At 42.2% G+C, this 72,089-nt stretch overlaps 1 protein-coding gene across 3 annotated transcripts; it reads right to left on the bottom strand.

Annotated features, from left to right (window-relative positions):
* Nucleotides 1–38,966: 38,966 nt before the first annotated feature.
* LOC123361505 (protein EURL) lies at nt 38,967–62,710 on the bottom strand. Of its 3 annotated transcripts, none has more exons than XM_045001456.1 (5): nt 62,657–62,710; nt 61,874–62,004; nt 46,941–47,474; nt 39,699–39,761; nt 38,967–39,161 (listed from the first exon to the last, which is right to left on the bottom strand). In XM_045001456.1, exons 2-5 carry the CDS (start codon nt 61,995–61,997, stop codon nt 39,001–39,003), a joined length of 882 nt encoding a protein of 293 aa, XP_044857391.1. In that variant the 5' UTR covers nt 61,998–62,004; nt 62,657–62,710; the 3' UTR covers nt 38,967–39,000. The 3 variants fall into 3 exon arrangements, with proteins under 3 accessions (XP_044857391.1, XP_044857392.1, XP_044857390.1); XM_045001457.1 differs by lacking the exon at nt 62,657–62,710 and adding an exon at nt 62,359–62,378; XM_045001455.1 differs by lacking the exon at nt 62,657–62,710 and adding an exon at nt 62,425–62,499 and having other exon boundaries at nt 38,968–39,161.
* Between the last annotated feature and the right edge of the window lie 9,379 nt (nt 62,711–72,089).

Genomic DNA, 72,089 nt, shown 5'->3' with positions numbered 1-72,089 from the left:
AATAATTGTTTTAGAATCCCTTTTGCAAAGTCTCTGTGTTATGTGCTTTAATGATCACGTGTCCCTGGAGAAGTAAACTGTAAAACAGTGCCAACAAGGGTTGAAGTTCTGAGAAAGCGTATACTTTAAGCAACTGGGTGTCCTGGGGGCCTTGGTCAGCCGCACTATGAGGTCCCATCTCTGTGACAAGGTATGAGACAGAGAGTCTGTGCCCATGTAGTGTGCCAGAGAGGCCAAAGAAAGAGACAATGCTGCAGCCTACCAATACAAAGAAGAGCTTAGGAGCAGGCGGGTCCAGTGTGGTGGGATCCAAAGCCAGTAGCTTGGTGAGTGTCCAGCAAGGGGATCTCAACCAGGGCCGTGACAAGCAGTTAGTGCAATAATTTCCCTGGGAAGTTCTGGAAGACTTCTTGTACTTTAGTCTCCTCACCTCCCAGCATACTGCAGCCAAGCACACTCTTATCACTATAACATTTATCTACACCTATTAATACATGAAGGCTTTAAAGAGCTGTTTCCACTGTCTTGTCTCCTTATCTCCTGGGTATCCAAGCCATTCCAGGGGGCTGGAAGAAGGTTTTGTGTTACTCCTTTAATGAAATTCAGTCCACCTTCTACTGGTTTGGTTCTGGTTTCTATTTATATCTACTGATCACCTTCCCATCTCCTGCCCTGCACTGGTCTTTCCATCCCTTGCATTGTAGAATAACTTCTGTTGGCCCTCTGATGTTATATTATCATGGCTCTGCACAGCTGAATTGGGGTTGCTTGCTCCAAAAATTTTTTTGTCTACCTACAAAGTCTCTAGTGTTGGCCCTCACATAGGTCCCAAACCTGCAAACGTGTGTCTAGCTTTATGCATGTGAGTAGCCCATTGAACTCAGTGACACTCCTCTTCTGCATAAATTCAAGTGTAAGTGTAAGTGTTCACATGATCAGGGCCATAGTTTCAATGAGAGCCTTTTCTGAAGAAACACTGTTGGAATGGGCTGTTTGCTAACAGGCGAAGAGCTCCCCGTTACTGTCTCCAGTAAGACAGGAGCTGCAACTTTTACTTAGGGACCTAAGGAAGGGAATAAGAACAACTGAATTTGGTATTTTAAAACCGTTAACAGATGTCCAATACCTATACAAAAAGGTGAAATGCTTTTAATTAGCACTGTGCTCTAAAGGGACTTTTTCAGAAGGAGATATTATATGATGTTGTGCAGTGATCTTGTTAGCAAAAGGTTTCAGAGACGTTTGTTCAAAGAAGTTACATGAGTCCAGAATTCTCTTCCTCCAATAACCGGGCATGCTGGGAAAGGATTTTGTAAGATTAGTGAATATTGTGTGACCACTCAGTTGGATGTGATCAGTAAAGCTATGTGTATCTCTATCAAATCTTAGTACTTTGATTTTTAAAGAGCTCCTCCTGATAACCAGGGGGCGCTGTTCAAATTGTGACAATTCACATGTTGTTTTGACATTTAATCAAGAGATTTAATTTTATTCATTGCCTCAGAAGTTTGACATGGACATTTTATAAGTCTAAAGAACTAAATGAAATGCAGAATCAGATCCGTTACTTTTTTAAAAAACCATATCAAATCCCCCAATCTCATTTCCATCTCCACAGGGCTGAGCTGCACATCAGTTACACACATTTTTTTAACATTTTAAAGATGAAAGTATTTTTACAAGGTGTATTTTGGTTGAAATCCCAAACCTGCTGAAATCAATGGGAGTTTTGCCATTGACTTAAATAGGGTCAATATCACCTGCTATTTTTAAAGCATTCTGCTCCCTACTGAGGGAAGTGGGACACTGTACAAAATAATAAAAACAATATAACTCACAGTAAACATTTTAATAAAATCAATCCTCTTAAGTTCACATAAATTAGTAAAAAGTGGGGGGGATATAGAGAAGAAATGACTATTGGGTCAACAATTATCAGGCTATAAAATCTTTGTAAGAGAGAGAGGCAGAGGTTTTGAGCACTGGCCTGCTAAATCCAAGGTTGTGAGTTCAGTCCTTGAGGGGGGCCACTTAGGGATTTGGGGCAAAAATCTGTCTGGGGATTTGTCCTGCTTTGAGCAGGGGGTTGGACTAGATGACCCCATGAGGTCCCTTCCAACCCTGATATTCTATGATTCTAGAGTATTTAGGTTTCAATCCTGCAAAGACGTATGCACTTGTGTCATGGGTCTACCCTCACTTGAAACTGGGGGGTTTCAAGGTGAGAACCCGCATGCCACCATGTCAAAGGTCTCACCCCCACTTGGAACTGTTGGGCTCCAATGTGGGGACCTGACTTGGTTTCCCTCTAAACTAAAATCCTAGTTTAGATCTAGTAAGCTGCCACCATGTCCTGGGATCTCACCCCCACTTTGAGCTTGTGGGTTCAAACATGGGGACCCGCATGTATTCTGCCACCACCCTAACCCTTAGGGTGGGGTTCCTTCTCGCTGCCACCACTCAATTAGGAAATGTGAATTGAGACACAGTCCTTCCCCAAAATCCTAGGGGATTCCAAGAGCCCCAAATCCATGGAGTTCTTACACCCAGGAGAAACAAACCATTCCCCCTGCTTCCTCCCCCCTCCCTTTTCCTAGGAGAGATACTGGGATCCAACTACAGAGGGATACCTCCCCCTCCCCTTTCCCTGAGAATCCACCCAAGGAAAGACCAACAAGTCCTTAATAGAAAAGAATTTATTAAGAGAACAAAAAGAAAATACAGAATCTCTATGAGCCCAAGCTGGACACTCATAGGGTATAACCTTATCAATCTCTGGAGAGAATCCCCTCTCCCCCTTTTCTCAGTAAAAGCAATATCAGCAAACAGGAATAAAGCATTTCCTTTAGCAAACACCCAATTGCAAATATAGAAATCAAATCATAAGACTAATTCGCCTTTCTAATTAATACTCACTATTAATTAGTAGAAACTACTCCAGGAGAACTTGGAGACATGACTGTCCTCTGTTAGATCCAAAAACAGTTCTCACTCAGACAAAGGCTTCCCTCCACAGAGATTTGAAAAAATCTTATTTCTGATTGGTCCTCTGGTCAGGTGGTCACCAGGTACTACATGTTAACCCTTTACAGGTAAAACAGACTTTAACTCTTAACTATCTGTTTATGACAACTTGTCTGACTATGCTCCAGGAATGGTCTTACTGGCTTCAAAGGGAATTGTCCCAATGCATAAAGTTAAGCCCATGTGTAATTCTTTGCAGATTTGGTGCCTTTGTGCCTGCTTCCACTCCTATTAAAGTTATAGGATATTTGTCCAGTGATTCAGTGGGACATGATTGGGATTTGTAGGTTTTTCTTGAATTAAATTTTCTCAGTGTAGGACTCATCATAGCAAAGACGCCATCATCTGCCAGCCTAAGGTTCTGGTCCTGCCCATCTCTTCTGCACGGAGCATGATTTGACCTCACTCTGGGACTCAGTGTGCAGTTAATGGTGGCTTGCTGTGTAGATCAGGTGGAGGATCAGGGCCAAGGATACTGTGGAGGAATCCCTAAGTAGCCTGTCATGGTGCCTGAGGGTGTGGCTACACTTAGTCAGAAGTGTGACTGCAGCATACCCAAGCTAGCTTTGATCTATTAGCTCGAATAACAATAGCAATGAAACTGGCTGAAGCATGGGCTAGTTGCTCCAGTAGGTACCCAGAGTCTTGCTGCAGCTTCACTGCTATTATTATGGAGCTAGCTAGATGAAAGCTAGTTCGGGTATGTCTATATACAGAGGGACCTAGACAAATTAGAGGATTGGGCCAAAAGAAATATGATGAGGTTCAACAAGGACAAGTGCAGAGTCCTTCACTTAGGACGGAAGAATCCCATGCACTGTTACAGACTAGGGACCGAATGGCTGGGTAGCAGTTCTGCAGAAAAGGACCTAGGGGTTACGGTGGACGAAAAGCTGAATATGAGTCAACAGTGTGCCCTTGTTGCCAAGAAGGCTAATGGCATTTTGGGTTGTATAAGTAGGGGCATTTCCAGCAGATCGAGGGATGTGATCATTCCCCTCTACTCAGCACTGGTGAGGCCTCATTTGGAGTACTGTGTCCAATTTTGGGCCCCACACTACAAGAAGGATGTGGATAAATTGGAGAGAGTCCAGCGGAGGGCAACAAAAATGATTAGGGGGCTGGAGCACATGACTTATGAGGAGAGGCTGAGGGAACTGGGATTGTTTAGTCTGCAGAAGAGAAGAATGAGGGGGGATTTGATAGCTGCTTTCAACTACCTGAAAGGGGGTTCCAAAGAGGATGGATCTAGACTGTTCTCAGTGGTAGAAGATGACAGAACAAGGAGTAATGGTCTCAAGTTGCAGAGGGGGAGGTTTAGGTTGGATATTAGGAAAAACTTTTTCACTAGTAGGGTGGTGAAGCACTGGAATGGGTTACCTAGGGAGGTGGTGGAATCTCCTTCCTTAGAGGTTTTTAAGGTCAGGCTTGACAAAGCCCTGGCTGGGATGATTTAGTTGGGTTTGGTCCTGCTTTGAGCAGGGGGTTGGACTAGATGACCTCCTGAGGTCCCTTCCAACCCTGAGATTCTACGATTCTATGATATATGCTGCAGTCACACCTCTGACTGCTGTGTAGCAGTATCATGAGTGCAGATATCAGGAGGAGGCACAAGAACTTGAAAATGTTTTCGAATATCCATCTGTTTCCCCCAACTTCCTTAGGGCTTTGATCATGGAAAAAAAACGGGGTGGATAGATCCCCATTGACTGCAGTGAGGCTCCATGTGGGACCTGCCTTTGCAGTTCTCTTTTCAGGAACAGGGCCTGAATTATTAATAGTTACAAAATGTGCATGAATGAAATAAAAATGATTCATTAAAAAGGAAAGCAAGGGAGCGCTGCAGAATTAATTTGAAACTGGATCTCTAGCAGCCCCTGAAAAGCAAAAAGTGAAATCAGAGCCTTTCAATACACAGGGGCAGAAGTGCCAGTTTAATGTGATTCAAAGAAGCCAAACTGCATTGGCAGCAGGAATTTAAATCGCCTGACTTTTAATATAAATATCTGAGATTTTGATGTGTGCTTCGCACAGGTGGTCTGCACTGCTCCATGTGACAGCTGTTAAGTAGAGAAATCGAACATGTTAAGAACATTGTCAATTGGTCTGGATTGGTTGCTTATATCTTATAATGCCGTATTTCTCAAACTGGGGTCGCCGCTTGTGAAGGGAAAGCACCTGGCAGGCCGGGCCAGTTTGTTTACCTGCCCCGTCTGCAGGTCCAGCTGATCGCGGCTCCCAGTGTCCGCGGTTCGCTGCTCCAGGCCAATGGGAGCTACTGGAAGTAGCATGGGCCGAGGGACTTACTGGCTGCTGCTTCCAGCAGCCCTCATTGGCCTTCAGCGGCGATCCGTGGCCAGTGGGAGCCGCGATCAACCGGACCTGCGGACAGGGCAGGTAAACGAACCAGTCAGGCCCGCCAGGGGCTTTCCCTACTCAAGCAGCAGCCTCAGTTTGAGAAACACTGTTACAGTGCCAATGTGCTAATGTTCAGTAACCTGACAGAATGGTGCAAAGCCTCAGTTACTTAGCACCGAAGACATAAAGTGCTTACAGGACATAGTGTATGCACAGTCTACATTATAATTCACTCTACAGGCACTCAAAGTATTCTGCATGTGTTAAAATAATTTCAGTGCTAAATGCCGAAAGCATTTCTAGGCAAAGGAAGGGAATGGAATAGTTCTGCTTCCTGCAGCAACGTGATATTCTCCTGTCACCACTTTTGAGATTGCTGCTTGCCAACGTTATTTCCCCTTGTCCCTGTTTCAACTGTTTGCCAACCATAAAGGCACTTGATCTCCATGCAGAAATATCACCATATCCTCACTGTTCCCTTCGCATCCTTCTAACGCTCTCCTCTCTGTGCTGCCTTCTGTGCAGCCCTCAACATTTGGAATCCGCTCCCTAATATTTAAAATACAACTTTCCAAAAGCCATATTAATGTGCCTCTTAAGGGTAACAAAGCAGTAGTAAATCTGATAAAACCTCAAACCAAAATCATGAAACTAGCAATTCACTCCCCCAACACTTGGTTAACAAAGAGTTAAGGTTGTCTGGCAGTGCCTTTTATCCTTCCATAATGGCAAATCCTTCTGTGTAAGCCTCTGAAAACCAGAAAATGGTGAGTTAAGGTATGCCCCACCCTCTCCCCACAACTTTCCTCAATGTGGTACTCTGTTCCCCTCTGGTGATGGCTTGGCCACATATGAAGGTTATGACTTGCTACAGCCTCGGCTAACAGATGTGGAGCTTTCTGCTCAGGTAGTAGAGGCTTGGGCTTTCAGATCCACACTTTGGTTCCCAATGCTGATGACCCACCCAGGGGCACGGTGTTACAAGTAGTGGATACACTGGACCACCTAATTGCTTGACGACTTCTTGTGTCTCAAGTTGCTCTCTGCAGGTGGACTCCTGTGCCTATATGTAGCTCCATTGACTTACATGGGACTGACTCCATGGTGGTCCGGGCATCTGCTTTTTCTAAAGTACTTGCAGGACCAGGGCCTTCCAATGTAAACTTTCTGGTGCAAGGACCTTTTCTTTTTTAACAAAACACTTGTGTGGAAGATCTGCTATTGTTAAGTAACGGTGTGGCAGGTGGCTGGAAATTTCAAATGGATGCCCTTCACCTAGTTGCAGGGCTCAGTGACTGCTGAGCAAAATGGAGAGCTTCAGACTAGTTCTGCATTGGTATAGGGATGCAATGGTAAAATAAAACAACATATTTGCTGAACACAATCTCTCCTTGCATTTGTGTGAAGAGCAATGCAACAAATAGCATGCAATTGGCACAATATAAAGCAGTAAATGATAATTATTCACTCTTGCATTTCAGAACTCTTAGCATGTGGAAAAAGAGAGACTCCTCAATTATTGCAGAAAGGATTTTATCACCAGTTTGGGGGAACTATTCATTCACTAGGCCCAGATCCTGAAAGGTATTTGGGCATCTGGGAGTTGGGCACCCAAATACTTTTGAGACTTTGAGTCATAGGCACTTCTGAAAATTATATCTGATATTTATTTACATGTTTGAAGCAGTTATTTTTATATTGTTTCTATGTCACAAAGTGAAGGCCATGCCAAATAATAAGAATGACGTCTTGTTTCAGTTCACTCAAGCTTCTATTTTTTTCCTTTAATTCGTTTATTTATTCAGTCTTGCAAACAGTACCAGCATATACTACTTTATATTGGTCAGTATAGAGTTTCACTTCATTACTGTGATGAACTCTGTTAGACTGGGATCGTTAGTTGTAAGTTGTACGTAATTTGTTTTAGTAAAAGATGCGACGATGCATGCACCAGTTTCGTATTTCATCTTATGAGACAATAAATGTTCACTTAATCAAATCGCTATTAAAACCAACCATTTACCAATAAACCAAAAGATACACAGACTTCATGAAGCCTAGGCTAAACAATGATGCCAAAGGAGGTAGTGGAAGGGTAACCAACCTGTCCAAATAAAGCTGTGACACAGAATTGGGCTACGTCTGTGTCAAATTCCAGATTTCCACACCCCACAAGTACACTTGGAAATGTAGGCACAGTAATACAATATTTTGCAACAAGATTGTGCAGATTGACAATGGTTGCTCATCTTCTGTGTGTTCCAGATGTATTTGTTTGGCATTGCTCTTTCATGCAGAAGAGGGTCATTTATGAATGAGTTAGGCTTTTCCCTGTGTGAGATGATTCATGTACAGAAAATGTGCATTTTCAGGAAGGTTTACATTTTAAAGAATAAATCACTGAAGAAAGGCCTGCAGTAAAAAGGCTATAATGCACAGAAATCTGAAGCACCAGATAAATGTGATTAATTAAAGCCAGTTAAGATAGGGCCCACTCACTGGGTTGAATACTGCAGCAATTGTGATGGATCATCTGATCATTTGTGTTAAAATTACTCCTCCTAATATCCTTAAGTATAAAAATAAAACTCTTATAAAGGCATATAGCATACAGAACATATTAAAATGCAGACACATTTTATATTTGGTTTCTTTATGTATAATATTCAAATATCTACTCCCTGAAGCATTGTACAATGTAAAAGCCTGTAATGATTGTATATTAGTAGTGACAGATTGGAGAGTCATGGCTATATTGGTGTCAAACCATTGCGTCTTAAACTGGAAGTATCTAATGGAATGTCTAATGCTTAACAAAATTGAAGTCTTTTCCCATTTTGATTATTAATATTTTTCCAAGGATGCTGATGTAACTTGATAATTAGTACAAATTCAGTCAAACAATGGCATTTGCAACTGTTGTATCTTATTTGGGTCCAGTGAAGATTTATAATATGGAACAAGATTTGCATTTGTGTACATGTGATTTTTCTATTGCATCTATTTACTGTGAAGGGAAGAGAGGAAATCATGATAAATATGGTTTAAAATATTTCTCTTTTATGAATCAGAAGTAATATATTCCATATTTTAACAAACTCTTCTAGAGTATGAGACACTCAGAACAGAACTTCTCACAAAGTACTTGGGACTAATCTGAAAGATTATTCAATTGGTTGAGCATCACTGTTTTTGCAAACAGGATGCCCTGTATGTAAATAGTAAATGGAAATGTTCAGCGAATTTAGCTCCATCATATAGGTTTAATTTTTTCTCAATACTACTTATCAGCATAAATATATTCATAGGAATCTTTATTCTATGGAAACAGTCATTCCTCTGGGATTTCAGCTTTCACCTACATTGTTTGCAAGCTACACATTTGCAGTGTTCTAGTGCATGAGCCCCTAAAAATAAAATTTACAAGGAATGCCTGTAAGCAAGTAAAAAACTGGGGACTAGGCAGCTCAGAGGATTTGTAATTTACCAGTCTTTAGTCCATCAATTGTCAGTTTGAATTCAGCCCAAATTAATGATGACCATACGTTATTACTGACAAACAGCTGCTTTGGGGCTTATGTGAAACGAGTTGAGCGTTCTCGTTTCATTTCCTAGTGACCGAGTGTCTTCATCACAAGGATACCACAGTCTCCTAGCACAGCAGATCTTTCAATTTTGTCCTCACTTTGTAATTATATCTCAGTGAGAGTCCCAAGCATGCAGAGTGCTGCAGAGTGGGAGGCTGTACAACTTTTGGTCATGGAATATCAAGAGTCAGGGACTGATGGAAGGGGGGCGGGGGAAGGCTGCTAGAGCAGGTCCTTTTATATGCTGGATAGACCTATGTGCTTGCTGGGATTTTCATAGCTCTTCAAGTTGTGGAGATGTGGTAGTGGAATGCCTTACATTCTTGTGTAATTAATCTAGCCAAAACAAAAGCTCTAATTTCAGGAGCAAGAGACAGATCCAGCTGAAGAGTGGAACAGGAATGTGGTGTTCAATAAGCATGTAGTTGGGACACCCGCCTATCTCAAAGGATGCCGACCAAGGAATGTGGCTATGCTCTTGAATAGCTTCACTTTTGAAATGTTGTTGTTTCTGTGAAATGAGTCATATGGCTAACGATTCAGGACTTGTGCAGGGATTACCTGATGTTTGCCTGATTAGGAGTGCTCCTTAGCCAATTACATGATGGAATACTACTACTACTAGGAACAGCCAGAAGCCAGTCAAAAAGGAGAATTGGCTGATGCCAATTTGTTGTTTTCCTCATTTATTTCCTCGCTATCATAATAAGTATTTGAAACAGAAACCCTTCTTAAAGTAGGACAAATACTACTGCAATAGGAAATCTCATTTAGAATCACAGTTAATTTGTTTTTAATGTCTGCACAGATACAGGTCTTAAGCAAACATAGATTCTGAATCAAAGGGAGCAAAGACATGCTGCTGAACTCAACGGAGTATTGATTTTGTGGAGGGTCTCATTTGATCAAGTAGAACTGAACAGCAAAGCAATCCAAATCCAAAGGATTCATCTGCTCAGGCATCATCAGGATGTAGTTGAGAATGAAAATTGTTGCTTCATTATGAATGTGGTGAGTGATGAATGCTGGCCCTCTATGGGATCAATGTTTTTTCTGATTCTGAAGCTGTCTCGGGAGCGCTATGAAAAACATCCACTTCTGCAGACTGGGAAATCCATCACGCTCCAGGAGGGTCTCTAGGAGGCTGTTTATGAAAGTCAGAGATTTATAGATGGGGGGGGGGGGGGAGAAAATGTTAATGGACTTCTTAAAAATGCCTATTATTGTTATTTATTATGGCATCACCTAGGCATCCCAGTCATGGATCATCTACCCGCTGTTCTACCCGCTGTGCAAAAGTGCTGTACACCCACCTACGCACCCATACATATTTACCTATCCATGACTTAAAGCTTCCTCTGAAACCTGAAAATATTTCTCCTCTCACCAGTCTCGTCTTCAATTTGTAATTATGACTCATATCATTTCTTTAAGTGTAAGTGGTATTGTCTTGGTTCTTTTCTATCTTCACTTATATGAAGCCAAATCATGCCATAAAGTTTGCCTATTTAATTATTTTTCAATTTAAAAAGTATCTGTTGATTTTAAAACCAAATATACATAGACATTTACACAGGGTTGCCAGATCTCGCAATTGTATCATGAGTCTTGCCATATTTGATTGTTTTTCTTAAGGCCCCAGGTGCTGGAATTGAGTGTGTGAAAAAAGGCAACTTTCATTTATTAAAAACAAACAAACAAAAAGTCAACTTTAGCCTTCATGTGGTAAGGCAAAGAAAAAGAATTCCAAAAGTATTATTTTTTAACACAAACCTCATGATTTTTAAGGCAATCTCATGATTTTTGGGGGCCTGACTCATGATTTTTTAGTACTTGAAGTTTGCAATACTGTTTACGTATATGTGTTATATGAGGAGAGGAAGTATTGTCTAGTCCATTGCAGGGAAATAGGAGCCAGGAATCCTGAGTTCTGTTCCTGGATCCACTACTGACTGACTCACCACATAATCTTGCTCTAGTCACTGAGATTGGACTGAAGTCAATGGGCTGTGAGTCAGGGCGTTAGCTGTGCAAAGCAAACATAACTCCATGTTAAACTTCCTTTTTTTTGGGTTCTCTCTGTTTTGGAAGATTAGGAAGAGACTCTCAATCTCAAGGAGAGAAGATGAGTTATTCCTATCTCTTTTTGATGATGGGCACCGAGTAAAAAGTTAGTGGAATAGAACCATATAATTTTCCTCTTTGAGTACCCAGTCCAGCTAAGCACTTAAACCCGTGATTAACCTTAACATTTACTAATTAACATTGCAATTACCATTATTTATATTGTGGTAGTGCCTCTAGAGCACCAGCTGAGACCTGGGTCCTCTTGTGCTACATTCTGTACTTACAGAATAAGAAAAAGTCCCTGCTCTATAGAATTTATTGTCTAAATAGACAAGACAGACAAATGGTCAGAGAAAGGGCACACCTACTATTATCCCCATTTTATGGATGGGGAACGGAGGTACAGACAGATGAAGTGATTTGCCCAAGGTTGCACAGAAGAGACTGTGGCGGAGCCAGGAGCTGAACCCAGATTGCCCAAATCTCAGTCCAGTGCACAAGGGCATCCTTCCTTCCTGATGTGGTATGCACTGTATACAGACAAAGAAGAGAAAAGGTATACTAATAGATGGAGGCATCAGTTGCACCAATTAACTGAATTATTTAACTGAGTTGGGAGAGGAAGGAAATTGAAGCCCCGGGAAGCGGAGGGTAGGATTATGGAACTGTAGCAACATTTTCAACCTATGAACTTTTCTTTCATACATTGGGTGCATGACTGCCAGAACTCTGCACTGAGAGGTGTTCATAAAATTCTTTGGTTTAGTTCCATGGGGAGAGTCTATAAAAACGGTGTGAATCTCTCTTTGTTTGATTTAATCTGGGTTGTTGGAAAAACAGTTGTATCCATTCATTTCTGGAGATAAAAGTGTATAGAGTGGAAAATAATGTACTGTGCCACTTGAAAACAATACACAGCAGCAGATATTTCCAGTGCAGATCAGATGGTGAATTTCTGATCTGAAATTTGGATTAGAAGCAGATACTTTATATAATATAGCAGACAGCTCGAACTGAAGCTAATTCGCTATTTGAATATTTGTATTTAGAATCTTGTGTTCCTTCAAGAATCGCCACTTGATGGTTACTTCACACACTAATTGAGATTAATTTGGACAGTATTTGTGGCTAGGCAACAGATTGTATGTTTTATAACTAAGCAACTGAAAATCAATAGCTAGCTTTTCAGAGGAGTTAGGATTTGAAGTGGGAAGTAGTCCAATTTGTGGTTTGGATTTATGGTAGTTTTGTATGCTTTTAAACACTTCTGCGATTTGGAAGTTACTGCATTGAATGTCCATTGCAGTTTACATTGTCTTGTATCAGATGGTGTAAAGAAAATCAGAGTTACTAATATGTCTCTGGCCATTGTACAGTTACATTGACGCTCTCACTGTGAGTTATCTATGTTTTACCTGTATTGGAAGAGGAATTTTGTTACCGTAATACTGGCAGTGCAGATTGCTAAATAAATCTGTTTCTACTTGGAAAGCATATAGTTAGTGTGGCTGGGGTTTAGAAACACTATATATCCATATACGAATGGTATATTAGTTTTACCTAACACATTTTAGAACATGCCTAGGGCCCTACCAAATTCACGGTCCATTTTGATCAATTTCACAGCCAGAGAGTTTTTAAATTGGTCAGTTTCACATTTTCAGATGTTTACACCTGAAATTTCAGTGTTGTATGTGGGGTCCCAAACCAAAAGATACCTAGAGGTGAGTCTGATTCCTCGGAGCAGCTGTGCAGGGGAAGGATCAGTCCTTCCCTCTCTAGCCTGGCCAGAACTTGCAGCTAGGAGCCCCTGGCTGGGGCGCTCAGATCTCACAGGGAAGGGCTTATTTCACGGTCCATGATATGTTTTTCATTGCCGTGAAATTGATAGGGCCCTAATTATACTTATTGCTGTGGCACTAGCGGTCATTATGCTACATTTAAAAACAAGTATCAATTAGGGCTAGTCCTGTCTCATGAATAGCTCAATAGGCACTGTGACCCTCCGAGCCATAATTCCTTTCCTACTTCCTCCTTGTTCCCTGGCGGTAGTCATCTACTGCTAGCCTGAACCAGCATGAAACTACTCCTCCACCGCATGCTGGCTCAGATACATTGAATAGTGGAGATGAAGCCAAAACTCCATACATTCTCCGCCTCTTTAGGGGGTGTGCAGATGAGTATTAGTGCCACTTAGTGCTAAGCACCCAGAGCTAAGGTCCAGGTGGCTTGTGTAACAAGGAATTAAAGATCCCACTTTCACACTCTATTTTCAAAGTGTGGTGATTTGTGGTCATTGTCGGTATAGGAATCAATTAAAGCTTTGGGGTGGAAGGAAGGCAGGCTTCAGTGGGAGTCTTAAATTTTTCAGCCAGTGGGTTGGGAGCTGAATTTGGGCAGGAATGATGAAACTTGGAGACAGACAAGAATTAAACCCCTGGAACCAAACAGCCTTAAATGTAGTGACGTCCAGATCTGAACTTTACTGCTGGCCTCCCTCTAGAATAGGCTGATTCAAAATGTTGGGTACAGACATCCCCACATTGTGGACAAGCTTGAATGCAGATAAAAACTTTGGGCCCAGACCTGTTCCCTTTAAAATCAATGATACTTGCCATTGAGTGCAACTGGAACAAGAATGAACTTGTTTGAAGCTTAGTCCCAAGTTCAGTTAAAATGCAGTTGATTGTAGATGAAAATAATTAGCCTTTGATTCAGTCATACAAAAATTCTATGTCCCACCCCAGTCTCTCTTTCTGAATCCCCAGCTAGGACCTATTATTTGGGCTCTGCAGGAGGTTAATATTATAGAAGAGGAAGAAAAGTACATAGTCAAGTTTAAGGCTATTATTGAAATAGGGGGGAGGGATAGCTCAGTGGTTTGAGCATTGGCCTGCTAAACCCAGGGTTGTGAGTTCAATCCTTGAGGAGGCCACTTAGGGATCTGGGGCAAAAATTGGTCCTGCTAGTGAAAGCAGGGGGCTGGACTCAATGACCTTTCAAGGTCTCTTCCAGTTCTAGGAGATGGGTATATCTCCAATTATTACCTTTTACCTTAAATAGGCAAAAAAAAATGTTTCTGCGTGTGTGCTGTCCTAGGTCAGACACCCTTTTCAGCAATGAATACAGTAATATGAAAAGTGACAGGGAGACTTAGACCTCCAAATTGCTTAGATGGAATGAGGTCAAGTTTGGCAAAATGCATTAAAATCAGCTGGAGAGGTCATTTAAAAATTAATTGATTATAACGTGCCACATGGTAGGTATTACATCACTCCTTTTTTGCAACCTTTACCAGTGTCCTAACAATAATTTGTATCTCTGATGCAATGACAGCTGTTGAGATGTGTTTTCACTGCAGATAATATAAATATATATTTTCACTCTCTGTATATAATCTAATCACTGTGTGCAGGGCCGGCTCCAGACCCCAGCGCGGCAAGCACGCGCATGGGGCGGCCCTTTCCCGGGGGGGCGGCAGGCTGGGCCGGCAGACCTGCCGCAGTCATGCCTGCGGGAGGTCCACCGGAGCCCCGGGACGACCGGACCTGCCGCAGGCATGACTGCGGAGGGGGCGCTCGTCCCGCGGCTCCAGTGGACCTCCCGCAGGCATGCCTGCGGCAGCTCAAGCGGAGCCGCCGGACCTGCGAACCGACCGCAGCTGCGGGAGGTCCAGCCGAGCCGCGCAACCAGCGGACCCTCTGCAGTCATGCCCGCGGGAGGTCCGCTGCTCCCGTGGCTCCGGAGCGCCTCCCGCGCATGACTTCTTGGGGCAGCCAAAAAGGTAGAGCCGCCCCTGACTGTGTGTTCTTGATGTCTGCCAATTTGCTTCTGTGGGATGGGTAGGGGGGAATCAGTAATATTTTTGTCAGGAATGTAAAACAAAACATAACATGAACACCAGACTTTGTATCTTTTGAACACAGAAGGAGCTGTGTACAAAAGACACAGACAGAAAATGTGTTGGCAGGTCCTGATAAAAGGACTATGGGACCTCAAGGCCACAGATATTTAGGGAGCCCTGAAGTCCCGGGACACTGCTACTACATATTAAAGGTGAATTTCAGAGCTAGAATAAAAACTGAGTTATTCACAGATTTGGTTTCCAAATGAGCCAGCCAGCCATGTTCTCTGTGTGCACGACAGGTGGCCAGATATAAATAATCACACTTGAACTTTCATAAAACAAATGTTCTTTTCTTGAAATCCCCTAGCACTTCATGGTTTGCTAAAGACATCCTAAAACTGGTATGTGCAAGTGTGTGTTTATATTATTTATTACAGGCTATCTACAATGAATAGCTTTCCTTATGAAGTCTTTTGGGCTCCAGTCCAAGGTGTTTAGGTCCAGGCCCAGGCCCAGGAAAGCACCTAAGCACATATTTAGCTGATGCATATGAGCAGTTCTATTGACGTTACGTGCTTAAAGGTAAGCATGTGATTTGCTAGATCAGGCCTTGATGCACTATATAGACAAGTAAATGTAAAATCTGCATGCAGCAGTACACAACCAGAATGATGGGAGAGAGATTCTATTTTCTGTGATAACCTATTTGAGGATTTGGTGAATCCCTGAAATGGAGTCAGTGTGTACAGAATTCCAGCCTCTCTGAGGCTCTTTGGAATGAGGTGTATCCTGACATGTCAAAATGTACAATAGGATCATTTAAATTAACAAATGATTCTGCTCACCACTGCACTCCTTTACATCATGGTTCACTACAGCTAAAAGACAGGAGGGTAAAATGAAAACTGGCCAACAGTACACCTAATAGGGAGATGGTCACAGTATACATAGCATGTCTCCTTATAGGGGTCAGATGTAATTGTATAGTAGCCAACAAAAATGCGTTTACATACACGTGAGGGGACAGTATTGACATTCCATGGCTTGGGTTGTGGCTTAGGGAAAAGGGGCTGATCCACAAAGGGACTTAGGCCGAGTGTTGCAATGCCTAACGACAACGTTTAGGCACCGTGCTGCTTAGTGGAATTCACAGCCATGAGCTAAGTGCCTAGGCTCCCTATACAATATATGGGGAAAGATAGGTGCCTAAGAAAAGGATCACAGAAGCCTGCATGCTGAGCAGGGAGCTGCCTAAGCTAGCCAACAGGAAATGCTTAGGAAAGAAGTGTGGCTTGGGCCCTGCTCATCTCAGAGAATTAGGTGCATATCTCTGCTTAGGATTCACAGCCATGAACCCTCTCCTGGAGTTAGGTGTCTAAGCCAGGTCAGCCCTTTCTCATGGAAAAACTGAGGAAGAAGCGGTGATGATAGTGTGCCCAATCCCCAAGTGGTTAGACTGATAACCTGGAGTGTGGGAGACCAAATAAGGTTCAAATCCCCACTCTGCCTGATTTGGAGCAGGGACTGGAACCTGGGTCTCCCAGACGAGTGTGCTAACCACTCGGCCATTGTCATTTTCTTTTTGGACCAGTGAGTATTTTATACACAACATGATTCAACAGGAGAGACCCACCCCAGAATACCCCATCACCTAGGATGCTCACTTGGGAGATGGGAGTCCTGGGTTCAAAATCCTTGGGCAGAATGGGGGTTTGAGCCTGGGTCTCCCACATCCTGGGTGAGTACTCTAACACTGGATTACTGGGGATAAGGTCACTGCCACCTGCAAGCTAGGCTTGGGAACACCTAGTTTGAAAATCCCACTGAGGCTTAGGCATGAGCTAGGCACCAAGATGCTTTGTGACACCAGGACTTAGGTCTCTTTCCTCATGGCCACTGGCAGAAACTTAGCTGGTTATGGGGTTAGGCAGCAGCTGAGTAGAAGTTTTGAGGGTCTAAATTTTGGATTTAAGTACCTAAACTAGCAGGTAGGCACCTAAATCCCTTTGTGGATCTAACCCAAGGGTGTTTTTGTAGCATTATGTGTTTGTGACCTTCCCAAACCTGTTCAGGTAGGTAAAGCAGATGGTAAGAGAACATATATTTATAAAACACGGAATGAAGGGAAGATCTATTTTCTTACACATGATTACTAACTTCCATGTTACTATTATACACTACCAGGGTAAATTGCCATGGCTCCATTGAAATCAATGGAATGATGACAATTTACTCCAGCTGAGAATCAGCCTCCAGATCTTTACCTGTATTAGCTAGTTATGTGGCTATGGCAGCCAGGTCTATGGATGGATCAGCAAACTCGGTTGGAAGGGCCTAATTTGGTAGCTGCTCCAAACTCTCTATTTTGTGAAGGAAATCCAAGTACTCTTTGGTCTTTAGCACTTTTTTGCTCCAAGCATGATCCTATAGAAGAAAATATGGAAGAATGATATATTATTGTATTAAAGAACAGTGCATGTGGCATTACTGTGGAAATCCTATTTCTTTAAAGATGTGAGAGTTTCTGAAAGCCATGCTCTGACATATCTTAGTGCTTAATATCTGCTATGAACCAGTCAATAGTGATAATCTATGGTGATCTTTTATAAAATATTTTAGTTGGTTACATTATGAATTTGCAACTCTGTACTGCTTAAACACAAAAACCTAGTAAAATAAAATAAAATTGTAGTTATTGAAGTCTACCACCAGAGAGGGCTTGTGCTCTATTAAATATTAATGGCTAAATGGCAAATATATCAAAGGGAAATGTACAAAGAGCAATGCTTACCTTCTTCTGCTGGCGTAAATGTCAAATTGGCAGTTTGTGCAGTAGTTATAATTGGATTTAGTCTTTATTATATTTATTCTACTTGTGAGTATTGAGTTGTCCTTCTTCAGATACCAAGAGGAAAATAATGCATTGAAACGTCAATCGTTCAGAAAAAGTGGAAAAAATATAAAATTTAATCAAATCCTTTTAATTGCACATAGTGTTGGTTCAAGGATAATTGTCAAGATAGTTTAGAAAATGAGCACAATTGAGATAAATTGGGGATAAACTATTCTACTGGATAAATGACAGGAAGCTAATAAGGGCCAGATTCTGATATCTTTTCACTGAACAGCACCTGACTTCACAGGTGGTCTCACAGGAGTCAATAGCTGTACCCTTCGTTTAAGGTGCTACTCAGCATTGGCAGGGCTGTCAGAATGTGGCGCTATGGAACACTGCACTTTTCATTGATTTTGAGGCTGTATAAAGATCAGGAGTTCTATGGGGATTACTGGGTCCCATTGATATTTCTTCTACTCTCCACCAAATGGCATGTGGCACACTAACCAAATATTGCTTAAATGCACAGAAGTGGCCATCCTTTTTAGACTTCAGATCATGCTCTATTTAAGCACCCAGGTTTCTGAAGGGTTGCTTAAACATGAAGAACTCCTGTCCATACCTTAAGGTTTATTTTTAAATTGACATCATATTTATATTTTCTGAACACGGAAGTGCGCGGACTTCTTGTTTTGTTTTTCTTTGCCTAAAAAGAGCTTGGGCAGAGTCTGTGAATGTGATATTTTTATATCTGATGGCTTATGTCCTTTAAGACACGTATCTGCTCTGCAGGTTTCCAGTAGATGAGGAGGTCTGGTACAGCACATGCACAGGAGTGTAACTTCATTCATTTCTGCAGTCCCTTTGACTTCTGCGAAGAATTCTCAGCGCAGGCCCTCCCCCAAACCCAATCTTTCTTCTCAGAGGAGTGTTTGGAAATGTGGAGTCAAATCATATGCTAGATCTCTGCTAATAAAAATATAGGGATGAGTAGATGACACGAGCCTGGGCGGTTATTATTTTAACCTATTTACTATGGAAAAAATACATTGTTGTACAAACTGCAAGGTTTCCAGTCCTCTAGAGCCATTGGGCCTCATCTTGCATTCCTTGCAGAGTCAAAACTTCTGTGACTTCAGCAGAGTTTTGAACATACAAGAAATATAGATTCAGATCCGTAATGAAATCCTGCTCTAAATGTGGAGGTGCACTAGTTAAACCCACTTTCCTAAATCATCTGTCCTCTCATCTAGATTTCCCAGTGTGTCCCGTCCTGTTTGTCTGTCCTTTAGATAGTTCCCAGGGCACAGACTGTCTTTAATATTGTGTGTTGCACACTCCACAGCACATTGTTGGCACTAAACAAATCATTAACAGAAGAACCACCCAGAGGGTAATGTTTGTTCCTGAAAATTAAGGCTTTGATCTTGCCTTGGGAGCTACAAAAATCAGACTTGTGCCTTCAGCAGGATTCTGCATGAGTGCTGGTATCTGTGCTAGAGGCTCCCGAGGCATGATCAGGCCATAAATTGGTTCAGTTACTGAAAGCCTCAATCTTGGAAACATATCCCTTCAAATGCGTTTAAACAAAACCTAAATTTGGGACCTAAGTTGACTTGAGTGTGATTCCTTCCTCTGTTGGCATTCAGGAGCATTACATTCGACATTGGGAGAGCGATTCTCGGGTTCTGTTATGACAGAAAATAGGGACCGACTTATTCACAATTATGTGTGATCAGATACGTATTTGGTGCTGAGCACCCACAACTCCCGTTTACTTCAATGGAGGGTGGAGATGTGTTCTGTTGTGTTGTGTCTCTCAAGATTGTGCCACTAGAGAGGTCCCAGAGAGGAGTCAAATTGCTGTGTGAAATAAAACTAGGCCCAACTCTGTGAAGCTAAACACCTCTGGCAAGGGGCTGAGGGTTCCTGTCTCCCATTCACTTCACACAGGATCAAGTGCTTTATTTTTACAGAACATTAAATAAGTCTTCCCCTACTCTACGATATTCGCAGCCAGTGCTTTATACTTTTCCATGGTCTTCCCTCACCATTCTGATAATTCCAGGAATGTGTCGGACGGATGGTGCAGAAGGCTTTCTTTGCTTCTGTCATGCACTGCTCAGGAGTCATTAAGGCCCCAGTTCAGGAAAGCACATAAACATGTGCATCAGTTCATCCTTAATCAGGAAAGCATGCCAGGATGTACTTATAACTTTAAACATAGGCTTAAGCTCTACCAGCTTCAATGGGACTTGAGTACTCGCTTAAAACTACACATGTGCTTCTGTGCCTGAGGGCTGAGTCACTGTAGGTTCTGTTTATAGGATAAGTCAGTGCAGCTGAGTGAGCAGCCCTGGTCTGGCTGCAGGTTTGCTCACACTGGGCATGTTTTCCTGAAGCCTAAATGAACAAAGTAACACGTTTAAAAGGTTCAGAAGCCTAATTATCCACCTGCTTATACTGTGAGCTTCTTCTCTTCTGTAAAACTCAGGTAAATCAGAGGAGGATCAGGTCCCAAATGCACATGAAGGCTCCAAATCTAAGGATGTCTTTTCAACTACGCTTTCATTTCCTGATGCTTAGATCTGCCTTCATCTATTTTGACTCTCCCTGGCACAGCACTAAGCCATTGTTTCACTATAATGTCAGCAAGGGATGGGGAAGAAAATGATGCAGTAGAGCAGCTATGCTGCCCTCCTCCAGCACACCCCAATGACAGCTTTGGGGGATTAAACTGGAAATTGCAGGTTTAAAGTAATTGCCTTGAAAATGTTGGTTTTATTTCTCTTTTACTAACATTTTAAGACAGGGCTTCCCATTTCAGTGGTGTTAGTCCACAGTCTCCCATAGGATAAAAAGGGAGTTTGGATTCGAAGAAAGGCAGCTCAGGATAGGAGTGGTGTAAAGTTTGTTGTTTGCAAAATGTTTAGCTGGAATCTAATTCTGGGGGAAAGATGTGTCTGAGTTAAGTCTTTACAGTGTCTGGAGCTTGAGGAAAGGGGAAAGAGACTTCAAAGCACAGATCAGCAGAAGTGGACACGTGTCTTTTCTTAATGCTGTGAACATTCATCCTGCTATGTGTGATCAGGCACAGAGCTTGCTCTCCATTGTTGACTAAAGAGATTGTTTTGAACTATGGACATCGGACAATATTGCTATTAGATCCCAGCTATTTCAGAATGTATGGAGGTAAACTGCAGGGAGCTTCTTTTGTTCAAGTACCTAGCATTGTACTCCAACTTCATAATCAGGAAATGAGAAATTTCACCCTGCAGGCCTTTTCAGTGACCACATTTTTGGGTTAATCCTCTTTAGGAATAAAAGGTAATGATACTATTTTATACTTCCATAGTACCCACCCTCGGAGGATCTCAAAGCACTTCAAAACCATTGATGGATTAAGCCTGACAATAAAACTGCTTATTATTTCCAATTTTCAGATGAGGAAACAAGCATAGAGAGAGCATTGGGAAGTGGCTTGCATCAGGTCATGCTGGAAGTCAGTAACAGATCTGGGAGCAGAACCCAAACATCAGGTCAGGGTCTTAGCCCTGCTCTGACCGCTTTGTATTGCTCCAGTGGTGCAGAAGGGTACTGGCTAAAGCCCGTGAAACTAGTCAGCTGTGGACTCCCTGGATATGGTACAAAAGGAGCAGGAATCTCCCACATGATCCTATCTGTGTCTTCCCATAGTGGGAGGGTGTCCCAAGGAATGTAGTCACTGCCACCGCCACCCCTGCTGCCTTCTGCTTAGAGGGCATTGTTGGATAGGGAGAAGTGCTTTGGGGTTAAAGCCTGAGCTCAGTGCATTCCAGAAATGACCAAGCTGTTGTGTGGTCCCATGGTCTAGGTAAGAGTGGCCCCTAGGCTGTTGCAGGTTGGCCCTGAGAATCAGGGAGCCATGACAACTCCGCGATGCCCCCCACCATTTTACCTACAGCTTAGGTAGAGGTACCGGACTGGGAGCATCAGATAATCGAAGCAGATGATTATTCTGGCCAGTTCTATCAGCATTCCCTTAGCAGAGATAAGAGTGGGATGAATTAGGGGAGGTACGTTCTTTTTTCTGTTTAAGTGCAAAATATTAAAGATGCCCTATCTATGAGACATAACAACATACTACACACAAAAAAGCTACATTAAGGTTGTAAAGTCAAGTCCTCAAAAGTTAGGAAATGCCCAAATTAAGGTTGCCTTCACCATAATTCAGCTCCCTTGGGCGTATGCCTTAAGACACGGTCTGTAATTACATGATCACCTGTTATTTTTTCCATAGGATTCCTGCTTCATGAAGAGCACAAGAATGAAGGGTGCTCACATAATGAGTAGCTATTCAATATTTTTCTCCTCTTTGTTCAATTAATTAATTTACTGCACTCTATTCAAACCCTGCTCTGATGACAGAATTATTCATGTCTTCATGGGCTCCTGTAGGGTGCTCTTCACTTTAGTATCTGAGTGCTGCACAAATATTAATGAATTTATTTTCATAACACCCCTGTGAGATGAGGTGTTATCTCCATTTTATACCTGGGGACCTGAGGCAGAGAGTTTAAGGTCTAAGGTATCCACTAATTTGAGATGTCTTTGACCTGTTTTTTCAGAGAACCTAGCATTATATACTACTTTTAAATAGTCAAAGCACAGTTTTTGATGCTTAGGCCTTATTTACTGCATGCTAGTAAAATCCTTCTCTGAAGACATACATATTAATCTCCTCACTATATACCACTTGAAATGCTCAAAGCACAGTTCCTACTGACTCTAGTTGCAGCTGTGAGTGCTCAGCACTTCTGCAAATCGGACCCTGGGTCTCAAGTTAGACACCCAGAAACTGAGGAACACAAAATTAGTGATCAACTGTGGGAAAAATCTGGTTTAAATGACTTGCCCAGCATCAGATAGGAGCTCTGTGGCAGAGGCATGGATAGAATCCAGCTCTCCAGGGTAGCCTTCAACTGCCTTAACCAGGAGGCTGTCCTTTCTCTTCCCTCAATTCCCTACCTCATTCACTGTAGGCCTTCCAACTTTTTCAGCAAATGAGGCCCGAGTCCTACAAACAACAGCCTCCTTCACTATTCAGGCCTGATGCATCTCCAGAACAGGACCATCCTGTACTTTGAATACTGCAGGTAGTTCAGTGGAAGAAAAAACAGTATGTGATCATATAATTAAAGATTGTATTGCATATGCACAAGGGGGCTGGATAAAGCTTAAGGTAATAGGTAATAATTGGAGATATACCCATCTCCTAGAACTGGAAGGGACCTTGAAAGGTCATCAAGTCCAGCCCCCTGCCTTCACTAGCAGGACCAATTTTTTTGCCCCAGATCCCTAAGTGGCCTCCTCAAGGATTGAACTCACAACCCTGGGTTTAGCAAGCCAATGCTCAAACCACTGAGCTGTCCCTCCCTCCTACCACTAAGCTATCCCTCCCTCCTATGCCAGCATAGGTTACCTTAATGCTGGCATTTCCTATCTTTTGAGTGCTTGACTTTGCAACCTTAATAATGGGGTGTGTGTGTGTAATTTACTAAGTTTTAAAAAAAGCCTAGGAATTCCATAATGTGGCATCATATTTGTTATGTTCACAACTAACATAAAAAGAAATTAGATTAAAAACACAAGTATTCTTGCTGGAAGGTTGCAGCATAATTCTACTTTATTTTTTGGAATTCAGATCAATAATACTCAAGGACTCAAAAACAGAGAGAGACAAAGCAGGTTGCTACCTAAAACAGTGGCACAACTCACCCCACCTGATTGTTAATCTCAGATGCTTCACTACAGAGCCACCTACCTTGTAAGCAGGACTTGGAACAACACCTGATCCCGCCCCCCCCCCCCCGACTTTCTCCCTTAAAGTGATAGCTTGCAATTCCAACACAGTCCTTAAAACACCAAAATACTGATACCCACATGGGTCAGCAGCAGGGCTGGAACCCTAAGCACATAGATCTCTGCCACTTGAGCTAACAGAGTAACTGATAGCAGTAGCAGGTTGTCATTCTCTATGTGGACCAACACTAGAAGGGGATTGGACTCTGGCCAGAGGGTTTCACAGATCCATGCTGACAGCAGAGGAATGGTGAGACTCTGATTCCATTCTGGAGGGGAGTATGCTCCAGTTGGCACAGAATTTCCTTTATTCCCCTTAAGCTCGATGCCTTTATTCCCATCCCCTCAAACCTGTCTTTGTCCCAGTCATGTCTCTTCTCCACTCCACTTCCTCATCCCAGCCCCATTCTCCTCACCCAGCCAGTCTAGTCTGCACTCTGCAGGCTTCTCATTCCAGTCCCAGTCTCTTTGCCTAGCCATTCTCAGTTTCCCCTTCTGGCTTCTCTTCTGATTTGTCTTTCTATCCCACCCTGGCCTCCAGTTCCCTCCTGTCCACTCCCATTTTCCATGCACATTAGCTCCTAGCCTCCGAAGCCCTCCCTGAACTTCTCATCCAATCTGTGCCCCCTCCCTTCATGGCTTCTTGTTCCAGTCTCTTTGCCCAGCCATTCCTAGTTTTCCCACTTGCACACCCCACACCTCTTTCTCCCACCCTGCTGGTTCTTAGTCCCAGTCTCCTTACCCAGCCAGTCCAAATCTCTACCTCTGGCTCCTTATCCAGTCTCAATCCCTGCTGTTTCCCTTCCCAGCTCCCAGTCACTTTGCCCAGCCAGTCCCAGTTTTCCTCTCCCATCCCCCCACCCTCAGGATCCAGTCCCACTTTTCTCTCCACTTGGCTTCTTTGGGCTAGATCCACAAATGGAAGCTGTCCCCTCTGTTTTCAAATCAGACAAGAGCTGGATTTGCACATAAAACAGAACTACAATCGCTGTTTTACAATTTAACTCTAAAGTTAATAGGATTTGCCTCCATAATAACAAATTAAAGAATACTAAAGTTGAGCAGATAAAAACAAGAACTGACCTTCAGTATTAAGGCACAATGAAACACTCCCACAACTGTTCCTTAACAGGGCCTGATAAGGTCTTGTTAAAGATGAGTATGAACTGTGAATTCCTTGTTGTTACCAGCCCGTGCCACTACTGAAACATTTTCAAAAAGCAACTTAGGCTGGTGAATGCAATTAATGTATGGTTGATGTCCATACACAGAAAACTTTATTCTATTTGCATCCAAATGTTAACTATTAGTGAGTTTAAAATACTTTTTTTCTTAATGAGATAAGCAGAAGTTTTGTATCTCCTGTGCCTTATGGCAGCAAGAGAAAAATCATGTAATACAAAGCATGAAGAGTTGTGAGTTCTGTTTTGAAGAAAATTACTGTATAGATTATAAGAACAAAGGAAACAAAAATAAATTAGGTTAGAACATGATGAACCAGTAGGCATGCATTGTTTATACCAAGAAGCACAAATTGTAGCTAACATTTTGAAACCTGAGTAACTAAAGTTAGGCAGCTAAATATGATATATGTACTATACAGAGGCAAAACTGATTTCAGGGCAGAAGCAGAACCCAAGATTTCTGGCTACCACTCTTACGGTGCAACTGTTAAGACATACCATCACAGTACTGGTATTGATGATGGATGGGATTTCCACAAACATCTAAGTAACTAACATGTATGTGACTTTCAGTGGGAGCTGTGCTCCTAAGTTACTTTGGCACTTTGAAAAATCCCACACACTGTTCTGATCTAACACAATTCCAGTTACCTACATGGATGTAGCTGAATGTCCTTTTGTTCAACAAGAAAGTAGAAATTCTGCTACAAGATTCTTTTATTGATGGTGATTTACCAGTGATCTGAATTTGATATTCTTTTCCTTTGGAGTGAGTGCCTTTGCATAAACCATAGTCCAAAACGCAACAACTTTTTAACTTTGATTTGTTCATTATTTTAAGAAGTACAAAAATATATTCCCAGGTCTCACACAAAAACCAAATTGCTTTGAGTATTTGTCATAATGAAGGCAAAAAGAATTGGCCATGAACAACAGGGACAATAGTACGGATTTGTGCAGAGTCTCCATGGAAAATCTTAAGTGATTCAGCTGTTTCTTTTGAAGTGCTCAATTGTTGCATATTTGAGATCTCAAATTCTGAGAGTTATTGTGTGGCTCTCATTTTACAGAAAAACACATCCTTATACATTGTGATTCATGTCTCCAGCCTTCCCCATGAGTAAATCCTTCAAAATGCAGCTAACATTATTAGAGACAACACTTAAAGGCAATGAAATTCTCTGTGTATATGGCTGTCACCTGGAAGGAAATGTATGTCTTTGTGTTTAATTTTGAAACAATTGTTGTCTGGTATTGGGCAAGTTCTCTTTCTGTGCCGAGTTATTTCAACTTAAGGCTATGTCTTCACTGCACAGCTATAGCAATGTAAAAACACACCTTGTTATCTCCATTTAAAATCTTAGTGGAGACAAGGGACAGTAATTCTTTCCTCGATGTGTAGCTAGGAGAGGACAACGCTAATCCCCTCACTTTAGGTTGACTGTGACAAGCTACCTCAAGTTAAAACCTCTAAAGTGCCTTGTCTCCATTAGGATTTCACATCAAAATAGCTGTCTTGGGGTAAAAACACACTGTTTGTGCATTGAAGACAAAGCCTAACTGTTAAAGGCAGAGAGCGCTCTATTGGACTGTAGCTGAAGCCTCTTTTTTCCAGCTGTTACTACTGCATGTGGCAGCTCAGCACCTGCAGAATTGTAGTTGCCCTTTCTCTCTGGTTTTGGTTACACAATAGGAATCAGAATTATGCACTAGGAGACAGTCTCAAGTTCCAGCACTCAGAATTGGTCCAAAAAACAGGAACATTTTACACACACACATTCACATGTGCTTTTTTTAAAAATGTTTTTGACCAGCTCCACTCTGACTCCCCAGTAACACAGTCTCTATAGAAATGCAAAAGCATCTTTTGATGTCACTTATAAAATAAGTGGCCCCTATACCATTTGGGCTGAGCTTGAACTGCTGGTTGATCACATGTTGTCACATGCTCATGTGCAGCTTTGATTCTGCAGTATGACTGCTCAGCTATTTTAAAGCCTTTGCTTTTCAAATAGCTGCGGGCATGTGACTTTCACAGAGCTTGTCCATTACTCTTAGGGCTGACACTGTCAGCAGCCTAGAACAGTGGAAACTGACAAGCCAGGAATATTCTTAGCTGTTGAGGATCAGGATAGAATCTCTGCTCCAGCAGGCCAAGCAGGAATTTTGTTGATGGCTGCAGCAGCTACTGGGAAGGCTCAGCCACAGCCATCTCCTGTTAGTTGATGTGGTTATCATTAAACCGATGAAATGGTCAGTCTTTGCTTATATTAGGGCATTTTCCAGATGCCATTGGGAGGATTCGGACCTGCAGATCCAACAACATTGGTAGGGCTATTACCAAACTCCTCTAACCCTGGGGATTTTGCACGTTCCAAGGTTAAGTACTAATTCAAATTTACACTGCTTTCCCCCATTGAAAAAGACTTGGAAATTACCGCCATCATTCCTAAGGCCCATCAGTGAAGCGCTTAACCACCTGCAGAACTTTAAGCAATGGGGCTGCTCATGTGCTTAAAGTTGCTCACAGGCTTGACTGTTTTGCTGGATTGAAGCCTAAGGAAAGATGTGCTCAGTATTAGTCTCTGAAACCATCTTGACAAGGAAGCTTTGTGTGTTTTATTGCAGAGTCGCTGCACAGCTATAAACACAGTCAATTGCACTCCATGCTATTTTCATTTCAAAGTGTGAACATATTGGAATTTGAATTCTAATTAAAATAGCTACTGGAGTCCCATAAACTGCTAGGGAAGAAACGCTAACACTGACTTTTAGTGAAAAGCTGATGGTCCGTGCTAGACTTATTTTTTTTAGCCTGAACAGGTTAGCATGAAAGGTGGGAAAATTGACACTCTTCCCCAATAATTTCTTCTTTCCTTAGAAGGAGGATTAAGAAACAGTCTTATTTTATAAGCTGGTATTTGCCTTTACAGTTTACTCATTTTTGTGCTGCCGCAGAGAGCTGGAGAAACATTTTCAAGTGAAATCATTACAGGGAGTGCTATTCTGCACAGGAATTTGTACCAAGCAAGAGTTACTAAAAGTAGAAGTTTGGCAAATTGCATCAACTCCTGGTCCGTTGAAATTCCAGTTTAGCCACTGCCAATATAATACACTATTTAGTGCTTTGTAACATGAATTTGCTTTGACTACATATCCTTTTAGGTGACAATCGCATATTAGTTGTGCTCTGGGAAAGACAGCAATACCAAGAATCATTAGAAATACTGGCTCTATATGCTCTAATTTGGGGCACCCTCCCCCTCCCCCTTCCCCTTCCCCAGGCCCTTTAAGGCATCAAAAACATTGAACTGGGTGTTAGTCTTGTGTCTAAGGTCTCTCCTGCCCTCCTCCAAACATTTGGCCAAAAAAGGGAGGAGAGTGGCAAGTATTGAAATATTTTCCAATAGAGTACGTCATTTAATAAAGAGAGGTTAGAAAGATCTTCACCAACTTGCTGTATTTTCAAGCATGCTTGCACATGTATCTCACGTTGTTAATATATAGGCGCACACACCTCCACTCACGCAAATGTGTTGGTAAGAGCCATGTGTTAAATTACAGAGTCCATAACCAATACAAATGTAGCAGATGGCTCCAAAACTTATCATGTACCTTTATAGCACCACCTGCCTCTGCTCACTAATCTGTTTCCTTGGACCTTCCTTCCAGCATTCCACCCCACCTTTTAAAATAACAGCAATAATGAACTATTATTCCTTTTAAACCTTTTGTTAAAAAAAATGGTACAAGAGCTTTAAGGCTGCATGGTTAAACACTCAAATGTTAGCAAATGTAAAAGTTAAGATCATACACTACACTAACTCTTCCCCTGTGTGTCTATGAACTGAGGACATTGCCTTTAATGATATGATCATATGCTATTGCAGATGAAGCATCGTCATTTTTCTACAACCTGAGATGCATGAGTGACATCTTGCAATTTTTATTCTTGTATATTTACACAGATTTCATTATAATAGTCCAGTGTATCCCTGCTGATAGATTTTTAAAGTAATTTCACATTAGGATATATAGTACCTTCAACTATGAACTAATATACATGCTCTCACCAATTAGCAGCACTGCCTTCCCTTTTAATTAAAGTCTCATTGCAAATTTTGTGGCCTGAAGCTCCTTAGACAGCAGGGAGCTTATTATTGACAACTGTTGGTGAACAGGGAGAAGCCTGCTTAAGAGCTCCAGGTGGACAGACTACATAGGTGAAGGGGATCTCTGCTGACATCTGTTGGTGAGCAAATGATTGAAGGGGCCAGGCCTTATTTGCATTTCTGTTATGTGACAATTTGGGGCATTTTGGTCAAAATTCTGTTAACTTTTTAAGTTTGGGGAACTAGAACATTATTATCCCTGTTGTGTAATGAAAGGGCATGAGACCTGCATCAACTGTGCGAGGGGTCACCTTGACCAAAATGTCAATCTGGTATGGTTGGGTAGTAGTGGGTTTGCTCCTGCTTTGTGATAAAGTGTATTTCTAGTGGTAAAGACTTGATCCTATATGCCACTGCTCTCTGCCTGAAGGGTACACAGAGGTGTTTTCATGAACATGAGGGGGATAATAGTGAAGAGGCAGTTTTTGCTGAATTTGCAAAGGGTAGCAGCTGAGTTCTGGTTTGGGTTCCATGCCCAGCAATCATAGCTGTAATCACTTCAGCTGGGCTAGGACCAGACAGCACTTCTGGTTGGGGCTGCAGATGGATCTGCCTGGAGTCTCCTAAGGCTGGAAAAGAAACAGTGAGTGGCATTGCAGCAGAGGAGGGAAGTGGCTATTTCAGAAACATATTGACTTATTGGACACTTACAGCATGAGCGGAGGACTGAGTTTAAAACTTGTCTAGACCAGTGGTTCTCAAGGCCGGTCCGCTGCCTGTTCAGGGAAAGCCCCTGGTGGGCTGGGCCAGTTTGTTTACCTGCTGCGTCTGCAGGTTTGGTCCCCTGCTCCAGGCCAATGGGGGCTGCGGGAAGTGGTGCGGGCCGAGGGATGTGCTGGCCACCCTTCCCATAGCCCCCATTGATGATTCTGAACAGTGTTCCTTCTAATGTATGTCCAGGTGCACATAACAAAATTCATGTGGTGGGGGTGGGGCTGAGGGGTTCGGAGTGCGGGAGGGGGGGCCAGGGCACAGGGTTGGGGTGTGGGGGGATGAGGATTGTGGCTGGGGGTGCAGGCTCCGGGATGGGGCTGGGGATGAGGGGTTTGGGGCGTGGGGGGGTTCAGAGCTCAGTCAGAGGGCTAGGGTGCGGGGAGGAGGTGGGCTTTGGGATGCAGGACGCACTGGGGCTGCGGTGGGGAGAGAGGATTCTCTACAGCCCTCTCGCTGCAGATCGGGGCCGGGGGAGGGGCACCTCTTTCTGCTGCAGCCCTGAGCCCCTGTGCAGGGCTTAATAGGCAGCTGCATGGCCGTGCAGCGATTCTGAACCCCAAGCAAGGGGTCGGCTATAAGAATGATACTCTCCTCAATGCAAAACTGTCAAAACCTGATCCCCTCTTGGCAGAGTATCCTGGTGTGTGCGCCTCCTCGCTTCTTCACATGATACGTTGTAGTTTGGTATTGTCAGTAAATATGTGAACAACTAAGCCCCTGATATGGACCTGAATGGCTCCAAGCACCAGCACGTTGATATGCAGAGAGACCTTCTCCTCCAACCACAGCCCCTGGTCTTTCCGCAAATCTCCCCAGCCCATCACAAAAGCATTACAGTGGCACAGCTGCATCAGTGCAGTGTGGACATGCCCAAAGAAGAAAATGCTGAGCAATGTGTTCCTATTCCCCTTTGTTGCCAAAGACTGGCCATCTGACAGATGAGTGCCAGTCAGTTTTGATGACAGCTGGCTAGAGCTGTCAGTTTGTGCTTTGTCTTTGAGAAACACATTATACTTATACATGGAAATTATGTTCATAACTCTTAATATGCATTTCATACATACATTACACAAGAATATTAATGATCAGTGTGGTGGTAGTTTTTGAAGGATACGTCACAAGGCATACCTTGCACAAGCATTATTACAATATGTAGAGTGTGAATACAGCAGTGCTTTCATATGCATCTAATTGTTTTTGATAATGGCGAAAACAGGATTACAAAACATGAGATTAAGACAGACCAGACCTGCAAATAAGCATTCAAGCTATACAACATGCTATATAGGCTCATGGCTTCTTTCTAGTCCTTGCTGGATTCAGCACTGTGGTGATGAATTACAAGAAGGTAAAATCAATGAAACTGTCGTCTACTTACTGTGTGTGGCGCACCTACCACAATGGGATCCATCTCTGGGCTGCTGCAGTACAAAACAAAGCAGTATCTTCATTTTGAACTGCAGTGAATTTAATCTGCCTGGAAGACCTGGCATCTTCTGGCCACACACCATTAGTCCCTCTTTCAGCTCTCACTTAGATTTTTAACTGTTAAATATGTGTACATTTGAATAATGATAGTCTCAGCTTTTTAAACGTTGATTTTGTAAGACTTTACTAAGACAAATGCATTATTGGTGCAACATGGAGTGAATAGAAGCATATACAGCCCACAAGCAATGAACAGAAACTGGAATTTTTAAAAATGTAATTAAATAAAAATTACTTCTAGTTTTGATGAAACTGACATGTTTGGTTCTTACAGTGATCTAATTTTGATGACCGTCTGTGACACTTTCTAAGCACAAATTTTATATGTTTAAGAATTTCCCTTTGGGGAGAAACAATATGGTCTCATCTCAATTTTATGCAATAAGAGCCTAGAATGGGTGCCCTTGCAGGCAACTACAGGGGCAGTTGCATTGAACTATGACCTGTACCAGTCCAGAAGCATCGAATACCTGACCAAAATATATATGTGTCCCCTTTTTTGCTTCCCTCTCTGCCGAGAGCCAACATGGATCAGTGGGGGCAGCTTTGATTTTTGTAAAGTGTTTGGGGGGTGACCACTGCAGTCTAAAGATAATTTTCATTAGTGAGTGAGACATAATTGTTGGTTGAAGTTCACTTCTTTAAACTCTCATATTGCTCTATTCCACCATAGGGTGTGTTTGTGTGAAACTTATTGCCAGTCCTTTTTTTTTGGTTCATGACAGCTGTATTAGCTCTTGGGCAGGGTTCATTAGAACGGCATACAGCATAGCTGCCCACCTAGAGGAAATAAACAGTATAATACTCTACTAAGTTTGAGAAGGCCTGGTACTTCAGAAAGTGCAAGTACTTCCAAGTTGAATTCTGAGCAGAGCAGATGATGGATTTGAATATTTGCAGTGTAGTTGAATAGCAGTAAAGGGTGTGGTTTTTGTCCTGTTACACTGGTCTACAATTTTTGAGAAGTCATCTGCTTCAGAGATAAAATGTGCTATTTATTATGTATTTTGATGTGCTGAATTCAAATATGACAATTAAAACAACTGATTGGCTACTGTTTCTAAGTTATTTAAGTTTTTACATTTTATGTCTATGTATATTGTGTAGATAGTAGAGTTTTAATAATAAATTGTAAACCTAGGTCTTTTCATGTGTTTATGGTTGCTTTACATGATAATATTTCACCTGTCCTGTTTATGTAACACTTTAAAAAGCAGCAAAAGGGTTATATAACTAAAATTTATTATGAAACAAAAGGCAAAAAACTATTATGTACGTAGTTTAGTCCTATTCAGTGTCTACTCGGCTTGTCTCTTGTATTCATTAAATGGAGCATCTCTTGTCACTGTCCAGCAATAGTCTGCAAGCATTGATGGGCTCCATTTGCCCTGATAGCGTTTCTCCATTGTTGCAATGTCCTGGTGAAATCGCTCGCCGTGTTTGTCGCTCACTGCTCCGCAGTTCGGTGGAAAAAAATGTAGATGAGAGTGCAAAAAATGTATCTTTAGTGACATGTTGCAACCAAGGCTTTTGTATGCCTTGAGGAGGTTTTCCACCAACAACCTGTAGTTGTCTGCCTTGTTGTTTCCGAGAAAATGTATTGCCACTAACTGGAAGGCTTTCCATGCCGTCTTTTCCTTGCCACGTAGTGCATGGTCAAATGCATCATCTCGAAGAAGTTCACGAATCTGAGGACCAACAAAGACACCTTCCTTTATCTTAGCTTCACTTAACCTTGGAAATTTTCCACGGAGGTACTTGAAAGCTGCTTGTGTTTTGTCAATGGCCTTGACAAAGTTCTTCATCAGACCCAGCTTGATGTGTAAGGGTGGTAACAAAATCTTCCTTGATTCAACAAGTGGTGGATGCTGAACACTTTTCCTCCCAGGCTCCAATGACTGGCGGAGTGGCCAATCTTTCTTGATGTAGTGGGAATCTCTTGCACGACTATCCCATTCGCAGAGAAAACAGCAGTACTTTGTGTATCCAGTCTGCAGACCAAGCAAGAGAGCAACAACCTTCAAATCGCCACAAAACTGCCACTGATGTTGGTCATAGTTTATGCACCTCAAAAGTTGTTTCATGTTGTCATAGGTTTCCTTCATACGGACTGCATGACCAACTGGAATTGATGGCAAAACATTGCCATTATGCAGTAAAACAGCTTTAAGACTCGTCTTCGATGAATCAATGAACAGTCTCCACTCATCTGGATCATGAACGATGTTGAGGGCTGCCATCGCACCATCGATGTTGTTGCAGGCTACAAGATCACCTTCCATGAAGAAGAATGGGACAAGATCCTTTTGACGGTCACAGAACATGGAAACCCTAACATCACCTGCCAGGAGATTCCAATGCTGTAGTCTGGAGCCCAACAGCTCTGCCTTACTCTTGGGTAGTTCCAAATCCCTGGCAAGGTCATTCAGTTCACCTTGTGTTATGAGGTGTGGTTCAGAGGAGGAGGATGGGAGAAAATGTGGGTCCTGTGACATTGATGGTTCAGGACCAGAAGTTTCATCCTCTTCCTCGTCTGACTCAAGTGAGAATGATTCTGGTGCATCAGGAACTGGCAGTCCTTCTCCGTGGGGTACTGGGTGTATAGCTGATGGAATGTTTGGATAATGCACAGTCCACTTTTTCTTCTTTGACACACCTTTCCCAACTGGAGGCACCATGCAGAAGTAACAATTGCTGGTATGATCTGTTGGCTCTCTCCAAATCATTGGCACTGCAAAAGGCATAGATTTCCTTTTCCTGTTCAACCACTGGCGAAGATTTGTTGCACAAGTGTTGCAGGATATGTGTAGGGCCCACCTCTTGTCCTGATCTCCAAAATAAAGGTGATAGGCTTTCTTAATCATATGGTTATACTGTGCTTTTGGGATGCAAAAGTCACTTCACCACAAACATAGCAGAAGTTATCTGTACTGTTCACACAAGTACGAGGCATCTCTGCTCACTTTGGCTAAACAGAAATGTGTCCCTTTGCAAAATCAAACACTGACAAATAAGAGAGCATGACACTGTATGATTTCTAGAGCTGATATAGGGCAATTTGTTCAGCAGAGTGATGTAAGCTTCGTTATGATTGCATCATCCATGACTTCTAGGAATAACATGATGCAATTCATATCATGTATGATGCAATACCAGCTTCAGATTGCATCATTCATTGTTTTGTCTAAAAAGCAAGTACTGTCCAAACCCAGTCATAGATTTATTCATAGATCCAGTCAAAGATGTATTTTAGTCATTTCTGCTTTAAATTGAGATCCCTTCCCTTTATAACTCAGGGCTAGTCTACACTTACCGCGCGGGTCGACGCGGTGAGTTCGACTTTCCGGAGTTCGAACTATCGCGTCTGATCTAGACGCGATAGTTCGAACTCCGGAAGCGCTAGTTCGAACTCCGGTACTCCACCTCGGCAGCTGGAGTTAGCAGAGTCGACCTTGGAGCCGCGGAGTTCGGTTCCGCGGCGTCTGGACGGGTACGTAGTTCGAACTAGGGTAGTTCGAATTCAGCTACGCTATTCACGTAGCTGAATTTGCGTACCCTAGTTCGACCCCCATTCTTAGTGTAGACCTGCCCTCACTTATCCTCCGCTATTCCCAAGTCAAGGGTCGTATATACTGACCCAATAGCATATCTTGAAAACTAGAGGCAATCAACAATTTTAAGCATCATTTTCGTTCTCAGTGACCCAGAATTAGTAAAGTTTGACTACATTTATTTCAGAAGCATTTTGCCTGTAGGGCAGTGTTATTAATTAGCTATATATTATACTGCATTCCATTTAGTTTTACTACATTAACAAGCTCATCCAAAGCAACTCTGCTGAAGACTATTTCAGCAGCTAGGCCCACATGCTCAAAGACAGTAAGGCACCTAACTCCCATTGAAATCAATGGGCATTCAGTGCCTAAATACCTTTGAGGCTCTAGGACAGGGGTAGGTAACCTATGGCACAGGTGCCAAAGGCAGCACGTGAGGTGATTTTCAGTGGCGCACACATTTTAATTTAATTTTAAATGACACTTCTTAAACATTTTAAAAACCTTATTTACTTTACATACAACAATAGTTTAGTTATATATTATAGACTTATAGAAAGAGACCATCTAAAAATGTTAAAATAAATTACTGGCATGCGAAACCTTAAATTAGAGTAAATAAATGAAGACTCGGCACACCACTTCTGAAAGGTTGCCGACCCCTGCTCTAGGACCTAGCAATTACGCTACCAGATGTTCCTCTGAGTGGTATGATATTTAATAAAGCTGTCCTGGTTTAGGTATAACAACCTGCAGCAAGAATCTTTGCATCACTATTTATCAGTGAAATGAGCCAGTAACTTATACTGTTGATGGGTAGCCAAGATACACAGCCTCATCAAGGAATTCATTAAAGGCTTCCATATGGGCTGTGTGTTGTGTGGGGAAGGGCATCTGCTTTGTATAATTCTGAATAAAAAATATGGAATTATTGTCCTCTGTTGTTGTATGTATTTTTGAGCATTATTATATAGTAAGTGTATGTTATCTGTGGATTTTTAGTTTCAGCTTCTATAGGAGGAAGTTACTTACCCTTACTCCCTGGACTCCAGTCATCTTGTTTAAGGTAAAATACAGTTTGATCTCTCCTTTCTACCAGGATTTTGTCAGGAGTGGGTTCTATGCCATAGCCTTAGTCTAAATTTGTTTCTTAGGGAGAGTTTGTTAGCTATTTTCTATAGTACTGTGGTTGATGAGGTTGCAGGACCATTAGTTTTGTGAAAGGTCTTCAGCTCATTGGTGAAATCCACAAAAGTGCTATTGATCAGGAGTGAGATGTTAAGTTCCCCTGCCTCTGTATGAGCCCGAGCAGGGAGAGGTTCAGCTCGTACATTCACGTGGTTTTGCAGGTGAGTGCCCTAACCATCAGACTATCAAGTAGTTTTCTTTCATACTCTGACCCTCTGCATATTTAAAGTGACAATATCCGTGTAGCCTAACACCACTCATCTGAGAAGTGGGCAACAGATGAGAGAATTGGGTCTCCTACATTTCTGGAGACTATCCTAACTCCTGGGTTAAAGGTTATGGGGGAGGCCTCTTTCTTCCCCCTCCCTGGCATTTTGGATAAAGTTAAGGTTGTTTTGCCACTTTTCTTGCAGGAAAGGGTTCAGGGCTGTGAAGCCCAAGCACTTAAGTCCTAATGAGGGACAGAGCTTAGGACATACCCCTCTTAACACTGCCTGCTGTTGCCAGAGCAGGAAGTCATCTACAATAGCCTTTTGTGGATCTCATTCTCAGGCACCTATGTCTCCCCATGTATTGCATAGGGAACCTGTGCACCCATCTCTGGGTTTGTGAATACAAATTAGGTGTTGCAATACTTAGCCCTTTAGAGTACAGATATGCAATGGCACAGTGTGATTGCAGCTTGAACTGACACAGCCAAGCTAGCTTGGGTCCCAGCAGTGAAGTTGCCTTAGTGTAGGCTTGCCCTGCAAGCCCTTACACAGGGTTCCAGGTTGGCTTGTACAGCCCACATAGCCACAGCTTCACTGAGCTGGGATCTAAGGTAGCTAGACTAAGAGCTTGCCCTCAGCTATGTCAACTCAACCTGTATAGACATATTCTAAATAGAGGCCAGAGCTCTCCTCCACCTGCTGTGAATAGGATGGGGAGGCCACAACTGGTTAGCGCTGTTAAGGATAACCGCTTACAGCATCAACAAGGGTACTAAGTGTGAGAGAGGAACAAAGAGGGCAACTAGAGTTAAGTTTTGGGCAGGTGTGGGTATCCACCTATTAACAACCCACAAACTGGGCTATATGTTAGACTGCAGATTAAAAAGCTGCTTGGCTTCTCAAGCAGACAACTTTTCTAACTCTCAAGTACACAAGTAGCACATACATCTCAGAAGGAGCAACAGCCTACTTTCATAGTGGTTATTAACTCTTATATCTTCTCCATCTTGCTAGTGAAATATTTCAGACTGGTCAGTCTACATCAGGGATCAGCAACCTTTGGCACACAGCTCAGCAGGGTAAGCCCCCTGGCCGGCTGGGCTGGTTTGTTTACCTGCTCCATCCGCAAGTTCGGCCGATCGGGGCTCCCAATGGCCGCGATTCGCCATCCCATTGGCCTGGAGTGGTGAACTGCGGCCACTGGGAGCCAACACAGCAGGTAAACAAACTGGCCCAGGCCACCAGGGGGCTTACCCTGACGAGCCACGGGCCGAAGGTTGCCAATCCCTGGTCTACATAAAAATCTAACAGCAAAACTACTGCTTTGATTTAGATGAAAGCATAGGCTAAACTGTTGAATTTAGTCTGCTCTAAAAGGGGAAATAACCAGAGACCTTTATCAATACACTACTAAAAAATCCCCTTGCTCAACATCCTATTTATGTTTATAGTTATCTCTATTACATTAAGGAAGTTTAAAGGTGGTCTTGTCTACAGCGAAGCGATAGTCTCTGGTAGTTTTAGATACTCATGGATTAGCTAATGCACCACTGTACTTCTAGGCCTTATTTTGCATGCAAGCCATGTGATATTACAGATCTTCCTCCCTTCAATCACAAAATACCCCAGTGACACTAAACAATTCATAAGTTCCTAATGTGTGGTGTTCAGAGGCCTTCACCTGTCAGAAAGGAACAACTGCAAAATCTGAACTACATGTGACAGTCACATTAGTATTCAAACCCTAGAAAACAATACTGCCCTCGAGTTTGTTCTGACAAGTATTTTCTCCCACCTCTCTCCTCCCCCCCATGTAGATTACTTCTGACTATGAAAGCCAGCACCATGCCATCTTCAGTATGTGTGCATCAGTTTCATTTATTTCAGCTCTGGGAACAGTCTTTACTAGTGACTTTTGCTCATTCTGTTGCTACTGCAAAAAAAACAAAACAAACCACTCCATGTTTACATGTCTCAGAAGAAAGGATCTAATATGTAACATTTAGGTAAAGAGCTGAGACTGTGCCTTTTTAATAGTGGTAAGCACAGTATTATTGGTGCTCCCAGCACTAGTTCCTCTTTACCAGGCTTAAGATACACAGCTATACTACAACCAAATCTCTTAAATTCCTAGTCTATTTAAAACACTAGTATTGAGACAGTTAATGAGGTATTTCAGGTTTATTTAGTTTCTTTGAAGCCATATACTTTTATTAAGCATTGAAAAATATTTCACACATACAAAATCAACTCCATACACTAAAACCATAATATGGAATTTCAAAAAAAGAGGTGCTGTGCTTAAGTTTATTCTACCAGAAGATACAATCCATGCCTGATGAAATCACCTTCTTGAATTATAAAGTTGCTAAAAAGTGATACACCATCACAATTTGTTTAATGGGAAATAAATTTGTCTTTAGAAAACAGGTTTTTTTTTCAAACATCTGCATCATGAAAGATAACCATACACAAGGCATAAATGTTACACAGAATTATTCAAACAATTTATAAAGAGATTTGAAAAAGTACCTAAAATAGTAACTTTTGTTCAGTATAAAATTTCAATAATAAAATATTGCTCATAATAAATAAGGAATTTCATGAATACTGCTCTCCTTGTAAAGCTCTCTTGGTCATTCTTTGTTATTGAACAAATATTTCTGTATCAGTAAGACATGACACCTGCTTCAGGGGACATTGCCAATTGTGCATGAAAAACGATGTCCAGAGTGAACAAAAACAGTAGATTTTAACATCGAAACACTTGCATGTGTTAGAATCCAAAAGCTGTTGCATACAAATTGTTTTATTTAAGTTTGAAGAAAAATTTTGTTCATCATTTCCCCAAAAGCTCTTGGAAGTCTGTGCAACTTTATTTAATGGAACTGTTAAGGAAAGTTAATACTAGTAAGATCCTCATCCCATTTATATGGGGACATTTGATTTCATTCCTGCTCTTCCCACCTGTAGACATGGTAATTTGGAACAGTTTTTAAGCAGCTGCTCAATAGCACTGTGGCGGACGTTCAGTTCTGAGGCCAAAGAATCCTTTTCTTGCACTTCCCGAGTCAGCTCTTCAAAAACATCTGTAAGAAGGTTAATAGTTTAATTTAAGGGACAGTCAGATTTAAAAGCCATTACCTGAAAATGTTATGTTAAACTTGGTTTTGGAATATGCAGTGTGATATTTTACAGGTGCACAATGGAGAGCATGTGAACTGGGAAAACATTCAAATATTTTTAGCTACAATACTCCTTGGTACACAACACCCCAGTAGATGTTAACATCTAAACACTTGCATTTGTTAAATAACCCCATTTAATGTATTTGTAGTTTTACTTAAAGTTAAGCTAGATGAGCTTGTTAGTTTAAAATATAGTTTAAACTCTTTGCACAAATACCTGACGAGCAACTGAAGTAGCACATCTTCTATGAACTGTAACCTTTTATCAAGGGGTAAGTACATTATAAAATGTACAAGTGTCTTTCCTTTCTCTGCTCTGGAATTCAAGCTTATGTAGATTTCAAAACTTTATCAGTTAAGCAAATGTAGAGTTTCATTTCAAATGACATTTTGTGCACTATAAAAAAAATCAATAAGTATTTAAAAATGATCTCTCACCCTGGATTTGCTTGAGGAGTTTTTCATTCAGTTGCTCTACCTCTTCAGGAGTCATCATATTCACTGCAACATGAACAAAATCCATCACCACCACCAAAACCAGGGATAACAAAAAAGCATCTATGAACTTTCCCAATCCTCAAGATTTTTTTATTTGAACCCTTTAATGATAATAGCTGTATTAATGTTGATTAGCAGCAATTTGTCATGTTTGAGATTTTTCTAGCATGAGAATTGCACTATTAAGACAAACATCTATTTCATACAAAACCACTTAGTTCAATGTTAAAAGTTGAAGAGTCAAACATTCAATGTTATGAAGTGCCAGAATTAAAGCTGCAAGAGTGGATATGCAGTTTTTAAACTACATGATCACATTAAACGCCCCCCCCCACATACACACACTTAGAAAAACATAATTTTCATATTTTTAGGGGCCTCCACAATTAGATGGTGAGCATGAATAGGAAGTGCTATGAAGTTTGTGACCCTGCAGAAACTGCCTCTGGCCATGATTTCTTCAAGGTAGAAAGCCATGCTGGCCTATGATGTACACAAATAGCCCAATGGCAACATTTTTCAAACCTTCAGGAACTCAGAACAAAGTCATGTATTTCTCTCTCACAAGCACCTAAGACAAACCCTGTACCACCTTAGAGCCCTCTGAAGTGCCAGAAGGCTGTCAATTTCCTATTATCTACCCAGCTTGCTTTTCAACTGCCAGTTCCATGATTATTTTTTCCGTGTCTCTTCTTCCCTATGCAGCTTGACTGTCCTCAGGGAGAGAGCATTACAAATAAAGGGAAGGGTTTTCAAAAGTGCTCAGGGGTGCCAAACTCTGCTTCAACTGAAGTCAATGGAAGGAGAGCGAGGCCAAAGCTTAGTATCTGTCTGAAAAGAAAAAGAAAGAAAAAATCTCACAAGAAAGTGTTATGTTGTCACAAGTGCAGGGCAGGCTGGGTAGGGTCTGCTGCTGCTGCTCAGATTTCAGAGGCAGCAGAGGGAAAGTGACAAACCTTGTCATTAGCACAGATGCCCATAGGGTGCTGCATAGCAGCAGCACCAGAGTTGCTTACTGCAGACTTATCACCACACTGCACCCATTTAAAAAATAAAAAAAAAATTCTGGCACTTGTTTGAAATAAAGTCAAAGTTAAAATCAACCTCAGCTGAATTTAATTTGCCTGAGAAGATGACTGTTATGCATCATAAGAAGATTTTTTCTTGCCCCATTTTTAGTTACTGTCGTCTTCACAGTGCCCTGCCCACAAGGCCAAGTGAGGAGGCACGGGATATAGAGGGGACAGAGCAGGGCACACAGGGTTGCTGGTGTGTGTGTGGCACACAGACTGGGGTTTAGAAGGGCTAATGGCGGGAGGGGGCCACAGAGGTAATGAGCCAGAAGCTGAACAGGGGTGGGGGGTGCAGAGACAAACAGGGACAGGGTCAGATGTGCCTGACTAAATGGAAGAGGCTAGGGGGTCAAATAGGTCTGCATGGGGGAGGCTCCCTAAATCCTCCCTCCCCTGCAAAAAAACCTGTTCTATAATTCTCCCATCCACACCCAACCCCCACTCCTCCAGGTTCACTCTTTGGCTCCTTCCCAGCAATTACTTCCCTCTCTTTCAGCTCCTCTGTTACCCCTGACTCCCCCAAGTCTTTGCACTGTGGGAAGTATTTTTCTGTATTGTAGTTTAAATGAATTAACAACTTTGAGTAATATGCCTAGTAAGAAATCTATTTGTCAAAAAAATTCTTGAATCTTTTTGGTCTTCTGTATTGTTATTGACATACTTGCTGACAGGTATTTTGAAATAAACTACCAAAATAACTGAAACTGATTGTTATTATATTGTGTTATTTTGACAAATAAAATATTCAGAATTTTAAAACATTGTGTGTAGAATTTTTAGGCACAGAATTTCCCCAGGAATAATTTTAAGAAACCTACTAGCCAGAAGCAGACAAGAGAGTCCCTAAATAGACTCCAGGTACAGCAGTGTTGTAGAAATCTAACTCTTTCCCAGTAGCTGGTAACAGGCTTCTCACATGGACCTTGCTAGTGGTATTTCAACAACCTCTCTCACCTCCCCATTTTTGTCTCTACCCTCTATGCTAGCAGCTGGAGTCCAATGGCTGGTAAGTTTTGTTAACATTTGAGCCCCGTCTGTAACAGCCCAGTAATGCCCATAACAAACATATCATACTGCAGAAAAAACTAGGAGAAAAGTTAGTTGAGAGTGACAGTATTCTAATGTAATCCATATCTGAAATAATAGTCAAAACAAACATACTGGCCAAGCAACCAGCATTTATAAATCCACAAAAAAAGAAATCTGTAGTAGGAGTGCTGACAGACTGAGCTATATTGCTACTATAAGGGCAGGTGACGCTCTGAGAACAGCATACTTCAATTTTGACAGACAGCATTTTTTTTTCTTAACAAAATGTTTAGATTTAATTACGTTAATATCTACTAAAGTGACACAATCAACATGCAACCTCAAATCAACTGGTGACTTACAAACCAACAGTACATTTTGAGTATGGAAATTTTGTTGCAAATGGAACATTAGATCTTTTACTATTAATTTTTCTTACAGTTTAAAGCCCTTTTAAGCCTCCTGCTACACAGAGCCATCAGGAAGTAAGCTATTTGTAACACAAGAACTGCTTCATACCTTTGGTTTTGTTTCAGCAGTAAGAGGTCAGACATGTAAGTCTCAGGATGACTAACTTCAGCCAGACTAACCCACACACAGGCCAGGTCAAACTTTACATAATTCCTTATTTGCTGTAAATTGTCAATTTGGTATTAAGTGAATCAGGATTCCAAAAAACAGGTAGGTCAAATCGATTATTGCCTGCTTTGAGATTTGTTGCTTCATTAGATATCAGCAATATGACACACTGCAACAGTTAGGATTATATACTGGAATCCATGTCTGAAATTCAGAACTTCATGAGCATGGTGCTTAATTTATTCATATTTAATACTGTGAAGAATACTTTCAGTTTTAAGGGGAAGGTTTTGTTTGGATTTCTTGGAGAGCAGTAGCCCAAAGAAACAGATACCATCTCTCCTTACAGCCAGACCTTGATATGAAGACACTTAATTAGGGCTTGGCTACACCTGAAAGTTGCAGCGCTGGGAGTTACAGTGCTGGTCATGCAGCTGTGCAGGAACAGCGCTGGTGTGTGGCCACACTCACAGCTACCAGCGCTGGTGTGTGGCCACATTTGCAGCATTTACAGCGCTGTTGGGAGTGCTGCATTATGGGCAGCTATCCCAGCATTCAAGTGGCAACAACGTGCTTTTCAAAAGAGGGGGGTGGAGGGTGGTGTACTGTGACAGGGAGCGGGGAAGATAGAGAGAGTGGATTTTTGGAGCCAACACTGTGTGTTAGCTTCCTGGATTGAAAAATCACAAAATGTTCGCGAACCCTTAGTCTTAATTGCAAACAGCCTGCATCCAACGCTGTTTTTCTGTCAAGCAAACATTCACTCCCTGCCTCTCATTTGATCGTTCACAGCCAGGTACAGATAGCTCCTGTTTGCTGTGATCAGTGTTTGTTTTTTTAGATAAGCAGTTCAACGGAGCTCCGATCGGAGTTCACAACAAAACAAAGAGAGGCTGCATAACAAAACAAAGAGAGTAATTTAGTTAAAAGCATTCTGGGATATCTCCTTATTCCCTGGAGGCCAATAAAAGCGCTGGTGTGTGTCCACACTTGATGAGCAGCGCTGGATCACCAGTGCTGCAATCGCTACACCCTAACCTGACCAGGTGTACAGCCAGCGCTGCAGCCAGGGAGTTGCAGCGCTGGATGTGCCTTGCAGGTGTGGATGGTTACTAATTGCAGCGCTGGAAAGCCTCTACCAGCGCTGCAACTTGCAAGTGTAGCCAAGCCCTTATCTGTGTCCCCTCCTTCCATTTTGAATTCTACCTCTGTCCTCTCCCTTTTGTTTCTTCAGTTCTCTTCCACACACTTAGCTAATCTCTTCTTTCACCACACCTTCCCAAGAGCCAAAAACCTTCCCCACTATTTCATTAGTCCTCACAAGGGCAGTCAGTATATCAGATCCTAGCGAGCATCCCCTTCCAGCTAACGGGCAATCCAAACTTCTGACACTTTGGAATCTGGCGGTGTTTCCAGCTCCCAAAGCTGGAACAGAATCCAGCCACTGCCCCAATCTCAGGGTCTGGAGGCACCCTCTCAGGACATAGACGAACTTGGTACCTACTTTGAGTGTTGGAACCTGCTATCCAGCTGCCTAGTCCCTCTGGGCATAGTACTGACGCTTCAGATTCTGTTGTTTAGATATGCCCCATCCCACAACCCACGCAAAAGGTGTGAAGTTTCTGGTTTACAGTTCAACTCTCTCAGGGGCAATGTGGTGATTATGAAAGCTTAACACATACTAGTAGACAGGCTTGCACTGATTCTAGCATCACTGCTCTTTCCTGAAGAGAGAAAGCAAGGAATACAGATCACTCAGAAAACACCAGAATGTCCCAAGTGCAATGTCCCTCTCTGGCTCACTCTTCCATTGGGGGAAGGGACAGGAAGGGTAATCAACTGTGTTGCATCAGGCAAGCAGGATCCATCCTCTTGTTCACCCTGTAACAGCTTCCCCTCATGTTAACCCATGATGAAGATAGGTGTACACACACACACTTTTACCATGACATTAATCTCATGCTGCAATTTCATAAAATCTGCAATTCAGAAGTGGTACAGGCAGAACCTCCAAATTATCTCACGGACCAAATACTGCGCCTTGTTCTCAATGGTAGCAGTACTCTGACTGGGAAAATCATGCCTTGTACTGCTTCCCAGTGAATCCGCCCCCAAATATGTTCTACTTAGGCTGAAGCAGCAGCATCAACAGATATCAGAGGGCTCTATATCCAGCCTTCCATGCATTAGGGGCCTCAACTATCCCTTCCTTTCTTTTGTTTTCCTATGCTTGTACTGCCTTCAGGGTCAGCATAGTCACCTATGGCAGCATAGACAGGAACAATTCTCCATACATCTTAATTTTAGAATTCAAGTGACATGGGAAAAAAAATCAATCCTGATTAGATCACAGAGTCAGTGAAAAATAAGACTCATTTTTAGGAAGCAAAATTCCATTTTTCAAAGGGCATTTTCTTCAGTTCATTCCCAAGCATACTTTCAGACACTTCAGATTGTTTAAATGGATGTGGAAAGGACAATTAGCAGTAACAAGTGTTAGATGGCAGCAATGACCTACATTCACCATAAGTAAGGCTATGATTTAGTCGTGGATATTTTTAATAAAAGTCATGGACAGGTCACAAGCAACAAACAAAAATTCATGGCTGGTGACCTATCCATGACTTATTTAGTCATAAGAACGTCCATACTGGGTCAGACCAAAGGTCCATCAAGCCCAGTATCCTGTCCTTTGACAGTGGCCAATGGCAGGTGCCCCAAAGGGAATGAACAGACGTTTATCATCAAGTAATCCATGCCGTGTCACCCCATCCCAGCTTCTGGCAAACAGAGGCTAGAGACACCATTCCTGCCCATCCTGGCTAATAGCCATTGATGGACCTATCCTCCATGAATCTATTTAGCTCCCTTTTGAACCCCATTATAGTACTGGCCTTCACAACACCCTATGGCAAGGAGTGGGGTCACCCACACTGGCCACTGCAGAAGTCACAGAATCCATTACTTCCATGATCTACGTGACAAACACAGCACCCGAGCTATAAGCATTAACTTAAAGCTGCACAAAGCTTTCACCTGACCATTCTGGACTCATCATTTCTCTCCCTGTCCTATAAGCAGCCGTTCAAAAAGCCCTATTCTGCTAGAAAGTGAGAATGCTCAGGTTTCTTCCACATCAATGCAATGGAAGATTTCTATATAGTTACACAAACCTGAAGTGATACTGAGCAATATGCCAACATTAACAACCTTATTTAGGCACCTGAATTATATCATCTGCTGATATTGCATAGTATATGAGCACCATCAAGAGAGAAAACCTGAGGCATTCATATTATATTGTGTGGTCACACTGTGTATGTATCACTCGACCAGAATACTACAGCCATAGAGTTCTTGCTGTTCACCTCTGATTTGACTAGATCAATCAGAAGCACAAATTAGCATTTCTCTACACTACAAGAATGACAAGAATTATACTGCAGTTGATTAAAAGGCTTTAGTCAGAGACCCCTTTTAAATAAAGGGCCTTCCTTCCCCAATAAAATACTCTTTTCCACTACTGGCCATAGTGTAGTGTTATACTACATAGCAGTGTTTCTCAAACTGGGGTCACCGCATGTGTAGGGAAAGCCCCTGGTGGGCTGGGCCGGTTTGTTTACATGCCCTGTCGGCAGGTCCGGCCGATCGCGGCCAGTGGGAGCTGCAGTTCACTGCTCCAGGCCAATGGGGGCTGCTGGAAGCGGCATGGGCTGAGGGACTTACTGGCGCAGCTTCCAGCAGCCCCCATTGGCCTGCAGCGGACGACCCCAGTTTGAGAAAAACGGCTATATAGAAGGTAAATTCACACAAGCAGATTACTTCCCATGCATATGAGAGTATAGATCTTATGCTGGGAGTTAACTTCACTCTCCTAGTCAATATGCCTTTGAATAAGACCGGTTCCAAAGTCCAAGGGTGTTTGAAAGCTTTAGTGCATAAGGGCTTCTGTATATACCTATAGTCGTTACCAGTACATAATTAAGTACTTTGGGATACTTAGAGTGTAATCTCAACTATTTTACTTTGCACATTATTTTGATTTCTATGTAAAGTTTTCACTCGTTTCCACAAATTCATTCTACCATTCAAGGCAGTTTGGTCTCTGAATTACATATTTTAGGAACAATAATGAGAAAAAGTCACTGTCAGTAATCTGCTAATAACCTCCACTGGCAGGATTGTGCGTCATTGTCATGTCTGAAACATGAAGGATAAGCAAAAAACTCTCCTCACATGAGTTTAGGAGACACATGATATGTGATGGTTGGGTTAAGACTAGCATGGAAATATAAAGTGAACACATCACAAAGATTCACTTGGTTGTGTAGACTCCTGAAAGCTAGTTTTTATAGACATAAAATAACTGTTTTAGTAGGTTAGACACTTATAGCTGGTATGTGGGAGAACGTAACTGTTAAGAGACTACAGATAGTTTTACAGAATATACAGACCATAGTGAGAAGTAGAAGTGTACCCACCTAATTCCCCCTCTACTTACATTCGTCCCTGCTGTATCGGGGATGTTGTCTTTGGGCATTGGCATCTGAATCACTTTTAGCTTTTTCTGTCTTCGGTGCTTGGTTGCAACTAGACCATAAAACACTCTTGCAACAGAATGTAGCTCCTGTTTCTTGCAACATATCAAGTCTGAAATCAGTAGATTCTTTTTGTTCCAAAATACTTTGTGAACACTTTGAGATACTCCCAGAACTTCCATCTATCCATTTTGCAGAGTACCTGGGTACTTGGGAGTCAAATTGTGGAAGCAGTTTTCTGTCTGTCTGATGTCTGAAGTTAAAAAGCTGGTGTTGAGAAGTTTTTGTGCTGTCTGAATCAGAATCCAAATCTTTGTTTTGTGCATACTGTATAATCCTGTTAATTTTTTTGCTCAAGATACTTTTTACTTCTGCGTAGGTACTTTTGGAGAGTTTTGACCGAGGGCAGTCCTGATTTGCTATTAAATGGAATTTTTCAAAGCAGTCTCTGTGCCCCCTTAATGATCTTGTATGTAGAAGATTGGATTTTGGTACCCCTGTAAAGACAGAAATGACATTGACTATGTAAATTGTGTGTTATTCCATAATACCGTTAATACTTAGAAAGCAAATGCTTACATTTTAGAAGTTAAATTTGTGGTTCTATATATTGTTTCCAGGACTCTCATACAAAATGTGTTGGCAGTTTTCCATGTAAGTGGATCTGAAGACAACTGAGGCTTCAATGAGCACAAAAAGGCCATAAATATATGCTGCATCAACACTTAAATATCAGAGTATTAGACTTACTGTTTTTGTTTTGGAGAGAAGGTGGGTGATGTAATATCAGTTATTGGATGAGCTTCTGTTGGTGAAAGAGACATGCTTTTGAGCTACACAAAACTCTTCTTTAAATAGTTTTTACCACAAGGCTTGAGAAAGCTTATTACCTGTTCATCTTTGGTGAGTGGAAAGGCTGAGTGCTCTACATCAACTTCTGCAGAATCCAAGCTTTTACTCAAAACTAAGTTTCTAGCCCTTACAGTTTCAAAGATAACCTTCCAAACATGAAGTTAGTGTACAACAATGCACTGGCTTTACCCTTAGTCTCTTTATTGCCAGTTAGAGATTCCCAAGCTGCAGCAGAATTAAATTAACAAGACTCAAGTTAGTTTCATTTCTGGTTTTGAACTCTGTGGACAGCAGTGAAACTTAAGAGTGTCAGTTTCATACTGTGGCTTAAGAAAGCATGTAGTGCTGAAACAGTTTATGAGGAGAGAGGAACCAAAAGAACAGAAAGTGAGGGAGAAAGATGAGCAGTGGAGACCTTCTCTCCCTTTTCAGCAGCCAGAAGGGTCTGGCGGAGGAGAAACAAAATTTCTCACCTTCCAGGAGCTACATAGGTTAAAAAGACACTACTAGCCAGATACAGGAAAGACTGAGCTTCCAAGTAAGGTCCAAGGACAGATCCTTACCCAGCAGCTACAGGTTGGGCGTCTCACCAAGATACTGCCTCAACTCTTCATTGACATCTTTCCACCCTCCATGTTTCATATCTACCATTGGCTAGTATGTGGCAGAAGACAGGGTTTTTTTTTCTGAGCTCTGGTTTACACTAGAAGACTATAGAGTAACTAAACTAGAGAAAGGCAAACCATTTTTCTTTTCAGGGCTTTCTAATATAACTTAAATATAGCAAATCTGCTTAACTCGAGAGCCTTTGCTGCAAGCCATTAGATCTTTAAGCCATCGGGGAATAAAAAGATCTGTAAGTCAAAGTTACAGTGAATACATTGCTTAAAAGCTGCCACGGTTTTTTGAGATGTATTGAAAAAAAATCAAACCTCCCTCCCCCCCTCTTTTCAGCATGAAATGCTGATGTTATTTTATGCTTATAAAAACATCGAGTCTCTCATTTCTTTAAGGAAAGTATTATACAAGTTACTGTATTTTAAGACTCTCTTTGGCCAACAGTGCTACACAGAAAAGAAGCTACTAATGATTTGGATAGGAAGCAGAATGCACAATGAAGTCTGTTCCTTTTGTTGGCTGGACAAAAAACATCCAATGCAGCAGTAACTAAGGATGCCCTGAAGGTCTTGTGCAAGAAAATGGGGAGGGAAGGCATAAAATGTTTTATCATTAAGTTCAGAATAAATGCAAGTTTCAGTATACAATGTCTCTAAGTGATTAAGTTTTTGCCTAGTACCCATACATGGTGACTGTAATATGGAATGATCAGTTTAAAGAGTTATGCCAATACTTACAACTTCTATGGTTGTTCGGGGGATGGGGAGGATGGAGGAAAGGAATTTTAAACCCACACCTTGATGTCCCAAATCTATTTAGATAATACTTTAAAAACAAAATAACATCATGTGGTCCACACCAAGGCTGAAAAAAGTCTACCAGACACAGACTAACCATAGGATTTTTGAGCAAGGACATCAGTCCTGCAAAGTAGTTAGTGTGACTCCATCTCACACAAAATATTCCAGATTAGGCAGCAGACTCCATCAATTTGCTCACAGATGGCCACAGACTAGGTTGCATAAATGGATTTGGACACTGTCCAGAAAAAGCTATTCCTTAAAACTGCTCAAATATTTAAGTGACAAACTTATGTCCATGACCTCCAGAAATCCTCACAAGAGGGCTAACATGAGAACAGTCAAACATCTGCTGCAAACAGGGACAGAATCCTTCATTCAGAAAAAGCCAGGGCATATGCTATTTTCTTTCCCAAAAGACAGAGAGAGAGATATGGGGTGGGAGTGGGGGTGTAGAGACCATGCTGTACCTCAGGGGTTATCAAACTGGGGGTCAGGACCCCTCAGGGGATCACAAAGTTATTACATGGGGAGTCACGAGCTGTCAACCTCCTCCCCAAACCCCACTTTGCCTCCAGCATTTATAATGGTGTTAAATAAAAAAACCAAAAAACAAAAAAACACGTGTTTTTTAATTTATAAGGGGGGGGTGTCGCACTAAGAGAAATGCGTCACAGACCATGAGATCTGGTCTTTTGTGGGCTTTTACCATACACACCTCTACCCTGTTATAACGCCACTCGAAATAACATGAATTTGGATATAATGCAGTAAAGCAGTGCTCCAGGTGGGCGGGGTGGTGCGCTCCGGCGGAACAAATCAAGTTCAATATAACGCGGTTTCACCTATAATGCAGTAAGATTTTTTGGCTCCTGAGGACAGCGTTATATTGAGGTAGAGGTGTACTACACAGGTTTCATGAGGGAAGCCAGCATTTCTCAAACTGAGTGTCCTGACCCAAAGACGGGTTGCTGGGGGATTGCAAGGTTATTTTAGGAGGGTTGCAGTATTGCCACCCTTACTTCTGTGTTGCCTTCAGAGCTGGGCAGCCGGAGAGCGGCAGCTGTTGGCCGGGTGCCCAGCTCTGAAGGCAGCACTCTGCCAGCAGCAGTGCAGAAGTAAGGGTGGCAATACCACACAATGCCATACTTACTTCTGCACTGCTGCTGGCAGCGGCTCTGCCTTCAGAGCTGGGCTCCTGGCCAGCAGCCGCTGCTCTGCGGCCACCCAGTTCTGAAGGCAGCACCGCCGCCAGCAGTACTGCAACCCCGCTACAATAATCTTGAAACCCTTCAACAACTCCTTTTTCCTGTCAGGACCCCTACAATTACACCACCATGAAGTTTCAGATTTAAATAGCCAAAATCATGAAATTTATTATTTTTAAAATCCTATGACTTTTTGATCAAAATGGACTGTGAATTTGGTAGGGCCCTATTCATCAAGTAGTTTAGGCATGGTCACTACGCCTAACTTTCAGGGGTCTGGGATTCACAAAGCCTGAGTTTGTCAACTATGCTACATATACAATGAAGAGGGACAGATAGGTGCATTAGAATGGGATTCATACAAGTCAGCACACTAGGTGGTTCCCCACTTAAATTGCCCAATAGGAGATCCCAAGCTAAGAGTGTGCACTAAGCCCTTGGCCTGTCTCAGAGAGAGGTGCCTATGTCCAGGCTGCAGGGAAGTGCCTCTATCCACTTCAAATTCTCAGCTGCAAACCCTGCTTTAGCATTAAGTTGTTTTTGTAAGAAGCTGGGGTAAAGGAGGAGGACTTCTCTCACACACTAACCTAACCAATGTGGTAAAAGTTATTTGCCTGGAACGTGAGACACCCCTGGTTCAAAACCCGCCTCTGCCTGAGGGAGAAAAGGGATTTGAACAGGGCTCTGCCATCTCTCAGGTCAGTGCCTTTGTTACTGGGCTATGGGATAGTCTGAGATGGGTCTCCTTCAGTCTCCCCTGCTGAAGCGGTTCCACTGTAGATATACCATTAAAAAATTCACTGGAGCAGGGGAACTGGTTCCTGGGTCTCCCGCTTTCCAAGTGAGCGTTCAAGCCACTAGGCTACAGAGTCTCATGCTTGCTTCCCCCCGCCCACCCCGGCCAAAGTATTTACCCTCTGGAACAGCTTCAGTATTAGGCCAGAGAGTGCACACAAGCATGAGAACAACCCTAGTCCCATCATTTTATATAGTCAATTCAGCCAGGCTATTGCAACAACCTTCTAGGCTGATAACTTTATTATTCCAACAAATACAATTTTATGCATTATTGATTTTCTTGCTCTGGACTTAAAATAACTATCACACTGACCAAACGTATCTATTCTGTGTCAGAGTATGATATTAGAAGTTGTGAGCTTCAGACAATTGTTATATAAACAGAAATTAAAGAGAAGAATTCAGAATGTGTCCTGCACTATGCCAGTTGTGCAACCACATAATTTTAAATCATATGATCGTTTATTTCTGTAATAAATTACAGAAATGTTTGTTTTTTGCAAGCACGTTGTCTATGAAAAAGACAAAGACAGCCAAAATTTAAATTTCTTATGTCATTTAAAAACATTTTTTTTAAATTTGGAATTTGAAGTAGTCTTTATACAACAAAGCAGCAAAGGAAAAAAAGATGCACAAATCATTTGAGGTCACCTTTAAGCTACATAAATGCTTTGCATTCCAAGATTTCACACATCCATACTCCCAATCTTACTATATGATTTTGGTGCAACAGTTTCTAACTATCTTTTAAATCAGTTAAGTGATAAGTTGTGCTTTCCTTCACAGCATCTCTGTCTAAGGTCTAGAACTGATGTTCTTTGGCATTTTCGACTGAAAACTCGGAACTTACAATTGCTGGCTAACAACAGACACTCATCCAGAATCAGGCCTACAGAAAAAAGTACTCTCCTTGCAATAGATATTGTAGTCCAAAACACTGGCCATCTGCTTTATACAGCAACTGGAATGCCACTCTTGGAAACACACACTCCACAGATCCTCAAGATTTATTTTTTCCTTTTACTGGTATTTCATCAAAAACTTTTTGCAAACTGAAGAATGTCATGGACCAAGCAGATTAGTCAGTTTTATCAAGAAAACAGGTATTCGGTCCAGGTAGCAATTAAATTAGTTCTTCCTCCACTCTATGGAAAGGGACAAATAAGCAAGCAAAGCAAGGCTCATCAAGGTTATGGTAAATTACAGCATAAGTTTATCTTGCAATGATGCAATATTCACTAGCCAACTTTTTAACCAGAGCTTCCCTGGCTAACCTTGTCCCAAGTGTTGTATCCTTGGGGCAGCCAGTGTAGGAAACAATCACTTGAGGCCAGAGAGCAGGCAGCTAACCAAAACCTCCATTTTATTTACATATATACAGAGAGCTTCTCAGCCGGTTGAAACCGGTTGAGCTAACCCATAATAATCTAACTCAGTTGCCATAGCAACAAAACCATGACAACCAAATACACAACACCAAGGTTTCTTTATTTTGCTGTTTAAAATACTGGTCCTTGTGCCTCAAAATTCTTACATGCTAGCCTGCTGCACTTGTGCCCCCAGCATGACTTGGCTAGTCTAGTCTTTAGTGGCCAGGTATCCATCAGTAGTTGCTTTTACGGGTATATGTATACACTTGCCTATTTGCCCTTTCTCCGGTTTTCTGGGAAGGAAGGAATGCTGTAGCAATTAACACAGAGAATACTAGTAGCCAAACCCCATGCTATCACAGGTATAATTCATTAAGTTGTACATTTAAAAACAGCCAAAAATGGCTGACAACTTAAAACCTAGGCAGTAACAGATCACAAGCCCCTGTGATGATTAAACTTGGTGATAATCTAAACAAAAACTATCAGAGGGGTAGCCGTGTTAGTCTGGATCTGTAAAAGCAGCAAAGAGTCCTGTGGCACCTTATAGACTAACAGACGTTTTGGAGCATGAGCTTTCATGGGTGAATACTTGCATCCGACAAAGTGGATATTCACCCACGAAAGCTCATGCTCCAAAACGTCTGTTAGTCTATAAGGTGCCACAGGACTCTTTGCTGCTTAAACAAAAAGAGCTCTCAGCCATGTTTGCAGGTGTTTTGATCACTTCACCTAGTGGGGGTCATCCCAAATTCAAAGGATGTAAGATCAAATCCACTCAACAGGTGCAAATGCTTAACACACAACAGGGTGCTTTTGAACACCAAGACTATTTCACATGCCTACATGACCAAGTTTCAGTGATCAGCAGCCTGCTTTGCTTAACTTCTGTTGCATTTTACTTCATTAGGTAGCTGTTAAGACACTTTGGTCTTTCCACCCTATCAATTTAAATTAATGTAACAGAATAAGCTACTGCCATTACCTTCAGATCCCAGCAAGCGTCTAAGAGGACTTCTCAGTTCTAATTGCTTTTACAACTGTGAACATCAATTTATTTCATCAGTAGCTGGAAAGGAAGGAACTTTTTAGTCATAAAATGCACTTTTCAGATACATGAATGCTATAAAGCTCACTAATCCAGTTAATGAAGGTCTGTATTGCAATGTTTCTTAATTAAAATGTTTACCATAAGGTTAGTAAGTTTGGCACTCACCTCCACTGAAAAATTAAATTTACAGGAGTAAATTAAAAGTGATAATTCAGTTACAAATCAATTTAAAGATGTCCACACACTTCAAGTGTTAACAGAGTCTGTTTGAAAGCATCTTGTTAATTAAACTTTAATACTCCTGGGGGAATTCTGCACCACTGCCTGAGTGAAGAATTCATGTCCCCCCGCAGAAAAATGACTTTCTGACAGGGAAGCAAAGGGAAGCTGCAAGAGCAGTCACGCACCACTCCTTAGCAGTGCAGGTATATCGTTTCAGGTTCCTCCCCTCCTTCCTGCGCCATCGCTCTTCAGCTGTGGGAAAAGGGGGTCGCTGTGTGTGGAGCTACTCCCTCATCTGCCCAACCCCTATGCACCTGGGCTTCCCATACCCAGACACCCCCCCCCCACCAAGCCTTACCCCATACACCCAAAACCAACCCTAGCCCTCCATACCCAAACCCCACCCCACCGAACTCAACCCCTGCATCTGGAGCCCCCCTGCACCTAGCCACCCTGCCTCCAGATCCCCAACCCCTGCACCCAGACCACGCCCCCCATGAGTTCCCTGCACTTAAACCCCCACACTGATGATCCCCACCTCCCCTGCACCACCCTCATCCCCCACATCCAGACCCCCATGCCACTGACCCCCCCAACTAGCTGCACCCAGACCCCCCACCAAGCCCCATTCCCCCAACATCCAGACTCCCCCACACCCAGACCCCTCTGCTGAGCCCCAAACTTCTTCACCTGCAACCCCCTGCAGAGTCCCACTGTCCCTGCCACCCCCCCCAAATGAGCCTCTGTGCATTCAGAACCCCCAGCTAGACACCCCCCCCACTGAGCTGCCTGCACTGATTGTCCCACACAGAACCTTCTCACTTCCACCTGTATCCCCCCCTTCATACTTGGATCCTGCCTGGCTGAGCCTGCCTGCCCCACACATGGTACACCTGGCACAGAGGGGCAGATCGGGGGGGGGGGTGTTTCTGGGGCAGGCCCAGTCTGTGTCCCGGGGTGGGTGGTGGGCAGGCTGCAGGGTGATCTCACACCATCATGCAGCCAGCAGCCTGTGCTCCCCACTGCCATGCTGGAGCCTCTGCATTTATTTATTGACAAATAAAACTCGCAGAAGTTTAAAATATTGTGCACAGAATTTTTAATTTTTTGGTGCAGAATGCCCCCAAGAGTATTAAACTGATGCAGTTTAGTGTGTAGACCAGGCCTAAGATCTAAAGAGCCGGGGGAGGAAGTATAAGACTCTGCTATCTGGGTATAATGCTGGTGCCTGTGTCCTATCCCCAACTTCCATTAATTCAGGATTTGGGGGTGGGGTTACTTATCCACAAAAGTGTAGGAAGGAGGCAAACTGCATTCCATGGTCTTCTGGATACACTGGGACAGTGCTGCGACACCTGTGTTACCATCCCATTAATCCAGTACCCTGGAGCACCCAATCCTTCCTACCTGGCCTATTAGGTGGCTTTAGACACTCCTTCTTGTCCACAATTGTCAAGATGCTTCAGTCACTTAACAGCTGGTCTGCTTCTGCCTTCCCTGGGAGATCTAGCCCTAGCTATGACATCCACAGGATACCAACTTATATGAAGTTAAATGAATATAGCACCGTGTTGTGTAAACATAACACTGGAAATGTATGTTAAATTGGTTTAACTACATCAAAGTAACTATTCCCATGTAGCTTACACAAGAACTAATGTGTTGAGGCCAAAAGCCAGCCATTACTCAATATCTAGTTTTCCTGGGCTGGTGGTGAAGTTATAAGTAAAGTGCATAAAATTCTTTTAGATAAACCCCTACATGTAGTCTTCTGTAGGAGGAGAAAAAAAACTGGCAAGAGTGGATAAGGAAACTTTCACTGCACACGTCCTGTGGTTAAGTAACAAATTTCAATCTGACGCTGTCAGATTTTATCATGTAATATGGTATAGCTTTTATTTAAGACATTTTTAATGTTCAATAATAGACTTGTCAAATGTATTCAATAATTCTGCATTAACGAGATTTTAAGTTAGTACATCTTGAACAGTTATTTTCCCTTCCACCAAAACATATCAAGTGATAGGAGCATACAATGGACTACCTTGCTTGCAAGAAGTAAAAGCTTTTTTGAATTACACCAGAACACCATACCTTGAGCTATTTTTGTATTGCTTGTCTTAAAAAAAAGAAAAGAAAAAAAAAAGACATCCAACTTCTGGAGGAAAAATGCTGGAAGAGACCTTTACTGCCAAATCTGATCTCTTAATAAGCACAGGCACATGTCTTACGCTTCTGATATTAGAAGGTTCCCACGAGCATCCATCAGAGAGGCAAAGCAGAGCTCAGTAGTAAAGTAGTCTCCAAACTAGTTTACAGAGGATGTGTCTGGATGGATGGGAAGCAACTCAGATCATGCAGGGTTTCTGCTAAAGTTAAAAGATCCAGGCTAGCCAATGGGTAATACTGAAAACAGTTCAGTTAGTCTTCCCTCCCTACCCCACAACCAACACAGAGTTATAAAGTGGGGGCGAAGGGTGGGGGGAGGGGAGAGAAAGTCTGTAGAACTGAGATAGCCAGGAAATCACATGATGTTACTTAAGTAATCTAACCCTTAGAAATTAGAAACAGGAAATCCATTTTGAGCTTAGTACAATCCATAAATCTTCTGTTTCCTGTAGTTGTGAAAAAGCAACTAAATTGTGTGTGGTTGAGCTGTTGGTTTTTCTTCTTTTTAAAGCCATAGAGGAGTTGACATTCAACACCCAGTGAGGATCTACATGAACAGAATTGACCTTTTATAGTTTTCACAGACATTGTTCAGCATAACTAACAAGTTACATGGTTTTAAATGTTATCAGATGTCTATTTTGAAGTAAGTGTTATGGGACACTATCAGTTACTTTAGACAAAATTCAGAATTGGCAAAAAAACATTTTTTTAAAAATAAAAATGGTTTATATATAGCTAAATACACTCTTTCCCCCAAAGAAGAGTTTTGGATACAAAGATTCCCTTACAGTGCACATTAACACATAAGAACTAGAAAGTGAATCTGACTACACAAACTGAGCAAAGTGTAAGACAGGTGAACAAATGATGTAAGATTATATTCAAATGGAAATAATGTTTAAAGTTTACCAATACTTTAGCACAAGTATAGAAAAATTTTAAACTGTGACTTAGTCCAAGTTTTTCTTTAAATAATTATGGTTTATAACCCTCCTCCCTTCAAATAAATTATATAGGTAGGTATCAAGAAACAGGGAGAATCAAAGCTGCAAATGTAATATTTTGCATATGTTATGTGTCTATTCCTGTCTCTTCTGTATTTTGGCCCAACCCTGCCAAGAGCTCAAAGCAGGTAGACCCCAAAACCTAAGTGGACCCCTACTGATTTAGACTGCAAGCTTTTCATGAGAGTGACCATGGATGAAATCCTGGTTCCACTGAAGTCAATAGCAAAACTCTCCTTGCCTTCATATGCATTTATACAGGACCTAGTTAATGGTCTGAGCCTGATTTAGTGCTTGTGGTATTAACTCAATACAAATATTGACCAACAGTTTAGACAAAGCATGCATTTATATTTCACTCAAAGGCTAAAATCCCTAGTGGTTCAAAGGAATTCTTTTAAATGAGCAAAAATGCCATTTAATATGAACAAGAACAGTGACTGGGGAGGGGGGTAGAGTAACTCGTCTGCTCACTCACAAAAGGTTGTGAATGACACATTTAAAATTTGAGTACAGATATCCTTGTGATTATGTACTGCCATCTGAGCTAATGTCCAAACATGCTAATAAACATTTAACTCCTAAAAACAGCCTCAGAAAAGCAGAAGTAGAAACGTACCGAAACCCTAACACCAGTCCAGGAAACAACCTAGTGACAGACTGGAAAGTTCCCAACCTACCAGCTAGATGAAAACAAACTACATTTTTAATTCTACTTAACTAAGGCCCAAGGATGCAGTTGTTATCCATACAAATGAACTTCTACGGTTGTTTGGAATCTCATTTCAGTTTTAGGGGCTCTGCATGGGTATAATGTTCCATCCATACTAACCAACTGGTTTATGGTTTATTAAAAAGTCAGCCCTAGCTATATGTACTTTCTGCAATATTTAATCTACATACATTTGATGTTCTACAATCTTTTTCTGGTTTTCTTATTGTTTTAAATCTCATGCCAAATAAGTTTAGTTTTGCTTAAGATGTGTGAAATTGGTACAGGCAGTTTTAGGAAAAAATACTGTCAAATACTCCCCAGGGAAGACAGAACTCTGACCTTAAAGTAGACCAAGTCAAGAGAGAAAGCTTGGGTCCTTTGTGAAATATGAGGGAAATGAAAACTCATTTCCAGAAAGTGTTGAGGGGAAGCTGACACGGGCTACTGTGGACACTGGAAATGCTTATTACCTTGGAAAGGTACTAAGCACAGTTACATGTATTGAAAGTTTGTTTTAAAATACAAGTGGTTTCTTTATTTTATTGAGAGGGAACAGTTTGTTTATACGTAAACTGCTTATCTAAATATAAATTCAGATATTAAGTTAAACCAAACATTATATACAATAGTTAGAACAAATATCTCTTTCCTAGCTATCACTTTCGTTTCTGAAGAACTGTAAAAGTGCTTGCTTACTTTCCATGCTGAATAGCTAGCACTCACAAATAGAAAAAACACCCAATAAACTAAGTCTTTGCAAGTTTATGTCTGAGTGCCTGATGCCATCCAGTTCAAATAAAAAGCAGCAACTAAATTTTAAAGCCTTGACATTTCTGACATTCTGCATCTCATAATATATAACTATTCAGTGCAAGAAAATTAGCAACTACAAATGATTGCTGATTTCTTGTGCAAGAAGTGACTGATGACAGAATGATACAAATGTAAAACTAGTAAGAAAATTCCTGATGCATTTTGTGTTATAAAAGTTTGTGGATTACCCAATGTGTTCCCCTTCCAAGTCTTGAACAACTGAAGACCACTACTACTCGTCTACATTCCAAATGTCAAACTCTTCTGAAAGTCAATGGTCTAAGAAGTGGTAGTGAAAGTAACTTAATATCACTTCAAGGTAAAAAAGATCTAGTGATCAGGGCACTGCGCTGGGACTCAGGATACCAGGATTCATTTTCTGGCTCAGCCACAGACTTTCAGTGAGGCTTCAGAAAAATCACTTGTTTTATTTTGTGCCTCAGTTGAGTTTCCCCTCTGTAAATATGCATAGTACTTCCCAAATTCACAAGTTTTGGAGTACACTGACAATATCCTTTAATTCAAAGCAACTGTCCAGTTTCATCACCAAAAGATGAAGCTACAGTAAGAAGCCCTTTCTACATAAAAAGGGAAGGCAGATGTGTTTAATACTTCAGTAGTACTGCACCAAGTGCTTGCTAGATTAAGATGTGTACTACCTTTTTTATTGAATGAGTGACAACATTAAAGACTGTTTTATTTTAATTTTTACCAAAATGAGTTGAGAGTAAGCACATGAAAGCAACACAAACTGACCAATATATTTTCTGGCTTCTAGGAGATAGGAGTACAACTACCATTCTTTAGTATTATGTCCGCATTAAAACTGCGGTTAGAACTGGAAACAGAGCATATTTTTATATACAGCGCTACCTTGATATAACACGAATTTGGATATAACGCAGTAAAGCAGGGTAAGCCCCCTGGTGGGCTGGGCCGGTTTGTTTACCTGCGCACACAGCAGGTAAGCAAACCGGCCCGGCCCACCAGGGGGCTTACCCTGGCATGCCGTGTGCCAAAGGTTGCCAATCCCTAGTCTATAGATTAAAAAACCCTGGTTGATAGCATCCATCAACGTCTTCCAACATAACAATACCTTATCTCATCTCTGCTCAGCGTCCCAATAGTTTAACATTGATACCATGAATGACTTATCACCCAGACAGAAATGAAGAGGAGGAGGGAGGGGAATGGGTGCGTATGGAGGCGTGTGCACACAGTCCTTCATTTGAGTGGAGAACAGGGACCCAGGTATGGGGCAGCAGAAAGTGCCCTCGCATGGGGGAAGTGGGAAAATGAACGTTTATTATATACAGCCCTTGCTATCTAGGGAGGAGGAAATGGGAAGCAAAACACCAGCCATCGTGGTGCAAATGGGGAATACAGAGAACCTCTGGTGCGGGGAGGAGATTGGAGAGATGCAGGGAATCCCTGAAAGAGAGACCAGGAATATGGCACACCGGGATTTTTGGCCTACACAAGCGATGAAGTTTGTGACCCTCCACCCCTCCTTCATGTTAAATGCAATCAATTAGTTCTTTCCTATATCAGAACAAAAGATGAAGGACGAGATGCTACTACTTAGAACAGCAAGAAAGGCACACTAACGTCATACATTGCATACCAATGAACTTGTTCCCTTTCAGTCACCCATGGCTAATGCAGGCCAGATCTATACTAGACTTCTGCCAGCATAGCTATATTGGTCATCAGCATGGCATGCTGTAATCCCTGACCAACATCGCTGTGCCAGCAAAAGCCCACACTGCAGAAGCAGCTTTACTGGAAAATCTGCACTTTTACAGGCACAGCGTGATTCACTCTTTGGGGGTTGTTTTATTATACCAGTACTAAGCGCACCTTTGCCAGTACAGATGCATCCAGACCAGGAGCTCTTTGCCAGCATCGTATAATGGTATTCTTATACTAGTAAAGCATTCCAATGCAGGCATGGCCTGGGATCACCCCTACTAAACAAGTACTTCTGGGATGGGTAGATCTATCCATTATATAATTAGACTGGATTACTTTTGTTGTCCAAGTCTGTCAGCAATGTGATACTACAAAGCATTTATGGTGTATCAAAATGGAAGAGTTCTAATTTGCAGCACTCCCTTTTGTGGTGCAATTTAATTCATACACAGAAGAGTACAATAAAGTAAAACTTGACACTTTAAAACAAGGCTGTTCAGTCCCACAAAAACATCCACATACGTGGACCCTTGAAGCTGCAGGCATTGTCCCTGCCCTCAATATGGTTGTTTAGATTATTCCTATGAAAACTGATGTTTTAACCTGATAATTATGTAATTATGTTAGTTCATTTGTAAACTCTTAGGGGCACAGAGTGCCTTCTGAAGTACGTTTCTGTACAGTGTCAAACACGTAAGATTGAAGAAATACTATTGCAATGGTTTGGACACCTGTGAGCAATGAGCTCGGAAAGGATAACATACATGGTGATACATACCAGAGGACAAGGAACTAGAAATAGATGAAGACCAAAGATGTGTTGGATAGACACAGTGAATGACAGAGAACAAAAAGGTTTAAAGATGAACAAAGCCACGAAGCCACAAAAAGACAGGAAGTGGTGGAAAGACTTAATTCAGCCCAATCACTGCTGCTGAGCTCATGGGCAGGAATCAAAGAAAATCATAGAAGAAAAGACCGCGTAGGCGGCCACCTATCTCTGACTGGGAACTTCAGGCACTACCACTCTACAAATACACTTTCCCAAAATAAATAGAAAAACATCCATTACACAATTTCTCTTGGTATTTTAAAAAGCATTTCCTGTTATTAGATACTATTTATCACTGCAAGTATACAACATTATTCGGAAAAGATGATTGTCTACTTTTTTGTAAATTTTTATTTATCCAAAAGCCCAGCCAAGCTGATTTTTATAGTACATAAAGAAATCTAACTGAAACATGAAAGACAAAGGGTAATAATGGAAGTTATCTACTCAGGAAGAAGTTATTTAGAATGGAAAAAAGTATGTTAAATATTCAGGTTTGAAAGCCTTGAGGAAATATATCCTTAAAATTATCAGTTACTTAGAAATAGTGTTAAAATTATGCATTACATCTACAAATTTGCTGATAACTATTTATGCACTAAGGGATACAGACAAGAGTTTGTTTCTCTCTGGCTTCAAGCCACCAAGTCACTTTCCTTTTTTAAATTTTGTGTTAGAACCTTCTTTTTCTCTTTCTGGGACATTTAGAATGAAGTACACTATTGAGCTAAGTTGTACTGATTTCTTACCTTCAATATTTAACTCAAAACAGACGTGGCAAAACGAGAGTGTTTCTTTTTCTGTTCCCAGTTTACACACGCTGCAAACATTATCATCATTCAAGTCAATGTTAACAAACTGCTCTTCATTCATAGTGCCCCTAGAAAAAAGGAAAAGGTGATAACGTTATTTTAGAACATTATACTATCCCTTTTGTCAAAATGAGGAAGCAAGAAATATATTCTGCATTTCTTGACAAGATAACAAACCCCACTATTCAGTCAATATGCATCCACATTTACTATAGAAACCGTGTGGTTCCTGAAAGTGGTTTGAGTTCTGGACACAGATGCACTGAAGAAAATAAAGGCTACAAACTCATTTATGCAGTATTATTGTTTTATGCATCAGAGTGTAACTTCCGAAAGCAATACAAGCAATCAGATGTCTGTCCCTTTTCATACCTTATGTGTTCACATAATTTAAACAACATGAAAACACTGCAAGGACTAACGTGGTTTCTATATGCGCTCTGTTAACTCCACTGCATAAATATTTTAATGGCACTAGAGACGTTTACCTAAACCACGTCCTCCTTCGTAACTCTCCAGTCAGACATTAGACAACAACAAAGCATTTCCTACCCTACGCGATGGTGTGTCCCCCCCCCCCGGCCCGCCCGCGGCGTCTGGTGGCACAACGAGTTCAGGCAGGTTTCCTCTGGCAGCCCCGGCAGAGGCTGCAGCCAGGAGCCTGCCGGGACAGAGCCTGTCACGAGCCCCGGCTCTGAAACCAGCGCCTGGAAACTGTACCGAGGTTCCCAGCAGCAGGACGCGGACCCGCGCCGGGGAACTCGGGCGGCAGCTGCGAGCGAGGCGGGCCGGGAGCGACCCCCCCTGGCCCCACGCGGCGAAGCGGCTGGCACGGGGCGCAGCAGGTCCCCAGAGCCGAGCCCCAGGGGCCCGGGCTGGACTGGCGGGGGCGGCAGAGGAACGGGGCCAGGCCCGCCCAGCGCGGCCGGGACACGGACGGACAGACAGACAGAGCCCGCCCCCTAGCTCTTGTGTTATGTGAAGGATTAAATAAAATTTCCTTATTCACTTTCTTCGCACCAGTCAAGATTTTGTAGACCTCTATATCTATATCTACTCAGGACACTCCCTACACTAACACCGGGACAAATCAACAAACCCTTAGAGCCCCGACCAGGGTTATTCTATCTACTACCCAAGATCCACAAACCCGGAAATCCTGGATGCCCCATCATCTCGGGCATTGGCACTCTCACTGAAGGACTGTCTGGATATGTGGACTCTCTACTCAGACCCTATGCCACCAGCACTCCCAGCTATCTCCGTGACACCACTGATTTCCTGAGGAAACTACAATGCATTGGTGACCTTCCAGAAAACACCATCCTAGCCACCATGGATGTAGAGGCTCTCTACACAAACATCTCACACACAGATGGAATACAAGCTGTCAGGAACAGTATCCCTGATCATGCCACAGCACAACTGGTTGCTGAGCTCTGTGCCTTTATCCTCACACACAACTATTTCAAATTTGATGACAATATATATCTCCAGATCAGTGGCACCGCTGTGGGCACCCGCATGGCCCCACAATATGCCAATATTTTTATGGCCGACCTGGAACAACGCTTCCTCAGCTCCCGTCCACTCACGCCCCTTCTCTACCTACGCTACATTGATGACATCTTCATCATCTGGACCCATGGGAAGGAGACTCTGGAAAAATTCCACCAAGATTTCAACAGCTTCCACCCCACCATCAACCTCAGTCTGGACCAATCTACATGGGAGGTCCACTTTCTAGACACCATGGTGCAAATAAGTGATGGTCACGTTAACACCACCCTATACCGAAAACCTACCAACCGCTATGCCTACCTTCATGCCTCCAGCTTCCATCCCGGGCACACCACAAGATCCATTGTCTACAGCCAAGCACTGAGGTACAACCGCATCTGCTCTAACCCCACAGACAGAGACCAACACCTACAAAATCTTCACCAAGCATTCTCACAACTACAGTACCCGCACGAGGAAATAAGGAAACAGATCAACAGAGCCAGACGTGTACCCAGAAGCCTCCTACTGCAAGACAAACCCAAGAAAGAAACCAACAGGACTCCACTGGCCATCACATACAGTCCCCAGCTAAAACCCCTCCAACGCATCATCAGGGATCTACAACCCATCCTGGACAATGATCCCACACTTTCACAGGCCTTGGGTGGCAGGCCAGTCCTCGCCACAGACAACCTGCCAACCAGAAGCATATTCTCACCAGTAACTGCACCTCACACCATAGTAACTCTAGCTCAGGAACCAATCCATGCAACAAACCTCGATGCCAACTCTGCCCACATATCTACACCAGCGACACCATCACAGGACCTAACCAGATCACCCACACCATCACCGGTTCATTCACCTGCACGTCCACCAATGTAATATACGCCATCATATGCCAGCAATGCCCCTCTGCTATGTACATCGGCCAAACTGGACAGTCTCTAAGGAAAGGGATAAATGGACACAAATCAGACATTAGGAATGGCAATATACAAAAACCTGTAGGAGAACACTTCAACCTCCCTGGCCACACAATAGCAGATCTTAAGGTGGCCATCCTACAGCAAAAAAACTTCAGGACCAGACTTCAAAGAGAAACTGTTGAACTTCAATTCATCTGCAAATTTGACACCATCAGCTCAGGATTAAACAAAGACTGTGAATGGCTTGCCAACTACAGAACCAGTTTCTCCTCCCTTGGTTTTCACACCTCTACTGCTAGAACAAGGCCTCATCTTCCCTGATTGAACTAACCTCGTTATCTCTAGCTTGCTTCTTGCTTTCATATATATATATACCTGCCCCTGGAAATTTCCACTACTTGCATCCGAAGAAGTGGGTATTCACCCACGAAAGCTCATGCTGCAAAACGTCTGTTAGTCTATAAAGTGCCACAGGATTCTTTGCTGCTTTTACAGATCCAGACTAACACGGCTACCCCTCTGATACTAGACCTCTATCATATCCCCATTAGTCATCTCTTTTCTAAGCTGAAAATTCCCAGTCACTTTAATCTCTCCTCCTGTTTCATACCCCTAATCATTTTAGTTGCCCATCTCTGTACCTTTTCCAATTCCAATATATATTTTTTAGGATGGGTGACCAGATCTACACACAGTATTCAAGGTGTGCACGTACCATGAATTTATATAGAGGCAATATGATATTTTCTGTCTTATTATCTATCGCTTTCTTAATGATTCCCAACATTGTTTGCTTTTGTGACTGTTACTGCACATGGAGTGGATGTTTTCAGAGATCTATCCACAATGACTCCAAGATCTCTTCCTTGAGTGTTAACAGCTAATTCAGATGCCATAATTTTGTATGTATAGTTGAGATTGCTTTCCAATGTGCATTACTTTGTATTTATCAACATTGAATTTAATTTGCCATTTTGTTGCCCAGTCACCCAGTTTTGTGAGATCCCTTTGTAGCTCTTCGCAGTCTGCCTGGGACTTAACTATCTTGAATAGTTTTGTATCATCTGCAAATTTTGCCACCTCCCTGTTTACCCATTTTTCCAGATGAATATGTTGAATAGGACTGGTCCCAGTACTGACCCCTCAAGGATACCACTATTTATCTCTCTCCATTCTGAAAACTGATAATTTATTCCTACCCTTTGTTTCCCATCTTTTAAGCAGTTACTGATCCATGAGAGGATCTTCCCTCTTACCTCATGATGGCTTACTTTTCAAAAGTCAATTTAAATTAAATACATTTTTTTTAAAATTATATATATTTTTAGAAATCTAGATCTGTTATGTGTTATGGTGTAACTTGCATTATTCTTATGTTAAATTTGCATTATCCTAACAAAACATTTACTTTATTCACTTTCTTCACATCAGTCAAGATTTTATAGACCTTTAGCATATCCCCCCTTAGTCATCTCTTTTCTAAGATGAAAATTCCCAGTCATTTAAATTTCTTCTCCTGTTTCATACCCCTAATCATTTTAGTTGCCCATCTCTGTACTTTTTGCATTTCCAGTATGTCTTTTTTCGGATGGGGTAACCAGATCTACACACAGTATTCAAGGTGTACATGTGCCATGGATTTATATAGAGGCAATATGATATTTTCTGTCTTATTATCTATCCCTTTCTTAAAAAAGCAAAGGTTTCAGAGTAGCAGCTGTGTTAGTCTGTATTGCAAAAAGAACATAAGCTTTCGTGGGCTACATCCGATGAAGTGGACTGTAGCCCACGAAAGCTTATGCTCAGATAAATGTGTTAGTCTCTAAGGTGCCACAAGTGCTCCTGTTCTTTTTAAAAAAGCAAACAGAATGTTGGGAATCACTGACTGTCGCTGCACACTGAGTGGATGTTTTCAGAGAACTATCCACAATGACTGCAAGATCTTTCTTGAGTGTTAACAGCTAATTCAGACTCCTTCATTTTGTATGTATAGTTGAGATTGTTTTCCAGTGTACATTACTTTGCATTTATCAACATTAAATTTACTCTGCCATTTTTGTTGCCCAGTCATCCAGTTTTATGAGATCCGTTTGTAATTCTTCGCAGTCTGCCTGGGACTTAACTATCTTGAATAGTTTTGTATCATCTGCAAATTTTGCCACCTCATTGTTTACCCATTTTTCCAGATACTGACCCCTCAAGGATACCACTATTTATCTCTCTCCATTCTGAAAACTGATAATTTATTCCTACCCTTTGTTTCCCATCTTTTAACCAGTTACTGATCCATGAGAGGACTTTCCTCTTACCCCATGATGGCTTACTTTTCAAAAGTCAATTTAAATTAAATACTTTTTTTTTTAAATGTATATTTTTTTAGAAATCTAGACCTGTTATGTGTTTTGGTGTAACTTGCATTATTCTTATGTTAAATTTGCATAATCCTAACAAAACATTTACTTTATTCATATCTCTTTTATATATCTCATTGGTCCTGACACCCCCCCTATAAATTCGAACACCCCCCCTAATTTCAATTCCTGGGGAAACCACTGTGCCGGTGTCTTATACACATCACATCTCCCTTCACTTTGGTGACTGGAAGTTATCTACCTCAGAACTAGCCCTTGGGGAAGTTGAAGTTCCAGGAAAAGGCATGCATTGTCTGTGAAGGGGTGACTCCCACAGTCTTCTCAGTTTCCTGTGTGATGTTTCTGTGTCCCTCGTTTTGGGGTTTTGTCACATATTATGTTGAAACACACTTAGGCCCCCGCCGGTTGAGCATTGACAAGACAAAGTGGGTGAGATGTTATATTTTATTGGGCCAACTTCTATCAGTGAAAGAGACAACATGGTTACAACACCACTGCAAACATCCCTGCATTGGGGTCATTCCTCTGCAGTCTGAAATTATATTGTTATGTCTTATTTCCAGAGGACACAGTGTGCTAAGTGAACAGGTTGGAGCGTGATTCAAATGGGGAGAGAATCCATACAATTCAAGTCTCAAGTGGGGCCTAAGCCATATGTAATTACCACAGTCTAAATTTGCATTTGGCTTATGGAAATTACTGCTCTTATTCCAATGATACACCAGTGTAACTGAGAACACATTTGGGACTTGCATTGATTAGGCCAGTGGCTCGCAACCTTTCCAGACTACTGTACCCCTTTCAGGAGTCTGATTTGACTTGTGTACCCCAAGTTTCACCTCACTTAAAATCTACTTGCTTACAAAAACAGACATAAAAATACCAAAGTGTCACAGCACACTATTACTGAAAAAATTGCTTACTTTCTCATTTTTACAATATAATTATAAAATAATCAGAATATAAATATTGTACTTACAGCGTATAGTATACAGAGCAGCAGAAACAAGTCATTGTATGAAATTTTAGTTTGTACTGACTTCGCTAGTGCTTTTTATGTAGCCTGTTGGAAAACTAGGCAACTATCTAGATGAGTTAATGTACCCCCTGGAATAACTCTGTGTACCCCCAGGGGTACACGTACCCCTGGTTGAGAACAACTGTAGTAGGATGTGTAGTAAATACAGCAGTTGTATATAGGGAAGGAGGCAGGAGTCAACTTATTGAACATTGAGAAGAAAAATAAACAGAGCTCAGCTGCCTTAACCATTTGTGAAATTGGTACCTCTGTATTTTATGCACGAGTTGTCCCATAGACTCTACTGAAGTCAACAGTACTATAGGCATGTGTTCAAGTACTTTGGTGGATCAGGGCCAGTGCCCTGCCACTTGCAGAATTAAGCTTTTTGGAAGCAAAATTTGGTCCTTTACAAGGTTGTTATTTTCACAACAGCACCTCATGAAGTTAAGGAAGGAAGGGTGTTTTTACTAAAGAGGGGTAAAAAAATTATTTTTATGTGGAATGTGAAGAAGTGAGGCAAAACTGAGAGAGGACAGTAGGGTTGAGAGGGAGTAGGAGGGTTAGATAAGATGGGGAGGGGGAGGAGGGTGACAGGGTGGAAAATGCCAAATATGGGTTGTGTGATCCAAACTGAAAGGAAAACCAGGTCTGCTCTGTACTTGTACTTAACCTGAGTGAGTTAAACTGTTAGGCGTAGATTATATCTTTCAGAAGTTTCCACAGTTCAAAAAAGCTATGTACGTCACAGTGGCTGTATGTCAGAGCGGGATTTTGTCTACCCACACTCATCACCAAGAAAGAGGCTTAATATTATAGGAAGATATTTGCTGCATCATACTTCCTCCTTAGAAACACTTGTTTCTACAGTACTTAAATTATGTTTATTATATTTTTTCACTGCATTTTTTGTGGGGAATCTGATTCCATGCTGTCAAGAATAAAAATTACAAGGAACCTAAACCCGTATTACCACATTAGATTATAATAGTGAAAGATTTTTTTAAAATGTCATTTACTTTATTATCTGTATAATTGATAGTAGAACTGATAGTTGCCTAACACTTTACACTATAAAGCCCTGTATTCAGTTTCTCCTAACTTTGCTAAACTTAACATGTTTTGAGATAAAATTTTCCTTGCATGTTGCCCGCCACAGGCTGATTTATTTTTATTAAAGTTTCAATAAAAGCATCTTAGCTGTTTGCAAGAATAAGATTAAGGAACAATTGCCTATGTTATATTCTTATAGTGAGGTGCTCTAGCAACTCCATGTTTTGGAGCAGACAATTGAAATTTGGTGTCAGGGATGTGCTTTTTGCTGTTCCTGTGAACATCCACTCAAATGTGGCCATGTTATGAACTCTGAAAAATTGGTTCATAGCTGCTCAGTAGAGGTTTGTTAGAGGATTGCAGTATTATTCTTCAAAGATTCACTCTGTACTGAGCATGCACCTAGGGCCGGCTCTACGCACCAGCATGTTCTTGCGGCGGCACGTGGCACTTTTTAAGGGGCGGCACTCCAGTCCTTTTTTTTTTTTTTTTGCTTCGGTGGCGGCACTCCAGCTTTTTTTATTATTATTTTTGCTTCGACTTTTTTTTTTTTGCTTGGGCGGCAAAAAACCTGGAGCCAGCCCTGCATGCATCACCATTCCCCTAACATCTCCTATGCTCAGGCCAGACTTCACATGCATTAATGCCACAATACATGTGTAATCCACACACTTCCTGGGTGTGGTGTTCTGTCCCATCTAGTGGCACCAAGACCACTTAGCAAGAGAGATAAAAAATGAGTCTGCTCTACAGCCTTAGCTAACAGCCAGTTGGCTTTTAGCTCATGTGGTAGAGCAGGGACGGGCAAACTTTTTGGCCCGAGGGCCACATCAGGGTTGCAAAACGGTATGGAGGGCCAGCTAGGGAAGGCTGTCCCTCCCCAAACAGCCTGTCCCCACGCCCCCTATCTGCCCCCTCCTACTTCCCGCCCCCTGACTGCCCCCCTCAGAGCCCCTGATTCATCCAACCCCCCCTCCTTGTCCGCTGGACCGCCCCCTCCTGGGACCTCCCGCCCCTACTCATCCCCCAGGACCCCACCCCCATCCAACCCCCCCAGCCCCTTTCGGAATGTGGTCCTGCGAACATGGGCGGAGAACTCAGGAGGTGCAGGGGCAGCTGCGCAGCTGGAGAGAAGCAGCGGTTTCACCTTCAAAGCGCCGCTTCTCTCCATCTGGCTGCGCGGCCGCCCGGTGCTCCTCCTCAGTCCTCCCCCCACTCCTGCCACCTGCTCCCCTGAGGCTGTAGATGAGCCTCCCTCCCTGCTCTCCCCTGCTCCCTCCCCCCCCCCCTGCAGGGGTGTGCGCCGGTGCTGAGCTGCCCGGCGGCGCAGTGAGGGGGAACAGCAGGGGAGAGGCCGGGGGTGAGCCTCCCTGGCCAGGAGCTCAGGGGCCCACCTCTGCGGTAGAGGCTCATGCTGTCATAGGTCTCACCCCCACTTGGAGCTGTTGGGCTCCAATGTGGGGACCTGACTTGGTTTCCCTCTAAACTAAAATCCTAGTTTAGATCTAGTAAGCTACCACCACTCAATCAGATATGTGGATTGAAACACAGTCCTTCCCCAAAATCCTAGGGGATTCCAAGAGCCCCAAATCCATGGAGTTCTTACACCCAGGAGAAATAAACCATTCCCCCTGCTTCCTCCCCCCTCCCTTTTCCTAGGAGAGATACCGGGATCTAACTACAGAGGGATACCTCCCCCTTCTCCTTCCCTGAGAATCCACCCAAGGAAAGACCAAACAAGTCCTTAATAGAAAAGAAAAGAATTTATTAAAGAATAAAAAGAAAGTAACTTGTCTCTGTAATCCAAGATAGAACCATACAGGGTCTAAATTTATCAATCTCTGGAGAGAATCCCCCCTCCTTTCTTTCTCAGTAAAAGCAAAATAACAGCAAACAAGAATAAAGAATTTCCTTTAGCAAACACACAATTGCAAATGTAGAAATCAAATTATAAGACTAATTCGCCTTTCTAATTAATACTCACTATTAAATAGTAGAAACTACTCCAGGAGAACTTGGAGACATGACTGACCTCTCTTAGATCCAAAGAGAGCTCTCACAAAGAACACAGACAAAGGCTTCCCTCCACAGAGATTTGAAATTATCTCGTCTCTGATTGGTCCTCTGGTCAGGTGGTCACCAGGTACTACATGTTAACCCTTTACAGGTAAAAGAGACCTTAACCCTGATCTGTTTATTTATGACACATGCACTAAGCTTCCAGGTTTGATCCTGCCTGCCGCCAACCAGGGTCTGTCAGTGTTATACATGCTCCAGCCTAGGGCTGTAGTAAATGCAAGACTTTTCCTAGAATTGCTCTGCTGTGGTGGCAGGCACTGGAACAAAGGAAGGAGACTGTCTCTTCTATGCTTTCAGTGCTCCTCTTGCTGACACCTGTACCACATGGTGGTGGAGGGGGAATTGCCTGACTTGAATGGAAAGGGGATAGGAGCAGAGGGAGACATGAGTCTGAGGTAGTGTGTAGGGGAGCTGAGGATGAGGGAATAGCCTGGGGACAAAGGGGTAGAAGGGTCTATGACTACTAGAGCGAAGTTCATTAATGTGAGGTTTCCTAGGTTTTAAATTAGAACTGATCTAGCACTGATCCTGGAGTACCACATTAAAAAAACAAAACATCCTCCACCCTATATTGAGTTCACTACATTCCTGTTTATCAGTGTCTTCCATTTGCAATCCTTCAGCCAGTTTTTCACCCATGTGACTATGTGCCTATCTAAGCCAATTTGAATTAATTCTGAGAGTAAGATTTCATGGGACACAGCCTTAGATTTCTTTCATAAGAGCTAAAAATAACATCTTTCACTTTCTCTTCATCTACTAATTTTGTAATTCTATCAAAGAAACCAATCAAATTTTCCTCATATGATTGATTCTTTATAAATCCATGCTGCTATGCTCACAGTCCTGTTTTCCTTTTAATGTTTAGGGCTTGATTTTGCAGTTACAGTGCATAATGTCCTGTGTAAGAAGTGGTATATAGAAACCATTCTTCCTCTCCTGCTCTCCCATTGCCCCAGGGAGTGGCAGTGTGCTAGTGATGCTCACCAAGGGCAGATTATTCCCCCTTCCATGTCATCCCCATTGCATGACCTGACATTGTGGGAGAGAATGGGGGGGTGCAGGGGAAGGAGCAGAACCAAATGCCAGCCCACATGCCTCCTCTCCCTTCTTACATCCTGCTCACCTGCTTGGGGAGAAGGGGAAACAGCAGCTTCCTTGATCCTTGGAGCCTTCAGAAGCTCCATCCACAAAAAGAG

This window comes from Mauremys mutica, unplaced genomic scaffold (genome assembly GCF_020497125.1).
Source record: "Mauremys mutica isolate MM-2020 ecotype Southern unplaced genomic scaffold, ASM2049712v1 Super-Scaffold_2380, whole genome shotgun sequence".
Taxonomy (NCBI): Eukaryota; Metazoa; Chordata; order Testudines; family Geoemydidae; genus Mauremys; species Mauremys mutica.
This window is presented reverse-complemented; position numbering and strand designations above follow the sequence as displayed.

Excerpts from the sequence above, each read along its gene's own strand:
- LOC123361505 (XM_045001456.1), bottom strand. The coding sequence starts at position 61,997 with ATGAATGAAGAGCAGTTTGTTAACATTGACTTGAATGATGATAATGTT. Across the intron at positions 47,475-61,873 it reads TTTTGAGTTAAATATTGAAG|GGGTACCAAAATCCAATCTT; the intron begins GTAAGAAATCAG and ends CTGTCTTTACAG. Across the intron at positions 39,162-39,698 it reads ACTCCTCAAGCAAATCCAGG|ATGTTTTTGAAGAGCTGACT; the intron begins GTGAGAGATCAT and ends ACCTTCTTACAG.